Source organism: Oncorhynchus nerka, linkage group LG3 (genome assembly GCF_034236695.1).
Source record: "Oncorhynchus nerka isolate Pitt River linkage group LG3, Oner_Uvic_2.0, whole genome shotgun sequence".
Classification (NCBI taxonomy): Eukaryota; Metazoa; Chordata; class Actinopteri; order Salmoniformes; family Salmonidae; genus Oncorhynchus; species Oncorhynchus nerka.
Window position 1 is genome coordinate 72,344,018 of NC_088398.1, and position 72,089 is coordinate 72,416,106.

A 72,089-nucleotide genomic window follows, 5' to 3' on the forward strand; every position below is an offset into this window, starting at 1 on the left:
GATCAGTAAAGATCAGTTACCTGTCTGTAACGGTAGTAAAGAGACCAGTTGATCAGTTACCAGTACAGATCGTTATTCTGTCTGTAACGGTAGTAAAGAGACCAGTTGATCAGTTACCAGTACAGATCGTTATTCTGTCTGTAACGGTAGTAAAGAGACCAGTTGATCAGTTGATCGTTATCAACGTTAGTAAAGAGACCAGTTGACAGATCGTACAGATCGTTATTCTGTCTGTAACGGTAGTAAAGATCGTTATTCTGTCTGCGGTAGTAAAGACCAGTTGATCAGTTACCAGTACAGATCGTTATTCTGTCTGTAACGGTAGTAAAGAGACCAGTTGATCAGTTACCAGTACAGATCGTTATTCTGTCTGTAACCGTAGTAAAGAGACCAGTTGATCAGTTACCAGTACAGATCGTTATTCTGTCTGTAACGGTAGTAAAGAGACCAGTTGATCAGTTACCAGTACAGATTGTTATTCTGTCTGGAAAGTAACGGTAGTAAAGAGAGATCTGAAGCACTCTTCAAATCTAATAGTCTCCTCAATCAATTCTTCAAAGCACTTATTATCTGTTGGCCCTATATTGCCACAATAGGGACCATTCATTAAGGAAAGAACTGGTTCAGTCTAATGAATTGTTCTCCCATTTCGGAATGGCTGCATCCACATTGTCTTCCTTAGAGGAATTCACTTGTTTCCTTCCTTTTGCATTGCATAATTGTCATGTCTGTTTAAGCTATGACATTAAAAGGAGCATGTAATGCAATTATTTACTTCTAAAGTACCAAAGTCAAACCAGAGAGAGAAATGGAAGGGCAACAGAGAGATAGAGTAGTTTGTTGTTTTGTATTTACACAGAGAAAAGTTGACTTACTGGAAGTAAGCTGGTCACAGGCAGCTACGTTGTCCCTCTAAGGTGATGTCGCTTTACCTTCCTGAGACATGGGTCATATTCAGTGGCAAGAAAAGTAAAACATTTTGAAACAGGGAGATACAACACCTGAACTTGTTGTTTTTGTTCAACATTGCAAATCAATTTGCTCAGGTACCCAAGTACTGAAGACCACAGTGGGTTGCATTCAGTGGAAACAACCTCCCTTTAGCGGGTTTATTAAAATCAAACTTCCCCAAAATAACGACTGATAAAGGTTTCATAAGGAAACAGAATTGCAGAATAAATATTGAACAAAGGTCAGATTGGAGTGTTTGTCCTGGCTTCCAGTCAAAGGCAGCAACGTGTCCTTTACACAGCAACCTGGAAGCTCAACAACATGTCATTTACACAGCAACCTGGAAGCTCAACAACGTGTCCTTTACACAGCAACCTGGAAGCTCAACAACATGTCATTTACACAGCAACCTGGAAGCTCAACAACGTGTCCTTTACACAGCAACCTGGAAGCTCAACAACGTGTCCTTTACACAGCAACCTGGAAGCTCAACAACATGTAATTTACACCGCAACCTGGAAGCTCAACAGCATGTCATTTACACAGCAACCTGGAAGCTCAAAAACGTGTCCTTTACACAGCAACCTGGAAGCTCAACAACGTGTCCTTTACACAGCAACCTGGAAGCTCAACAACTTGTCCTTTACACAGCAACCTGGAAGCTCAACAACATGTCCTTTACACAGCAACCTGGAAGCTCAACAACTTGTCCTTTACACAGCAACCTGGAAGCTCAACAACATGTCCTTTACACAGCAAATCAAATCAAATCAAATGTATTTATATAGCCCTTTGTACATCAGCTGATATCTCAAAGTGCTGTACAGAAACCCAGCCTAAAACCCCAAACAGCAAGCAATGCAGGTGTAGAAGCACGGTGGCTAGGAAAAACTCCCTAGAAAGGCCAAAACCTAGGAAGAAACCTAGAGAGGAACCAGGCTATGTGGGGTGGCCAGTCCTCTTCTGGCTGTGCCGGGTGGAGATTATGACAGAACATGGCCAAGATGTTCAAATGTTCATAAATGACCAGCATGGTCGAATAATAATAAGGCAGAACAGTTGAAACTGGAGCAGCAGCACAGTCAGGTGGACTGGGGACATCAAGGAGTCATCATGTCAGGTAGTCCTACTTTTCGTAGCAGGGTAGGAGAACTTTCTGGCTAACACCTAACTCAGAGTCTGAAATGGCTCTTTGATGTTGTAGGCACAATGGTCCATAATGAAGGGGGCTGTGCTCTTACTGGTTGGCTTTCTCACTCAAACACCCATACACACGCAGAGTCCCTGAGCACTACCCAGGTCCATTACAATGGTTGGATTTTGAAATCCAAACAATGAGAGATCTCAACCTCTGAGGGAAAAAAATACATTTACGAGAACCAATCAAACCCATCTCACAATTTCTGAGTGAATATTGCATTAACAAATGGCCTCCTTTCCAGACTAGTGTGGCCACAGATCTCCTTGTGCTGAGTAATGTGGGTCACATCAGCCAGGCTAGAAAGTAGGCAACGGGATGGGAGAATTAACGTAGCAGTTTAGGAGAATTAGGTTAAGGCTAGGAAAAGAGTTAGGGTTACATAAAATTAAAATAGAGATCTATATATATATATATATATGCAGTAGCAGTCAACATTTTGTACACACCTACTCATTCAAGTTCAAGGTTTTTCTTTTTTTTAAACTATTTTCTACATTGTAGCATATTAGAGAAGACATCAAAACTATGAAATAACACATATGGAGTCATGTAGTAACCAAGAAAGTGTTAAACAAAATCTAAATATATTTTATATTTGAGGTTCTTCAAAGTAGCCACTCTTTGCCTTGATGACAGCTTTGCACACTCTTGGCATTCTCTCAACCAGCTTCACCTGGAATGGTTTTCCAACAGTCTTGAAGGAGTTCCCACATATGCTGAGCACTTGTTGGCTGCTTTTCCTGATTCACGCAGTCTCCTCTGAACAGTTGATGTTGAGATGTGTTTGTTACTTTTCTGCATTTATTTACTTTTCTGCATTGCACTTTTCTGCATTGCATGTTACTTTTCTGCATTGCATTTACATTTATTTGGGCTGCAATTCCTGAGGCTGGTAAGTCTAATGAACTTATCCTCTGCTGCAAAAGTAACTCTGGGTCTTCCTTTCCTGTGGCAGTCCTCATAAGAGCCAGTTTCATCATTGCGCTTGATGGTTTTTGCAACTGCACTTGAAGAAACCTTCAAAGTTCTTGACATTTTCCAGATTGACTGACCTTCATGCCTTAAAGTAATGATGGACTGTCGTTTCTCTTTGCTTATTTGAGTTGTTCTTGCCATAATATGGACTTGGTCTTTTACCAAATATGGGTATCTTCTGCATACCACCCCTACCTTGTCATAACTGACACAACTGATTGGCTTAAACACATTAATTCCACATATTAACTCTTAACAAATCAAATGAATTAAATTAGCAGATTTTATTGCGGGTGTAGGGAAACACTTGTGTTTCTAGCTCTACCAGTGCAGTAATATCTAACAGTAATATCTAACAATTTCACAACAATACACACAATTCTAAAGTAAAGGAATGGAAATAAGAATATATAAATATTGGTTGAGCAATGTCAGAACGGCATAGACTTAGATACAGTAGAATAGGATAGAATACAGTATATACATATGAGATGAGTAATGCAAAATGTGTAAACATTATTAAAGTGGCCAGTGATTCCAAGTCTATGTATAATGTACCAGTGATGTCTATTTAACAGAATTGAACAGTCTGATGGTCTTGAGATAGATGCTGTTTTTCAGTCTCTCATCCTAGCTTTGATGCACCTGTACTGACCTTGCCTTCTGGATGATAGCGAGATGAAAAGGCAGTGGCTCGGGTGGTTGTTGTCCTAGATTATCTTTTTGGCCTTCCTGTGACATCGGGTCCTGTAGGTGTCTTGGAGGGCAGGTAGTTTGCATTGGGCAGACCGCACCACCCTCTGGAGAGCCCTGCGGTTGTGGGAGGTGCAGTTGCTATACCAGGTGGTGACACAGCCCGACAGGATGCTCACAATTGTGCATCCGTAGAAGTTTGCACTGTTGTGCCTTCTTCACCACACTATATGTGTGAGTGGACCATTTCAGTTTGTGGGGCCCCAGTGGTGAGTATCAGCAAAGTGGAGGTGTTTTTTCCTATCTTCACCACCTGGGGGCGGCCCGTCAGGAAGTCCAGGGCCCAGTTGCACATGGTGGGGTTTAGACCCAGGGTCCTGAGCTTAATGATAAGCTTGGAGAGTACTATGGTGTTGAAGGCTGAGCTGTAGTCAATGAACAGAATTCTTACATAGCTATTCCTCTGGTCCAGATGGGATAGGGCAGTGTGCAGTGCCATGGCGATTGTATCGTCTGTGGATCTATTGGGCCGGTAAGCAAATTGAAGTGGGTCTAGGGTGTCAGGTAAGGTAGAGGTGATATCATCCTTAACTAGTCTCTCAAAGCAATTCATGATGACAGAAGTGGGTGCTACAGGGCAAAAGTTATTTAGTTCAGTTACCTTTGCTTTCTTGGGTACAGGAGCAATGGTGGACATCTTGAAGCATGTGGGGACAGCAGACTGGGATAGGGAGAGATTGAATATGTCCGTAAACACTCCAGCCAGTTGGTGTGCACATGCTCCGAGGACGTGGCTAGGGATGTTGTCTGCGAGGGTTAACACGCTTAAACGTCTTACTCACGTTGACCACGGAGAACGAGAGCCCACAGTCCTTCATAGCGGGCCGCGTTGGTGACACAGTGTTATTCTCAAAGGGGGCGAAGAAGGTGTTTAGCTTGTTCGGAAGCAAGACATCGGTGTCCGCGACTTGGCTGGTTTTCCCTTTGTAGTCCGTGATTATCTGTAAACCCTGCCACATACGTTTCGTGTCTGAGCCGTTAAATTGCGACTCCACTTTTTCTATATACTGATGTTTTGCCTGTTTGATTGTCTTATGGAGGGAATAACTACACTGCTTGTATTTGGCCATATTCCCAGTCACGTTGCCATGGTTAAATGCGATGGTTTGCACTTTCAGTTTTGCGCGAATGCTGACATCTATACACAGTTTCTGAATAGGGTAGGTTTAAATAGTCACAGTGGGTACAACATCTCCTATACACTTCCTGATAAACTCAGTCACCGTGTCAGTATATACTTCGATATTATTCTCGGAGGCTAACCGGAACATATCCCAGTCTGCATGATCAAAACAATCTTGAAGTGTGGATTCCGATTGGTCAGACCAGCGTTGAATAGTTCTTAGCACGAGTACTTCCTGTTTGAGTTTCTGATTATAGGAAGGGAGGAGCAAAATGGAGTCATGGACAGATTTGCCGAAAGTAGGGCAGGGGAGGGCCTTGTAGGCATCCCGGAAGTTGGAGTAGCAGTGGTCGAGTGTTTTAGCAGAGTGAGTACTACAGTCAATATGTTGATAGAATTTCAACATTATTTTCCTCTAATTTACTTTGTTAAAATCCCCAGCTACAGTAAATGCGGCCTCAGGATATGTGGTTTGCATAAAGTCCAGTGAAATTCTTTGAGGGCTGTCGTGGTATCGGAGGGGGGATATATACGGCTGTAACTATAACCAAAGATAATTATCTTGGGAGGTTATACGGTTAGCATTTGATTGTGAGGTATTCTAGGTCGGGTTAACAAAAGGACTTATTAAGTTCCTGTATGTTATCACTATCACACCACGAGTCCTTAATCATGAAACATACACCCCTGCCCTTCTTCTTCCCGGAGAGATATTTATTCCTGTCTGCGCGATGAACTGGGAACCCAGCTGGCTGGACTTATTCAGACAGTATATCCCGAGAGAGTATATTACAATCCCTGATGTCTCTCTGGAAAGAAATCCTTGCCCTGAGCTCGTCAACTTTATTTTCCAGAGACTGGAAATTAGCGAGTAATATACTCAGAAGCAGTGGGTGGTGTGCACACCTCCTACGAACAAAGGATCCAATTCCGGAAAGTCGTATTCCTGGTCGTAATGCTGGTAGTGCTAGTGAGTTACTGTCACTCTGATATGCAATAGTTCTGCTCTATGTAATAACACCAAAAACAAATCTGGGCTAATAATGTAAGAAATAACACATAAAAAACTAAATAGTGCCAATTTTCCTAAGAGATAGAAGCACGGCAGCCCTCTCTGTCGGCGACAGTTAACACCTGTTAATTGAAATGCATTCCTGTTAATTGAAATGCATTCCAGGTGACTACCTCATGAAGATGGTTGAGAGAATGCCAAGAGTGTGCAAAGCTGTCATCAAGGCAAAAGGTGGCTATTTTAAATAAAATATATTTTGATTTGTTTAACACTTTTTTGGTTACTACATGATTCCACATGTGTTATTTCATAGTTTTGATGTCTTTACTATTATTCTACAATGAATAAAATAATAAAATACAGAAAAACCCTGGAATGAGTAGTTGTGTCCAAACTTTTGACTGGTACTGTATATAAATATATATAAAATGTATTTTGTTATATATATATATATATATATAGACACAAGTTTTAAGTATCCCATTTAGCCATGAACGCAACAACCCCCCTGCAAGCCTGGTTTGGCAGCGGTGACGTCACTAGGTCGAGTGAATTGAGGTGGAGGCAGCTACGTGAAAGGAATTGTTTTGAGAAATCAAAGAAAGTACGTGATTTAATTATTTTGCGCTTTTGCTTACGACTCGACTGGTTTGTGGAAACGGTTTATTTTCGTTCTCGTTCGAGTGTGTGTGCTTCGTCAGTCCCCGTTCTCGTTGGAGTGAACACAAAGGTAAGAAAATAATTAACTGAGCGTAAAGTTGGTGTGGTCGCCCCGGGTGATGTTTGTGGCGTGAACTATAGCCTATAGTCGCTGCATTTTATTTTCACAAATGTAGCATTGCGAACCATGACAAGTCAGTGGTTATAAACATTATACAGAGAAGCCTATTTATCGTTTGTTACAAGGCCTAGACGTGGACAATATATTCATGGACCATTTTGTCAGAACACTAAACTAAACGTCACTTTCTGATTCTTTCAGTCACTGTTTCGTCGTGTCCACCCACTGGCGGTACAGTTGTTAGGCTATATGTGCGTTTTTACAGGATTGTTTAAATATGGTTAACGGGAATGCATTTTTTTTTGTATTTTTTACATGAAATAATACACTTATTATTAGAAGTAGGCTGCAATATGCTAGTAGAGTATATCGTGTAAATGTCACATTCGACTCATACAAATGAATCTCTTGTGCTTGGACTGTTTGAAACCAAATATTGTCTGGTTTGCATTGTAGGCTGTTTTTCTTTAAGAGTTGCTCTTACTTTCAGTTTTGTCTATTTGTGGTTTTCAGGTTTCATCAAGTGGAGAACTGCTAAATGCTATCCCGTAGCCAATAACCTTTTCCCACAATTAGTCTACAATCCAATCAAAACCTAGATTCCCGCACACATCTCATATCCGTTGGTATGAACATTTTGCTTAGACAATTAAACCATCTTCATTGCAAACCTTTATCACACATTGAGGAAAATTATATTTTGTTGCCAGAAAAAAAGGAGCTTCACATTGTAGTCTACGATCGCCAACAGGGATTACATACAGTAGTAACCTGTAGTGCAGTCTGGAAGAATGGTTAATGAACTTCTTTCAAACACAGTCCAGACAAAAGAGCAATGACAGAAACAACTAAAGAAATAGAATTTATAATCCACAACTCTTTTGTCTACTAGGCTACTGTTTAGAAACCATCACTCAGCCCAAGGCTGACCTATATGCAAATGAACTCACTCACACCACCACTCCACAGCAGTGGTTACTCCACAGTATGTTATTCCATCAGGCTTTCAGAGGTGTGAAGTGGTACCATCGAGAGATATTGTACTTTACACTCAGGAATTAATCCCATTTTTTTTACCGGTGCTGCAAATGTCACATAAATGGCAGAACTAACACTTTTAGCTCTGTGCTGTGGACAGCAATATGAAACTGTTCCACTGATTAACAGACTCATAAGGAAATTTAGCTTATCAGCTTTTTTTTGTCCTTATCAGATCAGTTTTATGTGATGCGGATGAAGGTTCTGTATCTGGGACAGTCAGCGGGACAGTGGGTCAGGTGTAGTTTTGGGCCGCACCTAGCACATACACCCCTCTGAGAGGTAGGTCACCATGGCAACCCAGTTTTTACGGGACATGGTTGGCTGCCGTTGCAATGACCGGTATGTAAAATGCAGGTTTTGTCATTCTCTGTAGGCTTGTTGTTAAAGGTCCAATGCAGCTGTTTTTTTTTTTTACCTCAATATCAAATCATTTCTGGGTAACAATTATGTACCTTGCTGTCATTGATTTCAAATAAAATGCACTGGGAGAAAAGGGTCAATATCAGGTGATAGCTATATTTATCCGGATACGCATGTTCTTAATTTCATATGGAGCTTGGATATTCTCCGTAATGGGACAGTTTCTACATGCATCCAATCCGGACCGTAGAAATCTCCCTGCTACCTTATGAGTCCAGGGAGCTATCTGGGATGAGCTCCCTTCAAGACAAGCGCCTGATGCGCGTGCACCCACTTACCCTATTACGATATCAAAATGTTCTACAAATACATATGTTTCAACATGCTGACATATCTAAGCCTTTATACTTAGGCATGAACAAATCCACTTTCGGAAATTTATAATATCTGTAGTCATTATCTGATCATTTATGGATCCGTATATAAAATTAACTGATTTCAATAAATATCCTTACGTGATCTTCACATCTTCAAATGTCTGTTCAAATAGACTAAATCTGACTCGTGATCAGTGTCCAGCCTCCAAATTATTTAACCTTTTTATTTCACCTTTATTTAACCAGGAAAAGTCCACTGAGACCCAGAGTCTCTTTTTCAAGGGAGACCTGGCCAAGAAGGTAGCAACAATCAATACATTACATCATTAAAACATACAACAACATGATCCAGCCTAAAAAAAAGCATTTACACTCCTCTGTAAGATTTCTATCAATATTTTAAATGAATTCAGTGGCACTAACATATCTAGATGAAGCATGGATTGTAGACTATTCCATGCCTTTGATGCACAAGAAGAGAAGGTAGTCTTGCCTAATACTGTGAATGTCCTGGGGACTTTAAGTAGCAACCACCAAGCAGACCGGGTATGGTAACTGCTGGTGGTGAAGGAGACCAGACTACAGAGGTAAAGAGGGAGTTTACCCAAAAGGGCTTTGTAGATGAACGCATACAAATGTATCTTTCTGCGCATATAAAGTGAGGTCCAACCTACCATTCGGTACAAGGTGCAATGCTGGGTGAGTGATTTGGCATTTGTAATAAAGCGCTAGGATGCATGATAAACAGAGTTCAGTCTCTGTAAGACAGAGGAGTCTGCATGCATATACAACAAGTCACCATAATCAATTACAGAGAGAAAAGTGGCCTGAACAAGCTTCTTTCTAGTCATAAGCGGGAAGCAAGCCTTATTACGAAAATAAATGTTCAATTTAAGCTTTGTCACAAGATTATCCACATGAACTTTAAATGACAACTTGTCATCCAACCAAATACCTAGGTATTTGTAGGATAACACTTTTTCAATGGATAAGCCACCATATGTGACAATGCTAACCTTTGGCAGAGTTCTAGCTCTGGTAAAGGTCATGAATTTAGACCATAAAGGGAGGCCTGCAGTGACTGAAAAGCAGTGTGGAGCTCTTCAACAGCCTGAACCAGAGAAGGAGCACATTAATATATGACTGTGTCATATGCATATAGATGAACTTTGCTGGTTGCATCCCATTTCCCAAATCATTAATACAAATTGAGAACAACACAGGAGCTAAAATGGAACCCTGAGGCACACCTCTAATCTCTAGACAGCTAGACTTGTGATTGTCTGTATATACATATTGTGCTCTGTCAGAAAGATTTACTGCCCCTTCACTGAGACCAATGTTTCAGAGTCTGTCGCTAGCAACAATTCATGGTCAACTGAATCAAAGGCCTTTGATAAATCCACCAACAAAGCAGCACAATGTTGATTTTTATCAAGTGCATTATTGATGTCATTTGCCACTGCCATAGCTGCAATTGTGGTGCTGTGACCCGATCTAAAGCCTGACTTGAACCCTGCTCAGTATGTTATTTGCCACGGCCATAGCTGCAGTTGTGGTGCTGTGCCCCGATCTAAAGCCAGACTGAACCGCGCTCAGTATGTTCTTTTCAATTAAGTTTTTTAATTGTGAGTTCACTAGGGATTAATAGATTTTGGCCAGGATAGAGCTTTAGAGAGAGGACAATGGTTAGTTATTAGCATCTGAGGGTTCTCCACCCTTTAGCAGTGGGAAGACAAGCTGATTTCCAAATGTTGGGTATGGAATTGGTCAAGAGACTCAAGTTGAACATGTGAGCCTATATAGGTTCAGTAATAATACCAGCTGCTATTTTTAAGAGGTAGGGATCCAGGTTGTCTGGACCTGCAGACTTTTTAGTGTCTATTGCCTTTATTGACCTCAGTATAAGAAACAGAACAGGCTCAAGGTTAAAATGGTTGACATGAGGGACTATATCATAGTTGACTGTAACAGAGCTTACATTAGAGTCCTGGGCCCCACCATTATCAAAAACTGAACCAAAGTGAAGTGCTTGTTAAAAAACCCTACAATATTGGCTTTATCCTTCACTTCATTAGAATCCATTGTTAATGGTCAGGAAGGTCAGAGGATACATTATAATCCATCATTAAATGGTCAGGAAGGTCAGAGGATACATTAGAATCCATCATTAAACGACCAGGAAGGTCAGAGGATACATTAGAATCCATTGTTAATGGTCAGGAAGGTCAGAGAATAAATTAGAATCCATCGTTAATGGTCAGGAAGGTCAGAGGATACATTAGAATCCATCATTAAATGGTCAGGAAGGCCAGAGGAGACCTTAGAATCCATCATTAAATGGCCAGGAAGGCCAGAGGAGACCTTAGAATCCATTGTTAATGGTCAGGAAGGTCAGAGGATACATTAGAATCCATCGTTAATGGTCAGGAAGGTCAGAGGATACATTAGAATCCATCGTTAATGGTCAGGAAGGTCAGAGGATACATTAGAATCCATCGTTAATGGTCAGGAAGGTCAGAGGATACATTAGAATCCATCGTTAATGGTCAGGAAGGTCAGAGGATACATTAGAATACATCGTTAATGGCCAGGAAGGCCAGAGGATACATTAGAATCCATCGTTAATGGTCAGGAAGGTCAGAGGATACATTAGAATCCATCGTTAATGGTCAGGAAGGTCAGAAGATACATTAGAATCCATCGTTAATGGCCAGGAAGGTCAGAGGATACATTAGAATCCATTGTTAATGGCCAGGAAGGCCAGAAGATACATTAGAACCTGACACTGATTTGATTCGCTTCCAGAACTTGGTAGGATTGTTTAGGTTCTCTGTGACTGCATTTAAATAGTAATCTGATTTGGACTTCCTGATCAATCCTGTGCATTTGTTTCTTAGCGCTCTGAAGGAGGCCCAGTCAACCGGAGCATTTGTATGTCTAGCTTGAGCCCAAGAGATGTATTTCTAATTCATTCTGCCAAGTTATCTGAAAACCAGGGATTGTCTGGTCTGTGCGGTGCAGACACTAGAGAAGAGAACACATGATTGAGAGGAATGGGAAGCAGTTGCTTTGTGAACCTGATAATACATGATCTAAGTGATTTATAGTTGGTATTAAGCAGTCACAAAAGTATGCCTTATTTACTTTGAGGAACTACTAAAATAGTGGTATTGTCAGACAGCATAGGCAGCAGCTCTGTAGAGATGAGGTGATGACTCTGTAGAGATGAGGTGACGACTCTGTAGAGATGAGGTGACGACTCTGTAGAGGTGAGGTGACGACTCTGTAGAGGTGAGGTGACGACTCTGTAGAGGTGAGGTGACGACTCTGTAGAGGTGAGGTGACGACTCTGTAGAGGTGAGGTGACGACTCTGTAGAGGTGAGGTGACGACTCTGTAGAGGTGAGGTGACGACTTGGAATGAAATAGTCATCAGCAATGTGAATAACTGATGATTAATAAGTCATAAGCAGTAATGGGCAGTCAAACGAAATACTTAAATTACTTAAAATCATACAATGTGATTTTCTGGATTTTTGTTTAGATTCCGTCTCTCACAGTTGAAGTGTACCTATGATAAAAGATTACAGACCTCTACATGCTTTATAAGTAGGAAACACTGCCGATTTTGCAGGTTATCAAATACTTGTTGTCCCCACTGTGTATATATCTAACAGTTCCTCTCTCTTCATATCTGTGTTTCAGATCTCTCTATATACGTTTCTCTGTCTTGATCTCAGTGTTTCAGATCTGTATATCTATAACAGTTTCTCTCTCCATCTGTGTTTCAGATCTGTATATCTATAACAGTTTCTTTCTCCATCTCAGTGTTTCAGATCTGTATATCTATAACAGTTTCTTTCTCCATCTCAGTGTTTCAGATCTGTATATCTATAACAGTTTCTTTCTCCATCTCGGTGTTTCAGATCTGTATATCTATAACAGTTTCTTTCTCCATCTCGGTGTTTCAGATCTGTATATCTATAACAGTTTCTTTCTCCATTTCGGTGTTTCAGATCTGTATATCTATAACAGTTTCTTTCTCCATCTCGGTGTTTCAGATCTGTATATCTATAACAGTTTCTTTCTCCATCTCGGTGTTTCAGATCTGTATATCTATAACAGTTTCTTTCTCCATCTCAGTGTTTCAGATCTGTATATCTATAACAGTTTCTTGTTCTCTTTGGAACACTGACCTAAATAGACTTGAATGTCTCTCTAAAAAGGCTATAATTATAGTGTTGAAGACATGGTGGAGCCTTGCAAGCCCATAGCCCATCCCTTGATATTTAGTGGTTTCTCATTCCACTCAAACATATTGTTTTATCATATGTTATACGTTTGACAATTTTCTGACTGGCCATCCTGTAGAACTAGAATATGTGTAATCATCCACATTTATAGCTAGGCTACACAATAAATAGTGACTTCCACTGTGACGTGTAAAACTGACCCAGAATCACCAAGACGTCATCATTACTCATCTGTTGTGCTTGTTAGAGAAAAGAAGCCATGTTGTAAAACCACCCATTCACAACACCACTGATTTGGTAGCACAATAGCTGGTCCTAAACTCTCTGCTCTTTCTCCTACTGCAAAATGTTAATCTGCCCAATAGAGGACTAGATGGACACAGACCCAGATGGTTGGAGATAATATTATGTAATGAGGGATGGTAGGTCCAAAGGTTAGCTCATTGTTATTCTCCCTCTAATCAGGAAACGGACAGCCGTTAATCGTGGCAGCAGTTACAGGGTAAATCCATTTGAATTCAATCACTTTTTGACTGCACCCCTTTTCGATTTGAACAAAACCTTCCATACGTATTTGCCTGTTGTAGAAGTGCTCAGAAAGTGACTTTTTGGACCTGAATACCAAAACATTCAATAGATAAAGGTGCTCAAAGTGAACCTATTTAGCACAACCAACCATACCATGAGACTTTCATGTCTTCATCCCTGGAAATGATAAACAGTTGAGATATAATTTAAAAGCGGACAAACAGGGTTGTCAAACGTTTAAAATTTTAAATAAAAAAAATGTTAATAGAAAAAATATTTTTGTTTTGTTTTATCAACTTGTTAGAGAAGTGCTCTCGCTGTGGGGATCAAATCAGCGGAAATTTCAAGTGCGCCACGTATAGTTTTTGATAAAACTCAAACTTTCATTAATACACACATACAACGTACTGAATTAAAGCTACACTCGTTGTGAATCTATCCACCAAGTCAGATTTGTAAAATGCTTTTCGGGGAAAGCATGAGAAGCTATTATCTGATACCATGCACCCTCAAAATACTGCACCGTCACCTAAAACGACAGATTTTGCGTTAGCCGTCGCAAACGAAAACGCTGAAATAAAATATAAAACATTCATTACCTTTGACGAGCTTCTTTCTTGGCACTCCTAGATGTCCCATAAACATCATTTAGGGTCTTTTTTCGATTAAATCGGTCCATATATAGCCTAGATATCGAGCTACGAATACGTTGCGAGTAAAGAAAAAAATTAGCATTTTATAACGTAACGTCATTTTTTAAAATTCAAAAAGTCGACGATAAACTTTCACAAAACACTTCGAAATACTTTTGTAATGCAACTTTAGGTATTAGTACACGTTAATAAGCGATAAAATACCTCAGGAGGCGATGTGAAATGTTTAGCTTGTCCGTGGAGAAAAAGATGTCTTGAAACGGTCGAAGAAAAATCTGGGCGGGGACAGTAGGAAAAGTTCCCTTGTTTCGGTTAGACCAAGAATCAATTGCGAAACGAATGACGTGACTCTAGACAACCTGTGGAAGCTGTAGCCAATGAAAACTCGTCTCTATTTAATTCTGTTCGCTTTGAACAATTGCCTGTAGTCGCGGAAGAATATATTTTTCCATTTTCAGTGAACAGATTTTCATGCACTTTTCGATGAAACGCACGTTCTGTAAATGCCACAGACGTGATTTAAACAGTTTTGGAAACGTCTGAGCGTTTTCTATCCACACATACTAATCATATGAATATACTATATTCCTGGCATGAATAGCAGGGCGCTGAAATGTTGCGCGATTTTTAACAAAAAGCTGCGAAAATTCGCAACATCCTTATGAGGCAATGCATATGTTGTACCTAAAACCCTATTTTACATCATCTGAGGTGTGACCTCCATCGGTTGAGACACAACTTCCTCTTGAATACAGGGTGGGTGTCATGTTTTGGCTGATAAGTGCTAAAGTGGGAATAAAACGGACATTTAAAATGGTACCACAAAGATGTTTGGAGGTTCACACATCAGAGAATGATGAATGTGAATCTGTTTTAAATGATCCTGTCAATCCTCCGTAGGAAACCTATTGAAATGGTATTGATGAGAACAGACATAACATCTTTATGGGGTGAGAGCCACATATATCTCCGCATACACATTGCAATCCTACTTATAGTGAGAGCAAATGTTGAAGAGATGCATGTCATTTTAGGCACACGGTACATAATCATCAAAAACGCTTGGCACTCTTTTTAAGAGTTATCCGACACGGACAGTCCAAGGAGACTTTGTCCTCTGGCTGACCCTTCTATTTCTGCCCTCTCTCATCAGAGATGATTCTACAGCCTTTTCTTTCTCCATTTCATTACACGGTGTACCAGCTCTCCCATTTTTCCTCACTCACTCTTGTTCTCCTTCTCACTAATTTTAAGCCTTTTATCTCACTTCTGTCTCAACGCTCCCATCCTCCCTTCCCTCTCTCAGGTCCTCACTCCGCTTGCAGCCAACAACTGAACCAACAGTCTGTCAGCTCAGCTCCAACAGACTAGTGTCACCACTGGGCACCCAGCCTAATCCTGTTCTGGGCTGCAGATACGGACAGAGAGGGGGACAGATAGAGGGGAGGGGGAGATGGCACTGGTACATTGGTATATTGGTATGTCTCTTTCATGGACCATCCACTCCCCGTCCACAAGCCCTGACCCCAGCCCCATATGGTTCTGTAAGGCCCTTAAAACAGGCCCTTTTAAAAGACCCATCTTTCCCATGGATGCTGGGGGAGATGGAGGACGTGGGAAAGAGAAGGGACAATGTTTCAGTGACTCTCATCCAATCAGTTAACTTAGTTCATCATGAACACATGAAATACAGCTCCAGTGTATAGCTTTAGAGACACTCCACAGGGCTGGGACCAGGGGGTGGGGGGGAGCTGGGACCAGGGGGGCTGGGGGCAGGATTTCTGTTGGGACAATGAGTTCACACCACTGCCACTCTCCCTCTTTCTCACCTTCCTCACTTCACCCTCTCCCCCCAGACAGACAAAAGAACCCTCAGAAGTGCTCGTTAAAGAGTAATTAAGGGTGGATGGCACTCCCGCGCCATCTCCCAGTCTGCATGGCTGGCTTCAAATTACCCTGGTGAAAATTGGCACTTTGGGGCGAGGGGTGAAACCCAACACCCCTCTGAGTGAGAGAACGAGAGCGGTACAGACCTCAGTTCATGACCTCGTCTGAAACAAACACACACATCTGACCGAAGCAGTTCAGTAATATCACTGCATCAAGTTTTGGATTCCCTTAGCTTGCTATCTGGTCACTGGAAATACAGTGGGTGGTGGGATTCTCTGTGTGTGTTTGCCTGCTGTCCTAGTTTTAGCCTGTATGCGAGTTGATAATTAAATACAAAGGCATCATTTAATTCCCTACTATTTGTGCACTCTCGCTGACAACTCATTGACACTTCCGTTCTGTGAAAGTTGTCAAAGTTCCTGTCAACTTGGGGTACCAGTGTTACGCCCCCAGAAGCGGCAGGCGCAGCAGTCATATGTTAGTGCAAGGCTAAAGCAGCCGGTCACAGAGAGCAGGCGTGTTGCCAGCAGTAGCATGATGCCGTGATTCCCTCTCTGCCTCCTGGCTTGAGTCAAGTTCAGATAACCCAGATTCCCAGGGTGTTCTGAGGAGAGGTTAAACCCTCATGGAGCTGGACTGCCATTGTGGAGAGAGTGGGATGGGAGAGAGAAGTAGGTTTGGGCGGTATCTAGATTGTCATACCGGGATATACGGTAATACCGGCTCTGAATACAAGGGGTGATTATTTTCAAACCCCGGTGAGTTTATGTGAGCTGAAAGTTAGCAATGCTAACAAGCACATTTAAATCCCATATAGAATGCTAATGAGTGCATTGTGAACATTTTAATAGTCTCTGATCTAAAGTGTTTGCAGGACAGACAACCCATCTCAAAGTTATACAAGTTTTTAAAAAATGCAACTCAGTTTTCTGTACACACTAAACAAATATTAGACAGCAAGGCTCTTGATCCAGGAGGGGATTCTCTGATGTTACCTTGCGAAGATTGATTTTGGAAGAAGTCAGTTATCTAGCTATGTGGTTAACTAGTTACTTAATTAGCTAATCAAATGCACACTTGCAAAGCACAACCTGTGGCTTACTTCATTAGCATCGAATAGCCCCTGCGATATTCAACTTTTCAGGGAAGTTAGGAACCAATATACACAGGCAGTTAAGGAAAGCAAAGGCTAGCTTTTTCAAACAGAAATTTACATCCTGTAGCACAAACTCTAAAAAGTTCTGGGACACTGTAAAGTCCATGGAGAATAAAAGCACCTTTCCAGCTGCCCACTGCTCTGAGGCTAGGAAACACTGTCACCACCGATAAATCCACGATAATTGACCATTTCAATAAGCATTTTTCTACGGCTGGCCATGCTTTCCACCTGGCTACCCCTACCCCGATTAACAGCCCTGCACCCCCCACAGCAACTTGCCCAAGCCTCAAACATTTCTCCTTCACCCAAATCCATATAGCCAATGTTCTGAAAGAGCTGCAAAATCTGGACCTCTACAAATCAGCCGGGCTTGACAATCTGGACCCTCTTTCTAAAATGATCCGCCGCAATTGTTGCAAACCTTATTACTGGCCTGTTGAACCTCTCTTTCATATCGTCTGAGATTCCCAAAGATTGGAAAGCTGCCGCGGTCAAACTGTTACAGACCTATATCTATCCTGCCCTGCCTAGGGTCTTTGAAAGCCAAGTTAACAAACAGATCACCAACCATTTCGTACCTTCTCCGCTATGGAATCTGGTTTCCGAGCTGGTCATGCACCTCAGCCACGCTTAAGGTCCTAAACAATATCATAACCGCCATCGATAAAAGACAGTATTGTGCAGCTGTATTCATCGACCTGGCCAAGGCTTTCGACTCTGTCAATCACCACATTCTTATCGGCAGACTCAACAGCCTTGGTTTCTCAGATGACTGCCTCGCCTAGTTCACCAACTACTTCTCAGAGTTCAGTGTGTCAAATCGGAGGGCCTGTTGTCCGGACCTCTGGCAGTCTCTGTGGGGGTGCCAAAGTGTTCAATTCTCGGGCCGACTCTTTTCTCTGTATACATCAATGATGTCGCTCTTGCTGCTGGTGATTCTCTGATCCACCTCTATGCAGACAACTCTCCTTCCGTGGCCTCCAACTGCTCTTAATTGCAAGTTAAACTAAATGCATACTCTTCAACCGATCGCTGCCCGCACCTGCCTGCCCGACCAGCATCACTACTCTGGACGGTTCTGACTTAGAATATGTGGACAACAACAAATACCTAGGTGTCTGGTTAGACTGTAAACTCTCCTTCCAGACTCATATTAAACATCTCCAATCTAAATGGAAACCAAGAATTGGATTCCTATTTCGCAACAAAGAATTCTTCATTCATGCTGCCAATCACACCCTTGTAAAACTGACTATCCTGCCGATCCTTGACTTTGGCGATGTCATTTACAAAATAGCCTCCAACACTGCTCAGCAAACTGGATGCAGTCTATCACAGTGCCATCATTTTGTCACCAAAGCCCCATATACTACCCACCACTGCGACCTGTATGCTCTCGTTGGCTGGCCCTCGCTTCATATTCGTCGCCAAACCCACTGGCTCCAGGTAATCTATAAGTCTTTGCTAGGTAAAGCCCTGCCTTATCTCAGCTCCCTGGTCACCATAGCAGCACCCACCCGTAGCACGCGCTCCAGCCGGTATATTTCACTGGTCATCCCCAAAGCCAATTGCTGGATCAAATCCCCAGCTGACAAGGTAAAAATCTGTCATTCTGCCCCTGAACAAGGCAGTTAACCCACTGTTCCCTGGTAGGCCGTCATTGTAAATAAGAATTTGTTCTTAACTGACTTACCTAGTTAAATAAATAACTTGATCACATGTTGCGTGCTGCGTAACAGTGAGTTACTAGCAAGGCTCCGGTCTCGTTGTTGTGTGCCTGGGGACTTCGATCTGCTTTCTCTTAACGAATTGCACAAGTTGACTGCAGGTATGTACTTAAAAAGTAGTTACAAATATTCAAATGGATAAAAAAATAAAAAACGGTATGGAGAGAGAGAATCAACTACTTCCCCATTACTGTGTAAGATGTGATCCTCTGTTCCCCTGTCCATGCATGGCTCACATAGCCCTGATGGTGACACCGCTCTCACGGTCAGAGGTTGCTGCTATATCCTAACCTATCCCTGATCTTTTCTCTGGTAAGACTGGTAGAACTACCCTATAGCACTAGATTACAGTTTTAAAATACTACCTTATAATATCAATGGAGCCCCTAGAGATTTCCACCAGTTAGGACTGTGCTTTTAACAGTTTAGAATGTGTCTCTTAGGCCACTGAGAAGTTCTGACTGAACTACCCAATCACCCATCTCGGCATCGCTCTAGCTAGAGGAAACCTTGAGCTGTGATGTGATATTTAACATCACCTGTCAATCAATTCATATAATATGCCTTCTGTGTGTAATTGTTCTTCATCCGAGTTCATAGTGTGCCATTGGTTAAAGCAGTTACTGATTTATCACGTATCACATTTCCTCTGGATTGGTCTCAATTGGTTAGTGTCAAAGAACCCCTTCTCCCCTCTATTAGTACCCACCAATACTGCAGTATGCCGCAGTGTTAATTCTCTCTCACACACACGCACGCACAAACACAGAGGGTGCACTATGAAACTGTTTTATTTATGAGATGGATGGCTTAAGGGTGACTGGGGTCCTAACAAGATTACCAGGGCCAAACAAATACATGGCTACGCACAAGCAGATGCCTGTTGAATGTTGGTGTGTGTGGAAGGAGTGACATCAGCATTCTGCCTGTTTGGGAAAATAGAAACACTTCTGGTGCCTAGCGATGGGTTGTTTTGGCTTCCATTTTCTAAAAGAACATATCTTTTATTTGGTGTTGGTGTGTGACAATGTGTCATAGTTGGTAGTGTCAGGAGGTTTGTCCTGACCAAGAAAATGTCAGGCTCACACACACGCACACACTGGTTAATGCTGTGTCAGCCGGTCGTGACCGTGTGATTTTTAGTCTTGGGCCAGAGATGATCCTATTTACACAGGCTGCTTCCGTTTCTCTCCTCTGATTGTGCATCAACCTTACTTCCTGGGGCTGGGAGCATTGTCACGACGTCAGAGCAGGGCTTATATAACACAAGCACGCTTGGGCAAGGCAAGCAGGAGAGAAGTGACTCACCCCCAGCATATACCTGCAGCACACCAGGCCAAAGGCCATGGCAGCCACATTGACTGTCTCTGTGTGTAGAGGGAGAGAGAGAGAAAAAAATAAGCAGTCTTGTGGCATGCCAATGACCAGCAGGTGGATATGGTAGTGTAATGAAGTAAACCCACTTTTTTCACTCCAAATAGTTCTCTCTTCACATTCTGTCTTTCTCATTCTCCCTGTACTGTCACTCTGGTGCCATTGGGTTGTTCTTCATCAAAGAGAATAATTCAGCTATTCAGAGCAGCTGTGGAGGAGAGAAGAGCAGGAGGTACAAAGAGAAGGTTAAGCACACGGTGAAAGAGTCAACAGCACTTTATATTACTGGAGAAAGAAGAGGGGCAGAGTAAGAGAGAACAAGAGACAATTTTTACTTACCATTATGGAGTCTCTCATTTGCATATGTAGCACTTTTGGTTAAGTTAGCATCGAGCAGTGATGTCTACTTCCTGAGACCTTGAAGTACAGGTGCCAGGACTCATGAATGCTTTGGCTTGTCAGATGTACAGAAATCGACTCCGTTACACATGCTAATCTGAATTTCCTGAAGCCAGCCTGGGAGACATAGCCAAGAGAATCTCATCCACATGTTATGCTCATGTTATGCTATATGCTCTGGTTCTTGACACCTACGGTGACTGCACAACACCATGTCTGTGTAGGCAAAGCTCTCCTCTCTTCTCTTCTCACTCACTCACAATATAGTTTATGTAGTAGAGAATAGGCCCCAGAGACGTCTTCAACCCTCTCCTGTGATAGTACCAGCCCCAGAGACGTCTTCAACCCTCTCCTGTCATAGTACATGCCGCAGAGACGTCTTCAACCCTCTCCTGTCATAGTACCAGCCCCAGAGACGTCTTCAACCCTCTCCTGTCATAGTGCCAGCCCCAGAGACGTCTTCAACCCTCTCCTGTCATAGTGCCAGCCCCAGAGACGTCTTCAACCCTCTCCTGTCATAGTACCAGCCCCAGAGACGTCTTCAACCCTCTCCTGTAATAGTACCAGCCCCAGAGACGTCTTCAACCCTCTTCTGTCATAGTACCAGCCCCAGAGACGTCTCCAACCCTCTCCTGTCATAGTACCAGCCCCAGAGACGTCTTCAACCCTCTCCTGTCATAGTACCAGCCCCAGAGACGTCTTCAACCCTCTCCTGTCATAGTACCAGCCCCAGAGACGTCTTCAACCCTCTCCTGTCATAGTACCAGCCCCTGGGACGTCTTCAACCCTTTCCTGTCATAGTACCAGCCCCAGGGACGTCTTCAACCCTCTCCTGTCATAGTACCAGCCCCAGGGACGTCTTCAAACCTCTCCTGTCATAGTACCAGCCGCAGAGACGTCTTCAACCCTCTCCTGTCATAGTACCATCCCCAGAGACATCTTCAATCCTCTCCTGTCATAGTACCAGCCCCAGAGACGTCTTCAACCCTCTCCTGTCATAGTACCAGCCCCAGAGACATCTTCAACCCTCTCCTGTCATAGTACCAGCCCCAGAGACGTCTTCAACCCTCTCCTGTCATAGTACCAGCCCCAGGGACCCACTTAAATGATTCTACCCGGAAATGTAACCATTAGGGATTATAGGTTATGTAGCATATATAAGGAATAATGAAAATGTTAAACATACATCCAACTAGGTTAGACTGGGGAAGAGAGAAATGTATGTTTGTGCCTAAAGAAAACACAGAGAACAATTAAACTGTGTTTGAACCGACCTGGCTAGAACTCTGAGAAAAGTATGATAGGACAGGGAGTACCCCTCCAGGTTCCCCTAATCTGGGGGGAATGGAACTGTCAAACCGTGGTGAGAATTCTGGAGAAGATAGCTCTCCTAATGTTAGTGTGTGTGTGTAAGTAAGGAATATAAAATGAATGTCTTTGTATATGAACTGAAGATCTCTCGTGAATAAACATTGATTTTACTTTTCTAAGCTGGGAATTCTGTCTTTTTCATTTAAACCAGAACTTTACCAACTCTGGGTTGCAGACTGATTAGAATCATTTACATGTATGAACATTGATAACAAAATTCCATATAATTTGATGATACAGAAGTAGCAACACAAGGATATAACATCTATAGAAGAGACTGGAATGCTTATAGGGGAGGTGTTGCTGTATCTATTCAGAGCCATATCCCTGTAATGCTTAGAGAATGTGTTATTGAAGTGTTGTGGTTGCAGGTTCACTTGGCACATCTAAAGCCTTTTCTTTTTGGATGTTGCTATTGGCCACCAAGTGCTAACAGTCTATCTAAATAATGTGTGAAATGCTTGACAGTGTATGTGACGTAAACAGAGGTCTACTTTCTTGGGGACCTGAATAAGCTGTGCACTCAAAAGGAAAGCTTCTCACTGTAACCAGTGCCTTTAATCTGGATAAGGTTATTAATCAATTTACCAGCGTGTTTATAAACACTACAGGAACAAGATTTAAATAAAAGTGATTTTTTTAATAAAAAAATATTTAAAAACGTCTTATGGCTGCAGGGGCAGTATTGAGTCGCTTGGATGAAAGGTGCCCAGAGTAAACAGCCTGCTCCTCAGTACCAGTTGCTAATTTACATTTACATTTAAGTCATTTAGCAGACGCTCTTATCCAGAGCGACTTACAAATTGGTGCATTCACCTTATGACATCCAGTGGAACAGCCACTTTACAATAGTGCATCTAAATCTTTTAAGGGGGGTGAGAAGGATTACTTTATCCTATCCTAGGTATTCCTTAAAGAGGTGGGGTTTCAGGTGTCTCCGGAAGGTGGTGATTGACTCCGCTGTCCTGGTGTCGTGAGGGAGTTTGTTCCACCATTGGGGGGCCAGAGCAGCGAACAGTTTTGACTGGGCTGAGCGGGAACTGTACTTCCTCAGTGGTAGGGAGGCGAGCAGGCCAGAGGTGGATGAACGCAGTGCCCTTGTTTGGGTGTAGGGCCTGATCAGAGCCTGGAGGTACTGAGGTGCCGTTCCCCTCACAGCTCCGTAGGCAAGCACCATGGTCTTGTAGCGGATGCGAGCTTCAACTGGAAGCCAGTGGAGAGAGCGGAGGAGCGGGGTGACGTGAGAGAACTTGGGAAGGTTGAACACCAGACGGGCTGCGGCGTTCTGGATGAGTTGTAGGGGTTTAATGGCACAGGCAGGGAGCCCAGCCAACAGCGAGTTGCAGTAATCCAGACGGGAGATGACAAGTGCCTGGATTAGGACCTGCGCCACTTCCTGTGTGAGGCAGGGTCGTACTCTGCGGATGTTGTAGAGCATGAACCTACAGGAACGGGCCACCGCCTTGATGTTAGTTGAGAACGACAGGGTGTTGTCCAGGATCACGCCATATATATATATATATATATATATATATTAATATATATATATTAATATATATATATTAATATATGCATATTAATATTAGTATTGTATAGAACACTCTGAAGTTTCTAAAACTGTTTGAATGATGTCTGAGAGTATAACAGAACTCATATGGCAGGCAAAAACCTGAGAAGAAATCCAAACGGGAAGTGAGAAATCAGGTTGGTCGATTTTCAACCCAGCCCCTATTGAATTCACCGTGGGATATGGATGAAGTTGCACTTCCTAGGGCTTCTACTAGATGTCAACCGTCTTTAGAAACTTGAATGAGGCTTCTACTGTGTTGTGGGGCTGAATGGGAGCTGAATGAGCCAGGTGTCTGGCAGAGAGCCAAAGGCTGGTCACACGCAATTCACATGATAGCGACCTGCGTTCCATGGCTTCTCTACACACAAAGGAATTTTCCGGTTGGAACTTTATTGAAGATTTATGATAACAACACCCTAAAGATTGATTTTATACTTAGTTTGACAAGTTTCTTCAACCTGTAATATAACTTTTTGAAGTTTTCGTCCGACGTTTGGATGGACCTGCACGAGCGTTTGGATTTGTGTACTAAACACGCTAACAAAGGTAGCTACTTGGACATAAATAATGGACATTATCGAACAAATCAAGCATGTATTGTGGAACTAGGATTCCTGGGAGTGCATTCTGATGAAGATCATCAAAGGTAAGGGAATATTTATAATGTTCTGATTTCTGTTGACTCCAACATGGCGGATAATTGTATTTATTTTCTGAGGGCCGTCTCAGAGTATTGCATCGTTTGGTTTTTCCGTTAAGTAAAAAAAATAGATACAGCGGTTGCATTAAGAGAGGTATATCTATAATTCCATGTGTATAACTTGTATTTTCATCTACATTTATGATGAGTATTTCTGTTGAATTCACACGCTAATGTAAACTCAGATTTTTTTTATATAAATATGAACTTTATCAAACAAAACATACATGTATTGTGTAACATGAAGTCCTATGAGTGTCATCTGATGAAGATCATCAAAAGTTAGGGATTCATTTTATCTCTTTGTGCTTTTTGTGACTCCTCTCTTTGGCTGGAAAAATGGCTGGGTTTTTCTGTGAGTTGGTGGTCACCTAACGTAATCGTTTGTGGTGCTTTCGCTGTAAAGCCTATTTTAAATCGGACACTGGTGGGATTAGCTCTACTGCTAAATCAGAGATCCATTCCATCACGTGTTTGTTTTGACGGGTGTTTTAGCAGCCAGTCACTGTGAAAAGGACACATCCTGACCTGTAGGAAATTGGAGGTTAAACGTTAGCTGAGGGGAACCTGCAGGCAACTGCAGACCAGTGGCATCACGTTTCCTCTGTGTGCTGAGTGTGTACAGTATGAGCAGTCTGCAGCCCCCCTGAGCTTAGTCCTCTGAGCTAACGGTGGTGCTTACACCAGCAGATCTCTGTTCTACTCCACGGTTTCTTTTCCATTCCTATATACCTGAGGGGTGTGCAGCGTGTGTGTTCAACATGGCCAGTAAGTAATCTTCTCGATGTTCAAGGGATGGGTTTTCCATAGGGCATGATTTCCTCCCATGTTTCCATCATTCTCTTCTGGGGATGTGTTTGTCTTTAACTCAGGGTATATAATCAGAATAATCTCAGGGCTAATCCTGTGGTGACATGGTGTCTTGTGCATGGATGAAAACCTTTCGGTGATATTCGCTGTTTTGATCACAATTGGTCATCCATGTGAATTGTGCAGATCCATAAAAAAAACGTGTGTGGGGTCTGACAAAGAACGCAGACGCAGAGTGTATCACCCCATTGAGCTATATAAGAGGTGCAAACGGATTGTCTTCCTGGGACAATCTCAATACTCGTGTCCTCCACACCTTCTCAAAACACATTGGAGGAGAAGGTCAGAGGGGACAGAACTCTGGTTTTCTCATCCAATGGGTTTTGAGGAGAGCGAACGCAAAGGAGTATGCCGTTGATATTCTCCCACTATATGCTCACTAACCTTACCTTCTCTGGCGGCTGTGTCATCACGCGCTCTTAACAAAAACACTGAATAGCAGTTTGGCTTAGAATACTGACACGACTGCGAACGCAAACAAATGAATGTGAACAGAACAAAACAGTGGTACCAAGTAGGCTCAGTAAACACAATATCAGATGGATAAAGGCATGACGCAATCTATATTTAGACCAGTGATATTAACCGTAAACTAAAGTTGAATGGAGATCCAAATCATGAAAACACAGCCTGCTACAGTGAGATGCAGCCATGACCAGCTGTCTTTCCAAACAAATAGGCCTATAGGTCCTCTTCAGACATGGAAACACCCTACACTGGATTTAAATTTGACCCAGGTAAAGAATTAAGCCATGTCAGCATACCATAAACATGTTTCCTGAGTATTGGATGATTCAAATGTGTATTATGTACTTGTTGTTATATGCAAAACTGTTTTACCTTTCTGGACTGTCACTAGTTATCTTCCCTGCTTGTGGGAGGCACTATGATTGTTGGTGTGTTTGTCTGTGTGCCATTGATACACTTCAGATATCCATTACTTTAAGTTACATTCAAACACATGACCTTAAGAAATCTAAGGAAATGGGCATCTGGTGTGACAGTGGCAGATGTATTTGAGTTGGGGAGAACCCAAAATATTTTACGATACCCCTTTTTTCGTGATATCTAATTGGTCCCATCGCTGCAACTCCCATACGGACTTGGGAGAGGCAAAGGTCGAGCCGTGCGTCCTCCGAAACAACCCTGCCAAGCCGCACTGCTTCTTGACACAACCCGGAAGCCAGACTCACTAATGTGTCGGACTGGCGACCGTGTCGGCGTGCATGAACCCGGCCCGTCAAAGGAAACATGCTAGCACCCGGCTAGGCAATGCGGATGCTCCAGGAGCCATGTTAGCCCCAGCTGGTTGTGTTGTATTTCACCCTTTGGTTGACAATATGGCTGATTTTACATTGGCACTGTGACAAACACACACACACACACACACACACACACACACACACACACACGTAAGTGTTCACCTCAGCATTACCCTCATTCTTCCAGACGGTGCTAAACAAACTGAGCTGTACATCAAAGCTCTTGTTATCTGTGCTTTGTATTGTGTGCCCAGGGACATGGAGGAAGGGACCATGCTGCCATCTCTCCTGGGGTAACATAGAGAATACATGATTAACACTGTAGTCTGGTGCACTTCCGTTGAAGTGGTGAGAAATAAACAAAGGGAAGAGAAAAACATGCCAGTCACAAAACGATGGTAGTACAGTAGGAACCTGAGCGAGTCAAAGGTCACATCTAGAGACTGCAGGTGCAGTAGAGATAGCCGATCACTAAGAGCATGAGAAGCCAACTGACATTTACTCCTGAGGTGCTGACCTGTTGCATCCTCTACAACCACTGTGATTATTATTATTCGACCATGCTGGTCATTTATGAACATTTGAACATCTTGGCCATGTTCTGTTATAATCTTCACCCGACACAGCCAGAAGAGGACTGGCCACCCCTCATAGCCTGGTTCCTCTCTAGGTTTCTTCCTAGGTTTTGGCCTTTCTAGGGAGTTTTTCCTAGCCACTGTGCTTCTACACCTGCATTGCTTGCTGTTTTGGAGTTTTTAGGCTGGGTTTCTGTACAGGACTTTGAGATATCAGCTGATGTAAGAAGGGCTATATAAATACATTTGATTTGAGTAAGTTAGCCCAAAAAGAGGGAGGGGTTAAGATGGACCTGGGACAGACTACATTAAAATAAAATAGGACACTTACTCCAACGCCTGTACCTATTCCTTGACAACATTTTAAATCTCAACAGATTTCAAGCCAACTCCTCCATCTTGTACTATGTGAGTGTCCAGGCATTTTATTCTACTACACAATTTTACCTCACTTTGTTGCAGTCTGACCAGTGAGTAGAGGTAGGTGTGTGTGTGTGTGTGTGTGAGACCACCACGCCAACCGTAACCATGGAAACTCACTAAACGATGTCTGTCCCACTCGGGGGAAGGGAAAGAAATGACAGAACCAGAGTGAAAGTGAGAAATTGCTTGAACATTTGGGAGTGAATGGAGTACAGACGAGACTGAAAAGACTGAATGGAGAAAGATGTAGGAATTCAGTTTGTTTTAGTGAAGCTGCACGTGTGAAAGCGCTGTCCAAGGCAGCTGACCGGGACTGGGTGGACCCAAGACTGCCTACTCTTCTCTATGGGTGGAAAAGATGATGGAGAGGACAGTAATACTGTCTGAAAATGATGACCTCCCTGCTTTCTGAAGCACTGAGGTGGAGGGCTGTCACAGAAAGTCAACTATATATACTTTAGAAACTTTTTACACTGCACATTCAAATGTAGTTGTTTAGCTTTGGTGTATAACATTTGTAGAAATGCCATTTTCTGGTGCTGAAGAGAAGGACATGTAGAGCAGGTGTTTCTTAATCCTGGTCCTGGGGACCCAACGGGTGCACGGTTTTTCCATAGCACTTCCCACCTGAATCCATTAATCAACTCCTCAAACCTTTAATTAGTGATATCAGATGTTTGTCCCCAGGACCACGATTAAGAAACACCTGGCATAGAGTGGTTATTTCAGTCTTAGCGCTTACTTATGCTCTCAGTCCATTTTGCTGTACAGGCTTTTGTCAGCGATATGGTTTAATCACAGTAGCTTTGATCAGGACTTACAATAGCTTAATTCGATAAGTCCCTCTTCCTGCTGTATTTTATCCCCATGATGTAGCCGGCTGAATGACTGCAGGCCTGGGCCTCGTTCTGTGGTCTGAGAATTCTGTCAGTAGCTCAAGCTAACTCCTCGGGGTCTATTTTGAGCAGGCACTTGTGAAGGACGGCATGATGTCTTCCTTTTGGGACCTCCCTGAGCCATCAAAGTCTTGGGTCTGACAGTTTTTAGCCTGTCCTCTTTGATGACATCAAACACGGTAGTAATTTTCTGCCGCTCAAAATGAAGAGGAGCACGTATCAACCTCAGAGAGAGAGAGAGAGAGATGGGTCTAGCCAACTGCATTACATACCACACCCCTGATGTGTGCGCACACACACACGCACACGCACGTGTCCCGTTTAGTGTTTCAGGCCAGGCGTGAACAGAGTGGTAGGGCATGACTGTGGCAGTGGGCTCACTATAAAACACATCATTAACATTGACAGTGTCCCAATGAATTTGGCCACGATGACGAGGGCTTTGACCTGCTTTCAGCACCCATTGTCAACCCGCCAAAGCAGTCTGTTGTGGGTGCTGCTAGTAGGCCCCTCCAGATCACAGTGAACCGATGGGTCTATAGGTGTACCAGGAGCTGTTTCCTTATCCTGCGGTGTATTCATTCAGGATGCTTCAAAGGCCCCAGCCACCCTGATTCCTCAGTGCTAGGAGCTGGTCACTGGCTGGAGATCAACCAGTTTCCTCTACCTCAGTTTTAGAAATGACCCAAAGAAAACACCACCAATCAAATCAAAGTGTTGGGAAAAGGGGAGAATAGTTTATTCCCCTGGGTCTTCCTCTGACTGTGGTTTTGACCTGAATGCCAAATGTGGAGGGCTGTGCCAGTCTTGTTTACTATCTCTTTGTGTTGTGATGAAAAGGCCTGAGTTTTTTTTTCTCTCCCTGTCAGTGAAGAACTGTGAAGTGCTGAAGTAGTTCAATTCAGCACTCTGTCACTTTTCTTCGTCTTTCAACTCTCAATAGAGGGATGGAGGGTCAGGGAGGAGCAGTCTCCCTCTTTCTGCTATTCTCCCTTATTTTTAACCATGTGTCTTCCCTGTTTCTTCCCAATTTGGTCCTTTTAAAGACAATCTGACAATAGCAGGCAGGCATAAATGACAATGCAGCTGAAACTTGATGGCTGTAGGGAAAGCGTAATGAAATGCATTTAGTTAGATACTAAAGCTTTGCCTGGAGGGCGGACGTCAGCTGTAACACATCTAGACCAGAACTGAGGTGCGTCGGCACTGTAACACATCTAGACCAGAACTGAGGTGCGTCGGCACTGTAACACATCTAGACCAGAACTGAGGTGCGTCGGCACTGTAACACATCTAGACCAGAACTGAGGTGCGTCGGCACTGTAACACATCTAGACCAGAACTGAGGTGCGTCGGCACTGTAACACATCTAGACCAGAACTGAGGTGCGTCGGCACTGTAACACATCTAGACCAGAACTGAGGTGCGTCGGCACTGTAACACATCTAGACCAGAACTGAGGTGCGTCGGCACTGTAACACATCTAGACCAGAACTGAGGTGCGTCGGCACTGTAACACATCTAGACCAGAACTGAGGTGCGTCGGCACTGTAACACATCTAGACCAGAACTGAGGTGCGTCGGCACTGTAACACATCTAGACCAGAACTGAGGTGCGTCGGCACTGTAACACATCTAGACCAGAACTGAGGTGCGTCGGCACTGTAACACATCTAGACCAGAACTGAGGTGCGTCGGCACTGTAACGCATAGAACTGAGGTGCGTCGGCACTGTAACGCATAGAACTGAGGTGCGTCGGCACTGTAACGCATAGAACTGAGGTGCGTCGGCACTGTAACGCATAGAACTGAGGTGCGTCGGCACTGTAACACATAGAACTGAGGTGCGTCGGCACTGTAACACATAGAACTGAGGTGCGTCGGCACTGTAACACATAGAACTGAGGTGCGTCGGAGCTTTAACGCACAGAATTGAGGTAAGCTGATAGTGTGTGTGGCACAGTAGTGTGTGTGTATAGTGAGAGTAGTGATGGGGGGGATCTATACCGTTTTAGTCCAAATGTGAGACTGGCGGCGTGTGTGTTTAGTGCTACTGGCGGCGTGTGTGTTTAGTGAGACTGGCGGCGTGTGTGTTTAGTGAGACTGGCGGCGTGTGTGTTTAGTGAGACTGGCGGCGTGTGTGTTTAGTGAGACTGGCGGCGTGTGAGTGCCAAGAGTGGAGGATTGATCTTATTGTAAGTGGCATCCCCATCACTCTCCCTAATGAGCACGGTCGTCGGGGGAGACTGAATAATCACCATGGATACAGAGGTAGCGGGGCCATCACACTCTGAGGGAGAACGAGCGTCATCTATCAGAACGCTGATGAACTGGGGAGGGAGGATGGATGAGACCGACTACAAGAGAAGGGAGGGATGGTGGATGAGACAGGGGTGAGACCGACTACAAGAGAAGGGAGGGAGTGTGTGTGAGACGGACTACAAGAGAACAGAGGGAGGGTGGATGAGACCGAGGTGAGAGACTACAAGAGAAGGGAGGGAGGGTGGATGAGACAGGGGTGAGACAGACTAAAAGAGGGGGTGGGTGAGAGACTACAAGAGAGGGAGGGTGGGTGGGTGAGACAGACTTCAAGAGAAGGGAGGGATGGTGGATGAGACCGACTACAAGAGAAGGGCAGGAGGATGGATGAGAAAAGGGTGAGACAGACTACAAGAGGGGGTGGGTGAGAGACTGCAAGAGAGGGAGGGTGGGTGAGACCGAGGCGAGACAGACTACAAGAGAAGGGAGGGAGGGAGGGAGGGTGGGTGAGACCGAGGTGAGACAGACTACAAGAGAAGGGAGGGAGGGTGGGTGAGACCGAGGCGAGACAGACTACAAGAGAAGGGAGGGAGGGTGGGTGGGTGAGAGACTACAAGAGAAGGGAGGGAGGGTGGATGAGACAGGGGTGAGACAGACTAAAAGAGGGGGTGGGTGAGAGACTACAAGAGAGGGAGGGTGGGTGGGTGAGACAGACTTCAAGAGAAGGGAGGGATGGTGGATGAGACCGACTACAAGAGAAGGGCAGGAGGATGGATGAGAAAAGGGTGAGACAGACTACAAGAGGGGGGTGGGTGAGAGACTGCAAGAGAGGGAGGGTGGGTGAGACCGAGGCGAGACAGACTACAAGAGAAGGGAGGGAGGGAGGGAGGGTGGGTGAGACCGAGGTGAGACAGACTACAAGAGAAGGGAGGGAGGGTGGGTGAGACCGAGGCGAGACAGACTACAAGAGAAGGGAGGGAGGGTGGGTGGGTGAGAGACTACAAGAGAAGAGAGTGAGGGTGGATGAGAGACTACAAGAGAAGGGAGGATGGGTGAGACCGGTGGTTATTATCACACTCTTGTTACTGGTCTCATCCTTGTGTGTGGGGTTGGTTTGGGATTGGTTGTGTGTGTAATTTTGATAGCAGACACTACTGCCCAATGATCGCCTGTGGACGAGGTTAGATGTGTGTGTAACTGTGTATACAGCTGTTCTGTAAGCCACATTGGTAACACCTCACCCCTCTCACTCAACCTTCTGCATTGTTCCCAAGGCAAGGACAGGCTCAAAGGCAAGATTTGGCCTGCTCCTCTCCTACCCGCTCTACCTCCACCTACCTGCTCTACCTCCTCCCTTTCTTTCAAGTCTAACCCTGTCCAGGCCTGTTGGAGAATCCTGTTAGGTAGCTTTAGTGCATGCAAGCAGGGGCACATCCACTATATTACAATGGTTCTGATGCTACACAGATGCTGGTGTGGCAGTAGTCTGTCTTGTCTCTCCAGTGACTGTGAGAAGAGACTAGTGGGACAGTAAAGCGTCTGATGTACTAGAAATGAGTGGCACTGTGCTAAAACATCCATATACTTGACGGTGCATTAAGAAATGAGCCTGTCGTGGATAGTTTAATATCCTGTCTTTAAAAAAAACACCATTTATGAAATACAGTGGGCTATATCCGAAGATCTAAATCTTTCCAGCTGTAATGGGATCTTTTATGTGGCGTAATCGTGTGGCTCCGCTTCTCTTGAGTTATACGGTCCCGTGTGGCAGAGCTTCATCAGTGAATTGCCCTCATTAAAGAATAGTGTCGAAGACGATAAGAGAAAGGGAATGTGTGATCCCAAGTGTCTTTCCCCCTGTGGGTCTGTCTCTAGAACACTCCAGTGTTTTGTCTGTCAGCCAGCCAGCCAGCCTGCCCAGCCAGCCAGCCAGCCTGCCCAGCCAGCCAGCCTGCCCAGTCAGCCCAGCCAGTCAGCCCAGCCAGTCAGCCCAGCCAGTCAGCCCAGCCAGTCAGCCCAGCCAGTCAGCCTGCCCAGCCAGCCAGCCTGCCCAGCCAGTCAGCCCAGCCAGTCAGCCCAGCCAGTCAGTCAGCCCAGCCAGTCAGCCCAGCCAGTCAGCCCAGCCAGTCAGCCCAGTCCTATGTTTAACCACCGGCCGTTAGCTAAGTTTCACACAGCAAGGGTTTAGCAGTTGTCTGTCTCTGTCGCTCTCGCACTCTTTCACCATGAATATGTAATCAGGCCATTACTATGCAACGTGCATTTTTAAACGACGACTACCTCCTCACAGTAGAATAGTGTTACTATACTATTTACCTGCAGGTCAGGACTTCAACAGAAGGGAGGCTGTGATTGATTCGGGCCCTTGTTTATTTGCTCCTCCAGGTTTGGGTTGAAAGAGGTAGACCTGGGCTGTCTCAACACAAGATGTAATGCATCAAAAGTAGACTGTTTTTAGTATTTCACTTTTCAAAAATGATAACATTTGGAGACGAGGTTGACTATTGTAGAACATTAGTGGCGGCAGGGTAGCCTAGTGGTTAGAGCGTTGGACTAGTAACCGGAAGGTCGCAAGTTCAAACCCCAGAGCTGACAAGGTACAAATCTGTCGTTCTGCCCCTGAACAGGCAGTTAACCCACTGTTCCTAGGCCGTCATTGAAAATAAGAATTTGTTCTTAACTGACTTGCCTAGTTAAATAAAGGTAAATAAATAAATTATTGTGTGAATTACTTCTCTCCCTCTTGTTCTTCTATGCGATCATCTCCGTTTCATGTTTACAAGGCGGCGCTTCCGTTGTTTATTTGACGGTTGTTTCCCAGCAGCAGTGGTTGAACTCTGGCGGAACGTTCTAAACATAGACTCTGAATTAGGGTTTGTTTCATTCCACTGGCATGTGGGACCCAGAGAATTTCATTAGGCTGTTATGGGAAGACTTGATGGAACAGAACACTGATGGACTGAGCACACCTGGCCGGCTCTCATAAATATAGACATTTAATATGGTGTTCATCTCATAAATATAGACATTTAATATGGTGTTCATTTCATAAATATAGACATTTAATATGGTGTTCACCTCATAAATATAGACATTTCATCTCATAAATATAGACATTTAATATGGTGTTCACCTCATAAATATAGACATTTAATATGGTGTTCACCTCATAAATATAGACATTTAATATGGAGTTCACCTCATAAATATAGACATTTAATATGGAGTTCACCTCATAAATATAGACATTTAATATGGTGTTCACCTCATAAATATAGACATTTAATATGGTGTTCACCTCATAAATATAGACATTTAATATGGTGTTCACCTCATAAATATAGACATTTAATATGGTGTTCATCTCATAAATATAGACATTTAATATGGTGTTCATTTCATAAATATAGACATTTAATATGGTGTTCACCTCATAAATATAGACATTTCATCTCATAAATATAGACATTTAATATGGTGTTCACCTCATAAATATAGACATTTAATATGGTGTTCACCTCATAAATATAGACATTTAATATGGAGTTCACCTCATAAATATAGACATTTAATATGGAGTTCACCTCATAAATATAGACATTTAATATGGTGTTCACCTCATAAATATAGACATTTAATATGGTGTTCACCTCATAAATATAGACAATTAATATGGTGTTCACCTCATAAATATAGACAATTAATATGGTGTTCACCTCATAAATATAGACATTTAATATGGTGTTCACCTCATAAATATAGACATTTAATATGGTGTTCACCTCATAAATATAGACATTTAATATGGTGTTCACCTCAGTCACAAACACATAAACACTCCCCAACACGCAGGCAGTCAGTCACACACAGAAACACTCCCCAACACGCAGGCAGTCAGTCACACACAGAAACACTCCCCAACACGCAGGCAGTCAGTCACACACAGAAACACTCCCCAACACGCAGGCAGTCAGTCACACACAGAAACACTCCCCAACACGCAGGCAGTCAGTCGCACACAGAAACACTCCCCAACACGCAGGCAGTCAGTCACAGACAGAAACACTCCCCAACACGCAGGCAGTCAGGCGCGCATACAGAAACACTCCCCAACACGCAGGCAGTCAGTCACGCATACAGAAACACTCCCCAACACGCAGGCAGTCACATACAGAAACACTCCCCAACACGCAGGCAGTCACACACAGAAACACTCCCCAACACGCAGGCAGTCAGGCGCGCATACAATACATGTCTGAAGGTACGGATACATGCTCACCCTTCCATGTATGTTCAGCTGTAAAGTAGTGTGTGACTGTTCACCTGATTCCTGTCCTGCATGGTGAACTGGAGCATGCATACTCCCTGCAGAAAATCAGTCTCTCGGTCTTAGGTCTAATTTGGGGTTGATGTGTAACTTACACTCTTCTCTCTCTTTCCAGGGGGACTCCATGAAAGATGACGGAGGAGGTGACAGTTGTAGCCAAGTGGGACTACACGGCCCAGCAGGACCAGGAACTTGACATCCGGAAGAATGATCGGCTTACTCTGCTGGATGACAGCAAGACTTGGTGGAGGGTGAGGAACGCCTCAAACCAGACCGGCTACGTCCCCTCCAACTACGTAGAGCGCAAGAACAGCCTGGTGAAGAAGGCCTCTCTGGTCAAGAACCTCAAAGACACACTGGGTAAGAGGGTTGGGGCTGAGTTTATCAGTATGTTGTTGGTGACAGTGGTGGTAGTTTGTCAGTGTGTTGTTGGTGGTAGTTTGTCAGTGTGTTGTTGGTCGGTGGTAGTTTTTCAGTGTGGTGGTAGTTTTTCATTGTGTTGGTCATTTCGGTGTGGTGGTCGTTTCGGTGTGGTGGTCGGAGGTAGTTTCAGTGTGTTGGTGTCAGTGTGGTGGCGGGGTGGTTATCGGGTACGGCGGCGGTGGGGTGGTTATCGGGTACGGAGACGGCGGGGTGGTTATCGGGTACGGCGGCAGCGGGGTGGTTATCGGGTACGGCGGCGGCGGGGTAGTTATCGGGTACGGCGGCGGCGGGGTGGTTATCGGTACGGCGGCAGGGTGGTTATCGGGTACGGCGGCGGCGGCACGGGTGGTTATCGGGTACGGCGGCGGCGGGGTGGTTATCGGGTACGGAGGCGGCGGCCGCAGGGTTATCGGTAGGGCAGCGGGTTATCGGTAGGGCTATCGTTGGCGGCGGCAGGGTTATCGTTATGTTGGCGTCGGCAGGCATGGTAGTATATCAGCGTTAAAAAAGAGGGCTATCCCTTAACTTCCTCCTCTATTTTGTCAATCCCCTCTACACAACCGCTAGAAATTGACGAGGTCATTATTAACCCTTCTCCTGAATTGTATGTGTGTGTCCCACTCTGGTACTGGGGCTGGATGTGAGCCTCTCTTACTTTACAGAGCAGCTATCCACCAGCATCTCAGGAACCGTGTTCAGTTGGCCATCTCTCCGAGTTGCCACAGCTTGGTGTCTGTATGTCTTCTCAGTGTTCAGTTGGCCATCTCTCTGAGTTGCCACAGCTTGGTGTCTGTATGTCTTCTCAGTGTTCAGTTGGCCATCTCTCTGAGTTGCCACAGCTTGGTGACTGTATGTCTTCTCAGTGTTCAGTTGGCCATCTCTCTGAGTTGCCACAGCTTGGTGTCTATGTCCTCACAGTGTTCAGTTGGCCATCTCTCTGAGTTGCCACAGCTTGGTGTCTATGTCCTCACAGTGTTCAGTTGGCCATCTCTCTGAGTTGACACAGCTTGGTGTCTGTGTCCTCACAGTGTTCAGTTGGCCATCTCTCTGAGTTGACACAGCTTGACATCTGATTATCCTCACATTAATAATACAAGCACTCATTCACGTGTGACCTGTGAGTGTAAAGGTCGTGCACCTGTCCCAGGTTTGTCAGCATTCCTCTTCACAGGTTTCCGGTTGGAAAGATTCCTAGTTTAGAGTTAAGGGTTCAGGATAAAACTGCTCCGCACACTACAGGACTATGGTAGATTAAATGTTATCCAAGATGTTTACTGAACATCCATGGATGATCAAACGTGATCCTGTCTCTGGGCAGGTGAAGACTGAAGATACGTTGTCCTGTTATCTCTCGCCATCTCCTTACTCCCTTTCTCCCTTTTTTATACTTTTTCATATACTCATATACATTTCGCTGAACTGTGAACTCTAGCGTGCCCTAGAGAGAGAGACATAGGGAGTTGAGCACACAGGGCATTAGTATGGAGTTGCCCCCCCCTTTGTTGCTGTAACAGCCTCCACGCTTTTCGGAAGGCTTTCACTAGATGTTGGAAAATTGCTGTGGGACATGCTGCCATTCAGCCACGAGCATTAGTGAGGTCAGGCACCGATGTTGTGCGATTATCCCTGGCTAGCAGTCGGCGTTCCAATTCTTCCCGAAGGTGTTTGATGGAGTTGAGGTCAGGGCTCTGTGCAGGCCGTTCAAGTTCTTCCACACCGATCTCAACAAACCATTTTATGTATGGACCTTGCTTTGTGCTCTGCGGAATTGTCATGCTGAAACCGGAAAGGGCTTTTTCCAAACTTTTGCCACAAAGTTGGGAGCACAGAATCGTCCAGAATGGCGCTGTAGCGTTAAGATTTCCCTTCACTGGAACTAAGGGGCCTAGCCCCTAGCCCTTCCTTCCCCTAGCACAGTTGGCACTATGCATTGGGGAAGGAGGTGTTCTCCTTCTCTTGGCATCCTATGACGGTGCCACATTGAAAGTCACTGAGCTCTTCAGTAAGGCCATTCTACTGCCGATGTTTGTCTATGGAGATTGCATGGCTGTGTGCTCGATTTCGTACTTGATTTCATAATTGAAATAGACTAATCCACTCATTTTGGAGTGTTTACATACTTTTGTGCATATATAGTGTACGTCTTCTCTGCTTGTGGGAGAGCGAGAGAGAAGTTTAGATCGAGAGAGAGGCGCACACAGACATACAGAGAAAGAGGGAGGGGGGAGGAGGCTATGCGAGGGGATGGGTAGTCTGTTTCAGACACACATATTCCCCTCTGCCCCGAGGGACGGCTCCATCAGACTGTGGGCCAACACTGCACAGCCTGCCACTGTCACTCGCCAGCTCTGAGTCAGGACTGTGTGTGCGTGGGGAGTGCTCACGATGTGCACAGATCTAGCTTCTTTCTCTTGCCATGAATCTCAAAATATTTCTAGCAATAAGACAACTAATTCTAGAGGCACTGAACCAACACTCATCAACAAACATTCTCACCTTCTCTGCTATCCCCTACACACTGTTATTCTGACACCAATGTGAGTGTATCCATAATTAAAGGGATGTCTCTATATGCCTGTTAAAGAGATGTGGCTGAGTCATTGAAGTCCTGTCTGCAGGCCAGTAAACCAGCTTCAGAGTGAGGTCTCTAACAAAGCAAGGCACTTGCCCACCCATCAACCATCAGGGCATGACGCGCTAGCCTGATGGTGTTGCAGCCTGTGGTGAAACCAAGAAACGACTAACTATCCGTGTCTGTTATTGAATTTTACATTATGGCCAGGTTCTACTTCAACCCCTAGCATTTTAAAATGTTGTATTTCATCATAAATCAATGTTTGGATGGTGAGGGTTCGGCAGTAACTTCTAATGTGTCTTATTTTGTGTGTGCGCACATGCATGCCGGCCCGCCTAGTAAAGTAAGCACCTGAAGTTATGGTTCCTCTTTTTCCAGTCAGGACTGCATGTTTCGCTGTGTCCTGGGTTGTTCTTCCTGAAGGGAGAAGCCCAGTAGCATTGACACAAAATGGCTGTGCAGGGGGCAACCATCTCCCCACTGACCCAAAATTGCAATGCTCAATCTTTTATTCTTGTCTTTTCTTTTTTACTTTTGACCCATTTTTCTCATCTCTGACAGATATAGGGTGTACAGTACACACTGTCGTCGTGCCTGTCTGCCCGTAATGTTTGTGAAAACATAACTCGCTGGATATATATATATATATATATATATATATATATATATATATATATATATATATATATATATATATATATATACACACACACAGTTGAAGTCGGAAGTTTACATGCACTTAGGTTGGAGTCATTAACTTGTTTTTCAACCAGTCCACAAATTTCTTGTTAACAAACTATAGTTTTGTCAAGTCGGTTAGGACATCTACTTTGTGCATGACACAAGTCATTTTTCCAACAATTGTTTACAGACAGATTATTTCACTTATAATTCACTGTATCACAATTCCGGTGGGTCGGAAGTTTACATATACTAAGTTGACTGTGCCTTACAACAGCTCGGAAAATTCCAGAAAATGATGTCATGGCTCTAAAATGTAATTTAATTTTACTTAACCAGGCAAGTCAGTTAAGAACATATTCTTATTTTCAATGACGGCCTGGGAACAGTGGGTTAACTGCCTGTTCAGGGGCAGAACGACAGATTTGTACCTTGTCAGCTCGGGGGTTTGAACTCGCAACCTTCCGGTTACTAGTCCAACGCTCTAACCACTAGGCTACGCTGCCGCCCCTAAAAGCTGCTGATAGGCTAATTGACATCACTTGAGTCAATTGGAGGTGTACCTGTGGATGTATTTCAAGGTCTACCTTCAAACTCAGTGCCTCTTTGCTTGACATCATGGGAAAATAAAAAGAAATCAGCCCGCTGTACTGCAGCGCCAGCTGTTCCACCAGAGACTCTGGGTTTGCGCCCAGGCTCTGTCGTAACTGTCCGTGACCGGGAGGTCCGTGGGGCGACGCACAATTGGCCTAGCGTCGTCCGGGTTAGGGAGGGGTTGGCCGGTAGGGATATCCTTGTCTCAGGGATACCAGCGACTCCTGTGGCGGGCCGGGCGCAGTGCACGCTAACCAAGGTTGCCAGGTGCACGGTGTTTCCTCCGACACATTGGTGCGGCTGGCTTCCGGGTTGGATGCGCGCTGTGTTAAGAAGCAGTGCGGCTTGGTTGGGTTGTGTATCGGAGGACGCATAACCTTCGTCTCTCCCGAGCCCGTACGGGAGTTGTAACGATGAGACAAGATGGTATCCAATTGTTTAGTAGCTACTATGAAAATGGGGTAAAATTTAAAAAATAAATAAATAAATCAGCCAAGACTTCAGAAAAAAATTGGAGAAATCCACAAGTCTGGTTCATCCTTGGGAGCAATTTCCAAAAACCTGAAGGTACCACGTCTGTACAAACAATAGGATGCAAGTATAAAGACCACATAGCCGTCATACCACTCAGGAAGGAGATGTGTTCTGTCTCCTAGAAATGAATGTACTTTGGTGCGAAAAGTGCAAATCAATCCCAGAACAACAGCACAGGACCTTGTGAAGATGCTGGAGGAAACGGGTACAAAAGTATCTATATCCATATTAAAACGAGTCCTATATCGACCTATATCGCTCAGCAAGAAAGAAGCCACTGCTCCAAAACCACCATTAAAAAAAGCCAGACTACGATTTGCAACTGTACATGGGGACAAAGATTGTACTTTTTGGAGAAATGTCTTTTGGTCTGATGAAACAAAAATAGAACTATTTGGCCATAATGACCATCGTTATGTTTGGAGGAAAAAGGGGGAGGCTTGCAGGCCGAAGAACACCATTCCAACCGTGAAGCACGTGGGTGGCGTCATCATGTTGTGGGGGTGCTTTGCTGCAGGAGGAACTGGTGCACTTCACAAAATAGATGGCATCATGTGGAGGGAAAGTTTTATATGGATATATTGAAGCAACATCTCAAGACATCAGTCAGGAAGTGAAAGCTTGGTTGCAAATGGCTTCCAAATGGACAATGACCCCAAGCATACTTCCAAAGTTGTGGCAAAAGGGCTTAAGGACAACAAAATCAAGGTATTGGAGTCGCCATCACAAAGACCTGACCTCAATCCTATAGAACATTTGTGGGAAGAACTGAAAAAGTGTGTGCGAGCAAGGAGGCCTACAAACCTGACTCTGTTGCACCAGCTCTGTCAGGTCGAATGGGCCAAAATTCACCCAACTTATTGTGGGAAGCTTGTGGAAGGCTACCTGAAACTTTTGACCCAAGTTAAACCATTTAAAGGCAATTGCTACCAAATACTAATTGATAGTATGTAAACTTCTGACCCACTGGGAATGTGATGAAAGAAATAAAAGCTGAAATAAATCATTCTCTCTACTATTATTCTGACATTTCACATTCTTAAAATAAAGTGGTGATCCTAACTGACCTAAAACAAGGAATTTTTACTAGGATTAAATGTCAGGAATCGTGACAGAGTTTAAATGTATTTGGCAAAGGTGTATGTAAACTTCCGACTTCAACTGGGTGCGTGTGTGGATATATATATATATATATAAAAACTACTGACTCCCCTGTGTCATTGTACTAACTCATCATGACTCCTTCCGATTGCCTTGTGCATTGGCAGGGTTGGGGAGTAAAAAAACAACAACTCATCTGTTACATTACCAGATTAGAAATCATCCTGAAAAAACAGATGACTTCTAGGCTTACTTTAATATTCACAAAGGATGTTTACAATAAACTTTGACACCTTTTCTCAATGACATTCAAATCAATCAGCATTGAAAAACGTGCAAGTTTCTACGTTTGTTCTGCCTGAGCGAGTCTGACCACAAGTCCGAGACCACTACATGATGACACAGCACTGTGTCTGATCAATAATAGATCACAGGAATGAATATATTTATTTGTTTTAGGCTACAGTTCAAGCTATGTCTTCCAATGCTGTGACCGCTGTCGGCATCCAAAGACCATACATACAACTTGAATAAACGCTTGGCAGTAAAGACGACAGCAGTGGTTTAGCCGACAGGCGATACTGTATGGCAGTGGAGGCTCCTCGGGAGGAAGAGGGCCACCCTCAGTGAATTTCATATCAATTGGGAAACAAAGTTATCATTTTTAGATAACTATACTAAATATATTCACGTCACCAAATGATTGATTCAAAGTTTTGGCAGTAGCCTCAGCAGCACTCTGTAGGGTAGCACCATGGTGTGGTCGGATCACCGCTAGCTTCCGTCCTTCTCTGGGTACATTGACTTCAATACAAAACCTAAGAGGCTCATGGTTCTCACCCCCTTCCACAGTAATTACTTCTCCAACCTATCAGAGCTCTTGCAACATGAACTGACATGTTGTCCACTCAATCAAAGGATCAGAGAATGAATCTAGTACTGAAAGAAAAGCTACAACTATCAAGCACTTCAGTGCATAAAGTATGGTTAGTAGTTAACTCGGAAAGACAATAGTTGAACAGTGAGAAGGAGAGAGCGAGAGACCCACAAAGAATAATTTGAAAACAAATTTGTTAAACTCCAATATCTATTGGGTGATATACCACAGTGTGCCTTCACAGCCGCAAAAACAAACCTTTTCCTACTGGCTTTTGCCAGATTCTGCCTTCACTCTCCTGAAATTGCCGGTTATAGGCTGCATGAGGAGTCAGCAACCTTTCTCACGTGGAATGCTGGTTTATCTTAACATTTCTACCAATCTGTGTGGCATTTATGGTTTTCATAAGCACATTTCTGTGGAAGAGTTTCATTTACTTTGTCTTCCTATCTCAATCATTGTCATGTGGTTCATCAAAATTATATCTAAACGATAAGGATACAAACCTAAAAAGTAACTTCACTTCTATTTCCATTGCCAACTATGTAAAAATAACCTACATAAAGCCAACAAATTAATACATTGCAGCCTACAGGTAGAAAATACCCGGATTTAAAAATAAATATCATATTGGCTACACATGGCCTATCTGCAATGAACTTGAAACATTGTATAAAATATGCTGGGCCCTCAGAGGTTCCTGAGTCAGTGAGCTTGGGACAGACACAGCTGTAGGCTATTTGCGCAAGAGAAAAGTTGTCATCAGGTAGGCCTGGTCTGTTTCCATTGGATCAGAGCATTAATTTTTTTCTCTTTCATGCTGAGTGGTTATTGAAAGGGAGAGGGCTGGAAAGATGTTTCCAATACATTGAGGAACTGTTGTCATTCTCAATGGATGTAAAAACAGACTTTGTTTTCTTGCTGTCTGAGGTTACTTTGAGATGCTCCACCGCTCATTAGTAGTGCTGCATTAAGCCAATCAGAAACACTATCTGATCTCCAAATGGGCACATTTATATGCCTTCATTTGCATGCAGGACAGGTAGCCTATAGGCCTACTTCTACGTATAATCCGGTGCGTGTCCTTACTCAACATTTACAGAAGCGCTCCAAACAAAAGACCACACCTAAATTGGAAAAACCCCTAAAAGGAATTAAATAAATCAAAACTTGTTTCTCTCAAGTATATGTTGTGTGCTCTGCAAACAGCGTGTCCACTCCAACAACGAGAACGTTAGACTGGAATAATTATATATTGAATGCATTAACAGAAATGACTGTATTCTAACAAACATTATAGATTACAAATTATAGGAATAAATGGTAAATATACTTCTGGTGATATATGTAATGGGGAATTGACAGACACTAACAATCAAAGGCAAATAATTCACACAATGAAGTTGACTGTTCACAAATTGGCAGGAGAGAGCACATCCCCGTGGCCACCGCAATGGATTAGTATCCTGAGATGTAATAGCCTCAGACATGTCTCCTGTGCCATAAAAAATATATATGTACCTACCTCATGAAGCTGGTTGAGAGAATGCCAAGAGTATGCAAAGCTCTCATCAAGGCAAAGGATGGCTACTTAGAAGAATCTCAAATATTAAATATAAATTTAGATTTTAACACTTTTTTTGGTTACTACATGATTCCTTATGTGTTATTTCATAGTTTTGATGTCTTCACTATTATTCTACAATGTAGAAAATAGTAAAAATACAGGAAAACCCTTGAATGAGTAGGTGTGTCCACACTTCTGACTGGTACTCTATATTTGTTACGTAAATATGTCGACCAACAGCCTATCGCCTAAACAATTGACCAGTCGACTAATTGGAGTCAGCCCTACTGATTACAATTGACAGGTAATTAGTAACTGTAACGTATTACATTTTAAGTCTCTTACCTAGGGCTGTTGCGATGACCGTATTACCGCCACACCGGCAGTCAAGAGTCTTAAGGCAGTCAAATTCCACGTGACCGTGTAGTCACGTTAATTAGGCTTCTCCAAGCTCTGATGCTGCTGAAGGTCATTAGTAGCCTACCAAACTTGCTAACTGCCTGGTTCTCAGCACTCTATTGTCCCTCTAATCACTCTGACATCAATGCAAATGTAATCAAAAATCTAATCAAACACTTCATGAGAGTCCATGAGCTCATGTTGCGCAACATTTCTATAGGCTATGCAATTGCGTGAGAAAACAGAGTGATGACCTCTATTAAAAAGAGGAGGATCCCATCAGCTTTCTATAGGCTAGGCCTACTATATTTATTTCTCAACTTTAGTACTATTAAGCACATTACTTATCTTTACAACAGGAGTATAGCCTAACAGGCTGGTATGAAAATGAACCACAGGAAAAGCGTCCTCCATTCGCTATTTAAGTGCATAGATGACCTGTATTTTTATCTCTGCCCCTGTTTTGAGACGGGTGCATGATAATGATCCGTTCCAAATCAAAACAAATTGCACACATTATTTAGTATATGTGAAGACAAGCTTAAATCAAGAATTGTCTGATGGGTGACAATATAGCCTAGCTGGCGTACATAAGCAGCACGTGAGTTTCAAGTTTGGGGAAGATCATTTTCACCATAAAAATGCACCTTTTATAATAAATGCATTACATGCACAATCGCATTTGCGGTCACTTGATAATGGTGTTTTTGCAGAACAACTAAAGTTACATTAATAACTCTAAATTAAGCATATAGGAGTACCTATTTCTTTGTTAACCTCTCAACAAAAAATAGCCGCATGGTCGCACTCCCTCAAATCGTTTGGAGAAAATGTCCTTTATTTTATTCAGCATTGTTCAATTGTATTCTTCCTACTATAAAATAATGCCACGGCATTCTAAGCAAATCTTGTTTGTTTGCTAAATGAACTAGCCAGATCAGAACCTAACATAAAGGACATCTCAGAGTATGCTATTCTGTTCTTCTGAAATAGACTACATTTTCTTCATATCATGCTTCTTTAGACCTGTCTAAAATAAATAATGGATTTATTGCGAAGTTGTAGGCTATATTTAATGGATTTATTAGACATTTTTAAATGTAGATGTTCCAAAGGTCTGCATCAGTGGCTTGTAGGTGATTAGTGGAAGCCAGGAGATGCTAAATGTGTTTGTTGATTAACGATCAATTATCGTGAGACTGACAGTTATTTGCTTGACAATCACCGGCTGAGTAAATGTTGTGACCTCCACAGCCCTAATCCTACCCACCCTGTTGATATGCCAACCTCTGCATCACTCTGGGTTGCACCCCCCCTCCCCCTGAAAAGATTTAGATGCACTACTGTTCCACTGGAGGTCATAAGGTGAATGCACCAATTTGTAAGTCGCTCTGGATAAGAGCGTCTGCTAAATGACTTAAATGTAAATGTAAATGTAAATGTTATTAAACATGATGAGGTAGGGTTGTCATGGGTCAGGCTCCAGTGATGAATGTATAAGGATGGGGGGGGGGGATGGAGTGTGGAAGGAGGGAATAGACTGTTCCGCTGCCAACCTCTGCATCACTCTGGGTTGTTATTAAACATGATGAGGTAGGGTTGTCATGGGTCAGGCTCCAGTGATGAATGAATAAGGATGGGGGGGGGGGATGGAGTGTGGAAGGAGGGAATAGACTGTTCCGCTGCCAAACTCTGCATCACTCTGGGTTGTTATTAAACATGATGAGGTAGGGTTGTCATGGGTCAGGCTCCAGTGATGAATGAATAAGGATGGGGGAGAAAGATGGAGTGTGGAAGGAGGGAATAGACTGTTCCGCTGCCAACCTCTGCATCACTCTGGGTTGTTATTAAACATGATGAGGTAGGGTTGTCATGGGTCAGGCTCCAGTGATGAATGAATAAGGATGGGGGGGGAGAAAGATGGAGTGTGGAAGGAGGGAATAGACTGTTCCGCTGCCAACCTCTGCATCACTCTGGGTTGTTATTAAACATGCTGAGGTAGGGTTGTCATGGGTCAGGCTCCAGTGATGAATGAATAAGGATGGGGGGGAGAAAGATGGAGTGTGGAAGGAGGGAATAGATTGTTCCGCTGCCAACCAGCAGACCAGAGCCTTGAAGTGGAAATGAGGGAGATGGAGAGTGTGTGTTTCAGCTGAGCTGGGCTGTGTGGGTCTCGGGGGACTTTGTGTCTGCTGCCCTCGGCATATCTCTGCTCTCTACCCTGAGGCAGTCGACAGCTCAGTCTCTCCACGGGATGGCTTGAAGTAGGCCCAGGAGGAGAGGTTTCATGTTGTGTCACATCAAGTGGGGCAACACACATACACACACACGCTAATGAGTGGTTCCACCCATTCAGTGCCTTTTGAGAAGTGTAACTTTTTTTTAAACACTTCGAATGCATATGAATCTAAAAGAGAAATATCTCTGCAATTGTTAATGTCATGCCCCCCCCCCCCCCCCCCCCTCCATTCTTGACTTTTCCTAAATAAGTATTTAAAACACGTTAACATGTGCATTTTGATATCACAAACATAATTTGTGTTTATAGGCAGTTTTTAAGAGGACATTTTCCTGGAGCGCCAATAAAGGACTTTTTCAAATACTCCTCCAGAGTCACATGCACGCAAGACGTTTTGGTATATGGGGCGGCTGGGTAGCCTAGTGGTTAGAGCGTTGGACTAGTAACTGGAAGGTTGCAAGTTCAAACCCCCGAGCTGACAAGGTACAAATCTGTCGTTCTGCCCCTGAACAGGCAGTTAATCCACTGTTCCTAGGCCGTCATTGAAAATAAGAATTTGTTCTTAACTGACTTGCCTAGTTAAATAAAGGTAAAATAAATCAAATATACGTGTTCTAAATAGTATCACAGAGCATATTCAGAGGTTTCCAAAACACTTTACTCTCAAATTGAAGATAAATAACATTGAGTAACATAAATAATGAAAAGTCAGTGTCACTGTGAAAGAAAATGTTCAGTTAGAATAGTTTCACATGCTGTTGTGTTCCTTTGAAAGATATTTTTGCGTATTCTAGTGTTACCCAATCAGATTAGCATACATTCAGACCCCTTTACTTTTTCAAATTTGTATTACGTTACAGCCTATTTCTAAAATGGTTTTAAAAAAACAAACAAAAAACAAATCCTCAGCAATCTACACACAATACCCATATTGACAAAGCGAAAAATAAAATACAGAAATACCTTAACCTCTTAGAGCTACCCCCCCCGCCTGAAGACATACCCAAATCTAGCAGCCTGTAGCTCAGGCACAGGACCAAAGATATGCATATTCTTGGTACCATTTGAAAGAAAACACTCTGAAGTTTGTGTAAATGTGAATTGAATGTAGGAGAATATAACACAATAGATTTGGTTTAGATAATACAATGAAAAAAAAACATGTTTTTTATTTTTTATTGTTGTATCATCTTTAAAATGAACAAGATAAAACAAACATTCAGATAGGATGATGGGGACAATTTCAGTGGAAAACATAAGAGGGCAACAGTACTTTTGCAAAGTTTCAGAATGATAACTTCCAAAATGAGTGTGCTTACATGACATTTATCATGAAGTGACCCAGGTGTCCCACACAAGTAGCTCAAATGTACCCAAGTGGCCAAATTGGTGAAGTTATACATTTTGAATGGAATAACTATATACAAAATACCAAAATGGTATTCTAACACACCACTCCAAAAAATGGAGAAAAAAATTGAAGAAAAAAAACAACAACATTTACTCAACACTTTGAAAATTTGGAAGACCCTCAGTCCTCGACACAATATTATGCTGCTGATGCCAGGTGCCATAGCACATCCATGCCTGCAGAAATACATTTGGGCAGATGAACACCACTTGTGTTGGCACTGGGGGCTTGGCACTGGGGGCTCCCATTCGAAGTCAGTGTCACTGTGAAAGAAAATGTTCAGTTAGAATAGTTTCACATATGAGCCCTGTATCAACAGGTATAATTAACAGATATATATAGAGTACAGGGAACATAAGGTTGAATATAGTATTATTGACCTGCTAGATCTACTGTCTCTATTATATTATGACAGACCAGCTAGATCTATTGTCTCCATTTCACTTTGGCCATTGTTGTGGGCCTGCCCTCCCCTCAACAGCCTCAAATAGGCTATTTCATTTCACAAATAATATTTTATATTATTAATTTCAAACAACGGCATTAGCATGAGAAGAACTTACCAGTCAAAAACGATGTCCTCTCCGTTCAAAAAATATTCCTCCATTTGGGAATCGCTAATTGAATCGTCCTCGATCATTTTCTTCTAAAATTGTGTGTACATCTGTATATCTAGACTTAGATTTAGCTTTCCCTGACTTAGTTGCCATACTGATTGATATATAAGCACGATTCTAGGCTTTCGGCCCATGTGAGACACTTGTATTTTCATGAATGTTTATTTATGTAGCGATCACTGTATGTTGTCGAATATCATCCCGTGCGCAGAGAGGTTAATTACATAAGTATTCAGACCCTTTGCACTGAGACTCAAAATTGAGCTCTGTCTGGTGCATCCTGTTCAAATTGATCATCCTTGAGATCTTTCTACAACTTGATTGAAGTCCACCTGGGGTAAATTCAATTGATTGGACATGATCTGTCAACTGTTGACCAGTGCATGTCAGAGCAAAAACAAAGCCATGAGGTTGAAGGAATTGTCCAGGATTGTGTCGTGGGTACAGATCTGGGGAAGGGTACCAAAACATTTCTACAGCATTGAAATTCCCCAAGAACACAGTGGCCTCCATCATTCTTAAATTGAAGAAGTTTGGAACCACCAAGACTCTCTTGGCTCCAGAGTGGTGCAGTGGTCTAAGACACTGCATCCCAGCTGCATCACATCCGGCCGTGACTGGGATTCCCATAGGGCGGCACATAATTGGCCCAGCGTCGTCCGGGTTTGTCCAGGGTAGGCCGTCATTGTAAATAAGAATTTGTTCTTAACTGACTTGCCTAGTTGAATAAAAATAATTATAGCTGGCCGCCCGGCCAAATTGACCAATCAGGCTAGAAGGGCCTTGGTCACAGATTTCCTCTGGACATTGGAGAACAGAAGGACAACCATCTCTGCAGCACTTCACCAATCAGTCCTTCATGGTAGAGTGGCCAGATGGAAGCCACTCCTCAGTGGCTTGTTGTACATGGACCTTGACTCTTCTTTTAAACATTATGGTCTGTTCAATATTCCTGTCTTGTTTGCATTTGTCATCCCCTTCTGTCTGTCTTTTTTTCCCTCGATCTTGCCCTCTTTTCTGCCCTCTTTTTTCTGTTTCTCTTTCGCTTTTTCTCTCTCTCTCGCTCTCTTTCTCACTCTTTCTCACTCCGCCCCTCTTTTCTGTGAGTCCTGTGATGTCTGGTCTTCTGTGTGTTAGTAACAGCTGCCAAGGGAGCCTCCTCCCTCCACCTCTCCTCACCCATTTCTCTCTCGCACAACAAAGCAGGAGGAAAGTTTAGTGCCACTCTGTGTGAACCCGATAACTTTCTGAGTTAGCTGTCATCAACAGAGCTGTGACCTGGCTCTACACTGCAACACAAACACAGTTGTCACTTTTCCCTGTGTTGTGACTAAACAAATTACAGCATTGGGAATGTGTGTTTGCAGTGAAATGTAATTGTACGTACTGTATAACTAACAGAAGAACTCAATTATGTTTGGTGACTTTTATTTAAGATGTAATTGGTTTGTACAGTAAGAGCTGCCCGGATGGGGTCTGTCTGCCCAGCATCCAACCACCGGAGCCATTAGTCATCTGTATGTCAGTCACCCATCTCCCTAGGTGTGACAACTGAAAGCATCAGAACAAGTTTTAGTTGGCCCTAGCTAGCGCTCAACATGGGTTACAACAGGTAAATAATCAACATGGAGGAGACAGGAGAGAGCTTGCTGTCTTCGTTGTGCAGGAGATGGAGGCAGGGAGAGGAGAGATGGGTAGGTGTAGAGGCAGCTTTGATCCCCAGCCTGCCTGTCAGTACCACAGCAGAGCCATGCACCAGGCTGTCTGCTCAGGCTGTCTGCTCCGCTTTCCTCCCCAGCTCGAATGTACTATTTTCAGCTTTTTGAAGGGACTTGGTTAGCTGAGCTAGAGCATGTCGGTGGTGCTGAATGCCTGGTTTAATGAGAAGATGGGAGTTGTGACAATCACACCAGCAGTTGTGATGGTGTGTGTGTGTGTGTCACTTCGGTGTGTTTACTGTATGCGAGTTTGAGATAATTACTGTATGTAGTGCATGTGTGTACAATCTTGTATGTACGTGTATGTGATTGTGAACATGAGTTTGAAGCTGTTCTGGCTCATGGTGCCCTATTCTAAGACACTGTTGGTGTTTCCTTTATTCTGGCAGTTACCTGTATGTGTTTGTTTTGTCCTCTATCTTAAGTGTAGCCTCCATTTAGTGCCCCAACCCCTGCCTTGTCTCCCAGTGTCCTGAATCAGCTTCGGCTCCTTCGGGCTTATTTACTTTCTCAGTACCACTGGAGTTATAACTTATGTGTTTTCAGTTGTGGATATGAAAGATGTTTATATCATGGCATTGTTGAATACTTGTTTCTGTTTAGTTTAGTTTGATCTGTTTTCCATTGAAATTTCTTTCGTATATGTCCTTAAATGATGCCTATTCATGATTTCGACTGGCTGAGAAAAACTGTCCGTCCCGACTCCCGACCCCTACACGTTCATTACTATTGGACAGCAGGAGATTGTTTCAATATTGAAATTCAATGTTGGAAATGTCAGAGAGACCGACAAGGTTTATGCAAATCGCTATTGAAAACCAATTGCTAGTCTAAAAGAAATGGGAGAAAATGTCTAGATGGATTTTACATTAGAGATCAAGTTTATAAATTGTATGGCTGGGCTGATGAGACAGTGGATTGCACAGTGAGATGGATCAGAGTAAATAGGCATAGCTTTAGCCGGTTGTCACTTCATATCAAATTGTATTGGTCACATACACATAGTTCTGACAATGCAGCAATATCTAACAAGTAATCTAACGATTTCACAACAGGTGGAATAGACACAGGCTGGAATGCGGTTTTAACCAATCAGCATCCAGGATTAGATCCACCTGTTGTTTAATTCCCTACAACGCACGATAGAATTCACTGTCTGTAGTTCATTTTTCCATGTTTGAGCTGCTTTTGAAAGCAAGTCAAATTGAAAACATTGGCATTGTGGTTTGGTTAGCTAAACTAGCAAGTCTGTGTTTGGTTACCAAGGCAACTACTGTAGCTTTCTAGTTAACTTGCTAGCTACTTCAGTGGATGTTGAACACATTTCTAGAGGCAACTGTTCAATTATAGCCATGGTATAAAAGAGATAATCAGCTTGGGGCTCTATGCGTTTTCTGGAAAATAATGCAACTCCTAGTTGTTTATTATTTTCCATAAGATGCATAACCCCTTGTTGATTATTCCTTACTTAGTATCTGGTTATACAAGTGTTGTGGTACCAGTCCCTGCCAATACTGCCAACTAGAAGAAATCCACAGTACTTTTTATTCAATCCACTTCCAACACCAGACATGTTGTCTTTGACTGGTTCTCTAAAATAAAATGAAATGTCATGGTAGGTTAGCTTAACATACTGATGTAGTGATTTCTGTCTTTGTCTCTGTCTCAGGACTGGGTAAGGGCAGAAGGAAGCAGAGTGCCAGTGACGCCTCCCCCACGCCCAGCACAGATGCGGAGTACCCCTCCAATGGGAGTGGCGGAGGAGTGGCCGAGCGGGTCTACGACCTCAACATCCTGGCTGTGGTCAAGTTCTCGTACGTGGCGGAGCGCGAGGATGAGCTGACCCTAGCCAAGGGGTCACGGGTCACGGTGATGGAGAAGTGCAGTGACGGTTGGTGGCGGGGCAGCCAGGGAGGTCGCGTGGGCTGGTTCCCCTCCAACTATGTCCTGGAGGACCCCGCAGAGGGTGAAGGGGGTAGAGGTGGAAGGGACTCCCCAGGGAGGGGCAGGGAGGCCACGATGACCAACGGGCGGGCGGGAGGTGGTGGCAGCCGGGGTGGCGAGGGCAGTGGTGCGCTCCAGCTGGTCCAGACTCTGTACCCGTTCAGCTCAGTGACGGAGGAGGAGCTGAACTTTGAGAAAGGAGAGGTGATGGAGGTTGTTGAGAAACCTGAGAACGACCCAGAGTGGTGGCGCTGCCGGAACACCCGCGGTCTGGTGGGCCTGGTGCCCAAAAACTACGTGCTGGTGCTGAATGACACCAACGGGCCTCCCGGGCTCCCCGCCCTTCCGCTGTCGCCCCCCGGCTCCCCACAGATCGGCTACATGGCCCCGGCGTGCGAGGGCAAGTTTGCAGGCAGGGACTGGTACTACGGAGGGGTGACCAGACACCAAGCAGAGCTGGTCCTCAACGAGAGAGGACAGGAGGGGGATTTCCTCATACGTGACAGCGAGTCATCGGTGAGTGGGGGAGCAGAGGATGAAGGAAGGGGAGGGATTAGGGAAGGAGGTAGGAGTGTGTGAGAATAGATAGGCCAGGGGTTCCCAAACACTGCCCTTTGAGAAGGGGAAGATCTCAATTGCATACTCCTCATGCCCCTCTCTGACCACCACCTCCAATGGGTTTTGAGGAGGTGACGGGGAGAGAGGACGCGAGGAGTATGCAATTGAGATCTTCCCAAGGATAAAATACTAAATTGGAGGATAGGAGATATACAGTATCTGCACACATGAACAGCTATTGACCTGTTATTTATAAATGAAGTCATAGTGCCCTCTGCTGGTGGATGGTTAGTAGGGTGTTTGTTGGAGATGTTTCATCTATGTTGTGTAAGTGAACTGACTCTCGCTCTCTCCATCCTTCTCCCTCTAGCCCAGTGATTTCTCTGTGTCTCTGAAGGCGCCTGGGAAGAACAAGCACTTCAAGGTGCAGTGTTCAGAGGAGGTCTACTGTATCGGCCAGCGCAAGTTCAGCTCCATAGATGAACTGGTGGAACACTACAAGAAAGCCCCCATCTTCACCAGTGAACAAGGAGACAAGCTCTACCTGGTCAAACCGCTGCCCGAACCCCAGCTATCCTCAACATGCTGAACTTGGGGAGAGACCTTACTGTCTGTTTTAGCCCAGTCACATAGTTCGTATTGGTTCTGTTTCCTTTGTTAGTTAAAAAAAAATATTTGAAATGTAAACCCTCTCCAGAGGTTCTGATGATTTCTAAAGGAAATAATAAGATCACTAAGGGACCACTGTAAACACTCTTTAGATTGTTTCTTCTTCCTTTTGCCTAATCCTAGTCTATCAATCTCTTCCTCTACCTTCATCCTCATCCCTCATCTATCCATCTCTTCCTCTACCTTCATCCTCATCCCTCATCTATCCATCTCTTCCTCCGCCTTCATCCTCATCTATCCCTCTCTTCCTCCACCTTCATCCTCATCTATCCATCTCTTCCTCTGCCTTCATCCTCATCTATCCATCTCTTCCTCCGCCTTCATCCTCATCTATCCATCTCTTCCTCCGCCTTCATCCTCATCTATCCATCTCTTCCTCTGCCTTCATCCTCATCTATCCATCTCTTCCTCCGCCTTCATCCTCATCTATCCATCTCTTCCTCTGCCTTCATCCTCATCTATCCCTCTCTTCCTCTGCCTTCATCCTCATCTATCCCTCTCCTCCTCCGCCTTCATCCTCGTCTATCCCTCTTCCTCCGCCTTCATCCTCATCTATCCCTCTCTTCCTCTGCCTTCATCCTCGTCTATCCCTCTCCTCCTCCGCCTTCATCCTCGTCTATCCCTCTCCTCCTCCGCCTTCATCCTCGTCTATCCCTCTTCCTCCGCCTTCATCCTCGTCTATCCCTCTTCCTCCGCCTTCATCCTCGTCTATCCCTCTCTTCCTCTGCCTTCGTCCTCCTCGGAACTCAACTTCGAGAGAGAGATACTGTAAATGTGCCACCTACTTACTGTATTGCTTTTCTATTGGCACTACACTTATTGTTCTGTTTTTCTATTGGCCCCAGCTCTACACTACTGCTATTTGATTGGCTCCTGCTGTACACTAATTGCACTGTTCTATTGGCTCCAGCTCTACACTTAGTTCTCGATTCAATCTGGATGACTGAAGCATTACAAATTGAACGCTAGAGATGTAAAGGTAATTTCTGATTTGAGCTGACAAGATGCAGTGTTTACCATGAATGCAGTCTCCGCTAATGCGAGAACATATTCTTTCAATTTAAATCACGCTTTAACGCTGAACTTCCGCTATATGAATTGAGCCCTTACTGTACTGCTATTCATTGGCCCTAGTGCTGTTTTCCAACGAAATCAGGTCTTCAGGCATTCTACTCTCAATATGTAAATGTAGCTGATGGATGACACTAATTCGAGAGTAATATGTTTTTTTGTTTTTATATACTTCTTGCTACGTATCGGTCATGGGGTTCTCCGCTTTTATTAGATATAATATATCTGAATGTCATTGAGCATTGTTATTTCATTCTTGTTCCCACTATGTATATATTCAGAAGATGTGCATATATGAATCGTTTTGATCCAACCTATGGTACTGTACCACTGATCACGTGATGAGAATTGAAATGCGTATGTTCAATAAAAGTTTTTGCAGAATAACTCAAATCATAAGCTGCCTGCCCTTTCTGTCTCTGCTGTATCGTGATACTTGCTGCTGGTCTCTGGGAGTGGATGTTATTATTCTACACTATAGTTAATCATAGAACTGTCTGGCTGTTTAAATACAGTCCGGCTGGCTGTTTTTAAATGCAGTCTGGCTGCTGAGTGACTCAGGCCAGAGGAGATGACTGAGCGTTGTTGTCGTCTTTGATATCACGGCGGTCCGCAAACAATCGTTTAAGTACTGTGCTGGAATGTACGATCAATCATGAGCTGGCGAATTCTGTACTACCATGAAATAAATCCCTACTAACATCTACCAAACCCTCCCCCAACCCCGTTAAATGTTACCTATATCATGCTGAAACACTCCACCCTTAGGATTGTTCAGCATTTCAACAGTAACATCTTACCCCCAATATCTCTCTTGCTGTCTCCACAATAACCTTCAACTTAGCAATTCTGCTTTCCAGAACCCGAGTCATTGTATTGATAACCTTCCCAATAAAAGCTATGAAGTCAACTGTATTCATTGTGTCCAGTATGTGGCCTCAATCACTCTTCCTCCCTTCACATGATCTTTATCCTCTATGGACATTGGGACCTCAGTCACGACTCTACTCAATCTTGTATAATCACCACATACATGGCCTTTAATCTTCTCCCCGTGTAAGCTTTTCCATTTTCAGAATCTTCTCTTGCTGAACCTGGCTACCACAAAACATGAACAATCTACCATTTTCAATGAACGGAGCTAATTTCACTTCACCTACCTCTTTCTCTATGGCATTAGTTAGTCAGATAGTGTGTGAGGCCCTGTGGTCTCATCAAACACTCACTATTTCCACTCCAACACATTACTCTTGATTCATACCTTGGCTCTCTTTATGCTTTCTTTACTAGATGCTCCACTGCTTTCTGTATCATGATCTCTCTTCTTACAAACTTCTACAGATGCACAATCGAGAGCATCCTGGCGGGCTGTATCACCGCCTGGTACGGCAACTGCTCCGCCCACAACCGTAAGGCTCTCTAGAGGGTTGTGAGGTCTGCACAACGCATCACCGGGGGCAAACTACCTGCCCTCCAGGACACCTACACCACCTGATGTTACAGGAAGGCCATAAAGATCATCAAGGACAACAACCACCCGAGCCACTGCCTGTTCACCCCGTTATCATCCAGAAGGCGAGGTCAGTACAGGTGCATCAAAGCTGGGACCGAGAGACTGAAAAACAGCTTCTATCTCAAGGCCATCAGACTGTTAAACAGCCACCACTAACATTGAGTGGCTGCTGCCAACACACTGACACTGACTCAACTCCAGCCACTTTAATAATAGGAATTGATTGGAAATGATGTAAAATATATCACTAGCCACTTTAAACAATGCTACCTAATATAATTTTACATACCCTACATTATTCATCTCATATGCATACGTATATACTGTACTCTATATCATCTACTGCATCCTTATGTAATACATGTATCACTAGCCACTAACTATGCCACTTTGTTTACATACTCATCTCATATGTATATACTGTACTAGATACCATCTACTGTATCTTGCCTATGCTGCTCTGTACCATCACTCATTCATATATCTTTATGTACATATTCTTTATCCCCTTACACTGTGTATAAGACAGTAGTTTTGGAATTGTTAGTTAGATTACTTGTTGGTTATTACTGCATTGTCGGAACTAGAAGCACAAGCATTTCGCTACACTCGCATTAACATCTGCTAACCATGTGTATGTGACAAATACGATTTGATTTGGATTTGATTTAGGTCTTTCCAGTACTGACCATTCCCGTCCTTGACCCTCATTCTGCCGCTCCATACCATCAGAACTGACACCTATTGCATTCGCATTCCAGCACAGCTGTTGCTTCACCAACTTTTCCTTCATTTCGTCTCGATCCATCATTGGTTAACAGGTCTGATGACACCTAGCTGTCAACATGCAGTTTGACAGATTGATTGAACTGGATCGACTGGCTTGTCTCAATCTGATCAGAGTATATAATTAATAGCTCCCTCACAGACAGTCTGTACAAATGATTCAGATGATTGTGAAAGCGTAAACAGACGTCTGATTTGTCCTACACTGACACACACAATGACAACCTTGTCAGACAGGGATTAAGGGCTCGATTCAATCAGATCCACTTTAGCCAACATCTGCATAGTGGTTGTTTTGATGGTGTCGGAGGTGGAACTGCGTTAGAGCTGTCAAGTCCACAAGCGGCTCCTGTCATTATACGAAAGCTGACTGCACGATTCGCACTACAAGTTTCGAACACTGGAATGTGAGATGTAATCTACACCTCCATATAAATGATATATGATATAAATCATCATTATTTTGGTTGATTTTTCAATTTAAGTGTAATTATTCTATATAGCCTACATATTATCGTTCTGAACTTCTAACACGAATGGGGTGGATACGGCTTCTTGACAATGATCGCAAGAGCAGCTGCTCATTTTTATACAGTTATACCTTCCACACCGCCAAAACATCCGCTATGTAGGCAGGGCAGTGGCTGTTCTACCGCCCTAGGCAAGATCAAATAAATTGCTGCCCCCGACAAAACTAGAATAGTCCCAGTAAGAAAATTACGTTGAAAATAAAATACGTATTTTTTGACGACGTTGAAGTTACGTTCATTTTAGGTTCTGAATCAAATCTGAAAATATGTACAGTGCCTTGCGAAAGTATTCCGCCCCCTTGAACTTTGCGACCTTTTGCCACATTTCAGGCTTCAAACATAAAGATATAAAACTGTATTTTTTTTGTGAAGAATCAACAACAAGTGGGACACAATCATGAAGTGGAACGACATTTATTGGATATTTCAAACTTTTTTAACAAATCAAAAACTGAAAAATTGGGCTTGCAAAATTATTCAGGACGTGGTACCGAAGTGGGAACCACAATCAGCGGAAATGCTCAAGAGCGCCACCCATAGAGGTTGATAAACCTCAAACTTTCATTAAAATTGACATACAATATACTGAATTAAAGCTACACTCGTTGTGAATCTATCCACCAAGTCAGATTTGTAAAATGCTTTTCGGGGAAAGCATGAGAAGCTATTATCTGATACCATGCACCCTCAAAATACTGCAACGTCATCTAACACGAAAGATTTTGCGTTACCCTTAGCAAACCAAAACGCTGAAATAAAATATAAAACATTCATTACCTTTGACGAGCTTCTTTCTTGGCACTCCTAGATGTCCCATAAACATCATTTAGGGTCTTTTTTCGATTAAATCGGTCCATATATAGCCTAGATATCGATCTAAGAATATTGTGTGATTAACGAAAAAAATTGCGTTTCATAACGTAACGTCAATTTTTTAAATTCAAAAAGTCTACAATAAACTTTCACAAAACACTTCGAAATACTTTTGTAATGCAACTTTAGGTATTAGTACACGTTAATAAGCGATAAAATTCCTCAGGAGGCGATCTGAAATGTTTAGCTTGTCCGTGGAGAAAAAGATGTCTGAAAGGGTCGACCAAAAATCTGGGCGGAGAAAGTAGGGAAGGAGTTCCCTTGTTTGGGTTAGACCAAGAATCAATTGCGAAACAAATGACATGACTCTAGACAACCTGTGGAAGCTGTAGGCAATGTAAACTCGGCTCTATTTAATTCGGTTCACTTTGAACAATTGCCTGTAGTCGCGGAAGGATATATTTTTCCATTTTCAGTGAACAGATTTTCATGCACTTAAATGCCACAGGCGTGATTTAAACAGTTTTGGAAACGGCTGAGTGTTTTCTATCCACACATACTAATCATATGCATATACTATATTCCTGGCATGAATAGCAGGGCGCTGAAATGTTGCGCGATTTTTAACAAAAAGCTGCGAAAATTCGCAACATCCTTAAAATACTTTGTAGCGCCACCTTTTGCTGCGATTACAGCTGTAAATCGCTTGGGGTATGTCTCTATCAGTTTTGCACATCGAGAGACTTAATTTTTTTCCCATTCCTCCTTGCAAAACAGCTCGAGCTCAGTGAGGTTGGATGGAGAGCATTTGAACAGCAGTTTTCAGTTCTTTCCACAGATTCTCGATTGGATTCAGGTCTGGACTTTGACTTGGCCATTCTAACACCTGGATATGTTTATTTTTGAACCATTCCATTGTAGATTTTGCTTTATGTTTTGGATCATTGTCTTGTTGGAAGACAAATCTCCGTCCCAGTCTCAGGTCTTTTGCAGACTCCATCAGGTTTTCTTCCAGAATGGTCCTGTATTTGGCTCCATCCATCTTCCCATCAATTTGAACCATCTTCCCTGTCCCTGCTGAAGAAAAGCAGGCCCAAACCATGCTGCCACCACCATGTTTGACAGTGGGGATGGTGTGTTCAGGGTGATGAGCTGTGTTGCTTTTACGCCAAACATAACGTTTTGCATTGTTGCCAAAAAGTTCAATTTTGGTTTCATCTGACCAGAGCACCTTCTTCCACATGTTTGGTGTGTCTCCCAGGTGGCTTGTGGCAAACTTTAAACAACACTTTTTATGGATATCTTTAAGAAATGGCTTTCTTCTTGCCACTCTTCCATAAAGGCCAGATTTTTGCAATATACGACTGATTGTTGTCCTATGGACAGAGTCTCCCACCTCAGCTGTAGATCTCTGCAGTTCATCCAGAGTGATCATGGGCCTCTTGGCTGCATCTCTGATCAGTCTTCTCCTTGTATGAGCTGAAAGTTTAGAGGGACGGCCAGGTCTTGGTAGATTTGCAGTGGTCTGATACTCCTTCCATTTCAATATTATCGCCTGCACAGTGCTCCTTGGGATGTTTAAAGCTTGGGAAATCTTTTTGTATCCAAATCCGGCTTTAAACTTCTTCACAACAGTATCTCGGACCTGCCTGGTGTGTTCCTTGTTCTTCATGATGCTCTCTGCACTTTTAACGGACCTCTGAGACTGTCACAGTGCAGGTGCATTTATACGGAGACTTGATTACACACAGGTGGATTGTATTTATCATCATTAGTCATTTAGGTCAACATTGGATCATTCAGAGATCCTCACTGAACTTCTGGAGAGAGTTTGCTGCACTGAAAGTAAAGGGGCTGAATAATTTTGCACGCCCAATTTTTTAGTTTTTGATTTGTTAAAAAAGTAGTAGTAGTAGTAGTAAACATATTTCCAGCCTCCAGACAGTGGTGAATGGAAAGAGAAATCTGTTACCAACTTTCACTGGAGACGTGTTTGTCAGTGATGTGTATGCCGAGGAACTATCACACCTCCACTGTTGTCCTGTCGATGTGAATAGAGGCGTGCTCTCTCCGTTGTCTCCTCAAGTTCACGATCAGCTCCTTCGTTTTGTTGAGGGAGAGGTTATTTTCCTGGCACCACTCTGCCAGGGCCCTCACCTCCCTGTAGGTTATATCATCATTGTTGGTAATCAGGCCTACTACTGTTGTGTCGTCTGGAAACGTGATGACTGAGTTGAAGGCCTGCATGGCCACGCAGTCATGGGGGTGAACAGGGAGTACAGGAGGGGACTGAGCATGCACCCTTGTGGGGCCCCTGTGTAGTGGTGGTGTTTTTTTCTACCTTCTCCTCCTGGAGGAGGCCCGTCAGGAAGTCCACGACCCAGTTGCACAGGGCGGGGTTCAGATCCAGGGCTCCGAGCTTAATGATACGCTTGGAGGGTACTATGGTGTTGAAGGCTGAGCTGTAGTCAATGAACAGCATTCTTGAATGAAGGTATTCCTCTTGTCCAGATGGGATAGGGCAGTGTGCAGTGAGATGGCGATTGCATTATTTGTGGCTCTATTGGGGCGGTATACAAATTGAAGTGGGTCTAGGGTGTCAGTTAAGGGGGAAGTGATATGATCCTTAACTAGTCTCTCAAAGCACTTCATAATGACAGAAGTGAGTACTACGGGGCGATAGTCATTTAGTTCAGTTACCTTGGTGGACATCTTGAAGCAAGTGGGGACAACAGACTGGGACAGGGAAAGATTGAATATGTACATAAACACTCAGCCAGTTGGTCTGTGCATGCTTTGAGGACGCAGCTAGTGATATAGTCTGGATCGGCAGCCCTGCGAGGGTTAACACGCTTGAATGTCTTACGTCAGCCACTGAGAACGAGAGCCCACAGTCCTTGGGAGCGGACCGCATTGGTGGCACTGTGTTATCCTCAAAGCAGGCGAATTAAGGTGTTTAGCTTGTCCGGGAGAAAGACGTCGGTGTCTGCGACATGGCTGGTTTTCCCTTTGTAATCCGAGATTGTCTGTAGACCCTGCCACATACAGCCTAGTTTTAATGATTGTGAATGTTTTACCCTGACTTTATCTGCTACATGGTTTATGTTAGATCTTTTTGTTGATGGAACATGGTGGAGCGCCACTGTGGTGCCTCCGATAGAGAGGCATGCTGGGAAATGACAAGCCAAATATTGGCTTTGACAAGGTGGGCACTGTTTAGCTCTCACCTAAAAAGCCCATGTGCCACAGGTTGAGAGAAATTGTCATTGTTTTTGGGCAGAATTATGTGAGGTTTTATGTGTTGTTGGAGGTGCATCTTGGTCAGTTCAGCTCAGTAAATGCCGCCCTTGTCAATCTGCAACCATAGGTGGCGGCCTAATCTTGCCTAATGAGTAGGCCAACCTTGTATGTGGGTGTCTTCTATCACCTGTTAACACTTTATCTGATTTAATCTTGGCCTAAGTGTGTGTTAGTAGTCACTAACATGGTGTGAAATTGTAGCTTTCTTTCAAAATATTTCTGGTAACAACTGTATCACTACAGCAGGTAAATCCCCCTGTTAAGAGAAAGTGGGGGAGAGGATGATGGAATCAGGAGATGTGAGCTAGGGCAGGGGGGGGGGGGATGAGAGGATGATAGAAGGAGAGCTGATAGGGGGCAGGGAAGTAGAGGATGAGTGAGATGGAAGGGGATGAGAGGAGAGGAGGAGGGCAGGAAGGATGAACAAAGAGGGGAAGAGAGAAGAGTCTGGATGAGAAGATGGTAGAAGGCAGGAAATAAGAGCGGAAGATAGGATATATTGTCCCCTACCCCGGATCTCCTTTAGAGGGCGCTGGTCCTCTATCTCAAAGAGATGCACTGTGAATGCATGCCTATGTAACATGTCTAAACGTCACTATTATCTTACTTTACTACCTTAATGTCTGCTGGTGTAGAAACATGACCAATGCATTAGATAACATGGTGGTGGTGAAGGGTAAAGCACTAAGGACATTAATGACAGAAAGTCCTATACTCTAGTCTCTGAGAACAGCCAGGCTTTGATAACCCTGATGAATGTGTGATCTATTGGTAAGGACCTGTCTAATGGAGTTAATGACAGACGTGGTTTACTGTGAGAGGTGGAGATGTGTGTGACTATGATGCAGAGAGGAATGGGCAGTCTAGTGTTTTTGCTGCAGTGTGGAGCAGGGTCTCTGCTGAGTAAGGGAGGGTGTTAGTCCCTTCCAGCTTTATGTAAGTCGCTCTGGATAAGAGCGTCTGCTAAATGACTTAAATGTAATGTAAATGTAATCTCAGGGAATGGCTTGGCCAGACACACTGTTCACATTACATTGAGTAAATCCTTCAAATCAAATCAAATCAAATTTATTTATATAGCCCTTCGTACATCAGCTGATATCTCAAAGTGCTGTACAGAAACCCAGCCTAAAACCCCAAACAGCAAGCAATGCAGGTGTAGAAGCACGGTGGCTAGGAAAAACTCCCTAGAAAGGCCAAAACCTAGGAAGAAACCTAGAGAGGAACCAGGCTATGTGGGGTGGCCAGTCCTCTTCTGGCTGTGCCGGGTGGAGATTATAACAGAACATGGCCAAGATGTTCAAATGTTCATAAATGACCAGCATGGTCGAATAATAATAAGGCAGAACAGTTGAAACTGGAGCAGAGATTAGTCTTCGGTAAAGACTTAAAGGTTGAGACCGAGTTTGCATCTCTGACATGGGTAGGCAGACCGTTCCATAAAAATGCAGCTCTATAGGAGAAAGCCCTGCCTCCAGCTGTTTGCTTAGAAATTCTAGGGACAATTAGGAGGCCTGCGTCTTGTGACCGTAGCGTACGTGTAGGTATGTACGACAGGACCAAATCAGAGAGATAGGTAGGAGCAAGCCCATGTAATGCTTTGTAGGTTAGCAGTAAAACCTTGAAATCAGCCCTTGCTTTGACAGGAAGCCAGTGTAGAGAGGCTAGCACTGGAGTAATATGATCAAATTTTTTGGTTCTAGTTAGGATTCTAGCAGCCGTATTTAGCACTAACTGAAGTTTATTTAGTGCTTTATCCGGGTAGCCGGAAAGTAGAGCATTGCAGTAGTCTAACCTAGAAGTGACAAAAGCATGGATTAATTTTTTTGATTGACCAGTGGCAAACATCACACCGTGTCTGTCTGGTGAGGAGCACCCTTAGCAGAGATGCCAACAACCGGATTCATCTGGTTTTCAAGGATACAGCTATCTTCAACCTAGCTTCCTTTTATGCTGAAAACCGGATGTGGAAAATCCACTCAGGCATCTTTTTACACCTGCTACTTTAGATTAGGTCAGGGGGAGTGGGCTGGACACACACAAACCATACAGGCCCTGACATGCTAGTGCTAATGGCTGGAGTAGAATGAGGGACGTCATTCCCATGTGTTTGATGCCATTCCATTCGCTCCGTTCCAGCCATTATTAACCTCTCTAGGGTAGGTGAGGTGCTAATGTCCCACCAGGCCAACATCCGGTGAAACTGCAGAGAGCTAACATTTTAAATACACCATTTGTTATAGTAAACATTCTTGTAAATACGTGTATCTTACATCATTTAAAAGATGAACGTCTTATTAATCCAGCCGCTGTGTCAGATTTCAAAAAGGCTTTACTGCGAAAGCAAACATGCTATTTTCTGAGGACGGCGCCACACACACACAAGTATTACTAGCATTTTCCAACCAAGCATTAGCGTCATGAAAGTCAGGAATAACAATACAATAAATTGCTTACTATTGAAGATCTTACTCTGGTGGAAATGCCAAGTGTCCCAACTACTCAGTGAATGTTCGTTTTGTTTGATAAAATACATTTTTATAGCCTAACACGAAACATTTGTAAACAGCTTGCATCGTGATTTCCGTCTCAGTCAACTTTGGACGATGCATTCGTGGTAATTACACACACTAAACAAACGTTTATCCAGTCATGGTTGGTTTCATTGCAATCCTCTGGTTGTTACTAACACAACCATACTTGATGGTTATTTTCCCGGGACGCATTGACCGAAACAAACCGATTTGAAGACGCCAATCAATGACCTCATTGCGCACCAATGGTAGGACCGGTCTATCGTTGATTGACTGTATTTTGGCCCAATGACCACTGATCATCTTGAAATCTAGCCTGGAATATAGCCAATGAGCTGAGGTAAACGGCAATATGTAATGGTTATACGTTTGAAGACCAGCCTTTGTCGTAAACTCTGGCGTAAAAGAGGTTCATTCGCCATTGCAAATCCTACTTGATGGAGCCACGGGTGTTACGCATAGCAGTACATATTCAATAGCATTTTCAACAAGTTTATATATTTAAATTATGGCGAATAAATCAGGAAAAGCTAGGTATACAGATTTAACCCAAATTACAGAGGAAATGGATAGATACAGCGAGACCGAGTTGCTTCAGGAAGATGAATCTTTCAGGGAAGCTAGTTTTGACTCCCAGGCGGAAGACATGTTTCTGCATGGCGGGGATGCCATGCTGGATCGGTAAGTTCTAATGCTAATGTCATTGTTTGAAATTAATCATATCAAATATTATTCATTTGAGATTTTTTTAGTGATTTTCTGATTTTATTTGCAATATATAAAAATATCATCTGTAAAGTACACTGTGTGTGATATATTTGTTAAATATATTTTACATAAACATGGAATGGAACCTTTATTTTACTAGGCAAGTCAGTTAAGAACAAATTCTTATTTTCAATGACGGCCAAGGAACAGTGGGTTAACTGCCTGTTCATGGGCAGAACGACAGATTTGTACCTCTGGGATTCGAACTTGCAACCTTTCGGTTACTAGTCCAACGCTCTAACCACTAGGCTACCCTGCCGCCTCACCACTTCACCATAGTGATTATGTTCCCTGTACATATCTGTTTATTTTACGTGTTGATACAGGGCTTATACGTGAAATTATTGTTACTGATTTTTTAAATCTTTCACAGTGGCAGTGATTCTTCTTGGGCACAGGCACTATGGTGGTCTGCTTAAAATATGTTGGTATTACAGACTTGGACAGGGAGAGGTTGAAAATGTCAGTGAAAACACTTGCCAGTTGGTCAGCACATGCTCGCAGTACATGTCCTGGTAATCCGTCTGGCCCTGCGGCCTTGTGAATGTTGACCCGTTTAAAGGTCTTACTCACAATGGCTACGGAGAGCGGGATCACACAGTCTTCCGGAACAGCTGGTGCTCTCATGCAGGTTGCAGTGTTACTTGCTTTGAAATGAGCATCAAAGTAGTTTAACACGTCTGGTAGGCTTGTGTCACTGGGCACAAGCCCAGTAACGCTCCTTGAAAGCTGCAGCTCTAGCCTTTATCTCAGTGCGGATGCTGCCTGTAATCCATATTTTCTGGGTCACTCTGGGGACGACGTCATCGATGCACTGATTGATGAAGTCAATGACTGATGTGGTGTACTCAATGCCATCGGAGGAATCCCGGAACATATTCCAGTCTGTGCCAGCAAAACAGTCCTGTATCCATTAGCATGAGAGAGAGTAATAGGATACGGCGCCTGTCAAATTTGATTGATTGCTGACCTTATGACCTGATGACCTGTACAGAATATGTGCCCCCGCCCCGCCCCCCCTGTTCGTGTGGTCATGTGTTAGAGGGTGTTTGAACTTTTGGGGCCCATGCCCCCCCCCCCCCCTCCACCCCCCAGTTTTATCTCCCTTATGGTTGTTATCTATGAAGCAGGAATGTCTGGGGCTATAGATAGCGCTGGGGCCTCAGCATTATAAATGTCCAGAACAAGGCTTTCGAAACCCAGAACCGTAAACCCTATTTTTTAAACATGGATTTTGCGATCAGTGGTAAAGCTGTGATGACTGTAGCCTCGGAGGCAGGACCGCGTCTGAAACATCGAGAAAGGGCAAAGTATACAGCCGCAATATACGATGCACCAAAAAAGCGGTTTTTAAACGTGTATAGAACCCAGATACCGCCCGCAACGGCGCTGAAAGATGAAGTGTTGATGTCTAATGAACAGCATTGGGGGCATCTGTTTGATTACTTGGCCTGTAGCGTGAAACTCTATACATTAGCCGAAGGAGAAGAATATACCGACCAGAAATTAGGCGTGACTTATGATGTTGAAGACTGGACGGTTTTTCGACAGGTTTTGTGTCCCGAACTGAGCCGTATCACCAAGGGTTACAGCTTGTTCACAGGCTACGAGACCCGTTGGGAAGGTACCCCGGACACCTCAGGAAGAGTATTTCACAGAGTTAAATTACAACGTATAAATGGACGGCCTTGCGGGTGCGTGGAATTTTACGTCAGCACCGCGGAAATCCGAAACCAAAACATCAGGGCTGGCGGTTCGGACGGGGATTTCCGGCTTCGAATGCTTATACCCCTTAAAAGCTGGCCTTTAATGGAATTGCAAATGTTGGAGCTGTTGGACTCTCTGTTTGTACAGAGCCAAAAGCGCCAGAGCATTGTACGGATAAAGAAGTGCATAATATATACGAATCCTGAGGATTACGACTCAAAGCAACCCCAAGAAGATACAACGTCAGGAGAGGCAGCCCCAAAGAAAGCGAGGTAAGCTGTGTTGTTAACCCCGCCCAGATACCCCGAGGGTTGGTTCAAGAATAAAAAGGCTGGTTCTTAAAACCTACAGTTCTTAACCTACGCATTGACCATGGATATTCCTAACGCATACCCGAACTCCGAAACGGCCTGGGCTCCCGACACTAAGGATTGTATGCCTCGCAGCCCTCCATTCTACTCCCCCCTGGCAAGACCCTCGACACCCCCTACCTGTACACAACCTGAGGACGTGTTTGATGGGGTGGTCAGTACTATTTTTGTTGACACAATCAAGGCCTCAGTAGCCGCGCTTTTAGACGTGGTGATTGGAGAATATATACGAGAAAAATGCATCGGTTGTGAGATTAATCACCCCAGCCAGCGAAGGCACCCCTGCCTATACGATCCCCCAAGATACTACTTCTTCAACAATTTTGAGGCGCTGGTGAAAAGACTTTGGTCCCGCCGGTTTATACCATCGCTGGTCAGAGCCCTGGAGGCTATGGGCCTTGTGCCGTCTATCCCCAGAGTTTACGGGGTAACCGAGCGTTCCTACACGAGCTGAAGGAGGCGATTCACATACACCAGAAACTCAAAGATATCCGACACACCCTGGTGGAGGATAACAAATACAGGGAGGCTGTGGTGTCGGATGTGTTGGCTTTCTGGCTCAATAAACCCCAAGAGCCCGAGTGACATTTTTGTTATTTAGATGTAGAGCAATGGGTAACTATATGTATACGATGTTAGATAGAATAAATACATTTTTTCTTTTGAGAGAACTTACAAGTGTTATGCATGAAATTATTGAAAATAAAGTGAACAATGTCTCGTTCTACAAAACCCCAATTCCGGGGCTAATGTAGAGCGTGTTTTGAAAATGGACCAAATCATGACTCATGTACGCCATGCTGGCGAGGTTCTACAATGGACACAAATGGTAACCCGGCTTGGTGGTGATTCTGAAGAACTAGAAACAACCTTGTCTAAGATTTTACTTTATTTGTTTGAAACACCCTTTAATTGTACCATGTATCATATTTGTTGTTTATATACTTTTATAGCGGATGTGTCTGTTGTAAAAATTCAGCGAAACAAACCTGTTAATCTAACCCAAATATACAAGGTTTTACATGATTCGATCATAGAGAAAGGGGGCATGTATCCTGCAACGAATTAGGGATTGTCTGTATACGTAATACCTAATGTTTTCATGAAAATAAAAATCCCAAAAATGAAAATGAAATGTTGTTGTTATTTGAAAGTGGCTCATTAACATTATTGTACCTCAGAGAGGCAAGAAGGATGGCAGAGCAGATTTTGAAAAACATTTATTATAATCCCTCTAACCCGGGGTCTTATGGTGGTAAGGAGCGTTTACAGCGCGCTTTAGCCGAAGAAACAGGTCACAGGTTAAGCGATGCTAAAGTCACTGAGTGGCTATCCGAACAAGATGCGCACACTCTACATAAACCCGTGAGAAAACATTTTCCTAGAAATAGAGTTTTTCTACACACCCATTGTCCCAATTTCAGGCGGATCTATGTGACATGCAGGCCCTTGCAGATAAAAATGAAGGAAACCGCTACATGCTAACGGTCATAGATATTTTCTCTAAAATAGCTTTTGTCCGGGTCTTAAAGAATAAGAGCGGCGCTGAGGTGACCAGGGCATTTGCCTCTATCTTGAAGGAAGGAGGCGCCCCAAGAAAGTGCAGACCGATGGCGGAAAATAATTTTTTAATAAGACCTTTCAGAAACTAATGAAAAAGCACAATATAGTACATTTTGCTACAGGATCGGATTTGAAAGCTTCTGTGGTTGAACGCTTTAACAGGACTCTGAAGGAGAGGATGTGGCGCTATTTTACAGCGCACAACACGCATAGATATATCGATATAGTTCAAGATTTAGTAATTGCGTATAACAATAGTTATCATAAAAGTATAAGGATGAAACCCTCCGAAGTCTCTTCGGAAAACTCTTTTCAAGTCTTTAAAAATCTGTATGGTTTGCTCCCTCTTCGCCGTAAGAAAAAAATACATTTTAAATTTATTGTGGGGGACTTGGTTCGTATATCCAAGTTGAGGGGTGTTTTCGATAAAAAATACGTGCAAGGATACAGTGATGAGCTTTTCACGGTTACAGAATGTCTGCCGCGCATACCCCCGGTCTACATATTAAAAGATTATGACGGGGAACTTATAACGGGATCTTTTTATGAGCAGGAATTACAGAAGGTAACGGTTGGTAAAGACAAGATGTTTCACGTAGAGGAGATTCTAGATCAAAAGAGAGAGAAAGGTCAAAAATGGGTGCTGGTTCGCTGGAAAAACTGGCCGCTAAAATTCAACAGCTGGGTATTAGAGAAGGATGTAGTGGAGGCATCAGGGGTTAATTTAAACCCCCATGTATGATAAAATACATCCTCATTCGGGTGTACAACGGAGGGCATAATGGAACACAGCGGCTTCTACCTGACTCTCCCCAGTAATGCGTCAGCACACATATATCGTAATAATCAGAGTTCTAATTATACAACCAATTTTCCAAAGCCTATAGAGTTATCAGAGGCCTGGGAAGTAGGGCTCAGCGAGATTACATACCTCCATAGCTGGTATAATATCAAAGATAAGGACCGGGAATTTTATTTCAAAAGTTAACGGAACCTGCTAAATTTATTAAGGTTAAAAAGGGTTCTATAGAACCGTCGAAAGGCTCGTCTCCGAGTTGAATGAACGGCTATCGCAGAACAGTATGGAAATATTCCTGATGTACAACCCTATAAATAAAAGGGTACAAATCTCAGGAGATGCTTCCGGGGGGATAAAGACCAGTGGTAATTTAGCCTACATGTTAGGGATGGGGCCCAATACATGGACGTATGTGAGAGATAAATTATTCCCATTCCCCGCGGATATACATGCAGGATTTTACAACATATTTGTGTATACCGACATCATATCCTATCAAAGGGTCGGAGACAGCTGTGTGCCACTCCTGAGAACGGTTCATATAGATGGAAAGGATGGGGACATCGTCACTGTCACCTACGACAAGCCACACTACGTACCTGTAAGCAAGAAATATATTGAAAACATTCTTGTTGAGCTTAAAACGGATCAGAACGAAAACATTGAATTTACTTATGGTAAAACGATTGTAAAACTCCACTTTAGACCAACCAAAACCTCTCTACATATATAATATTAGTATTATATATTTTATATACATAATACATCTAAATTAAAATTATGGAACACCAACACCTCGACCCTAACAGGTATGTCACATACTATGTGGATCAAGTGGGTAATGGGTTACCAGGATATTATGGATCGCCCACCATGTATGGTTCGGGGATCGGAGGGATATTTCGTAATCTCTTTAGGATGGTTTTACCGTTTATGAAGAGAGGCTTCAGCATAGCCAAACCGCATTTAAAATCAGCAGCAAAAAATATAGTAAGTGAGGTTGTCGCCAATGCGATAAACAGAAGGCGTCACCAGATGTCGAGAGTCAAGAAGGCTCGGGGTTGATGATGTTGTCTCGAAGACCGAATAAGAGACCGCCAGGTATAAGGCGAAGACTTGAGCCTAAAAAACGGCGGTTAACGGTTAAAAGAAACTCAGTTAGTCAAAGACGGGGTAAAGTGAGGAGGTCTGGACCAAAAACGGTAAAAGAATACTCGGAAGTATTTTCTAAAAGAACAAGCACCATGGCTCTTTTACACCGCATGTCCTCTGAAGCTATAAAAACAGAGCTCGATCTTTTCACGGCCCCCTTAACCCAACATTCAGTAGAGAGGTCCAGTTATGTGGAGATAGCCCCACTCTCTGCCATTACAGACAACGGCCCCATAGAGTTTTTCATACCAGGCAACGGTGACAACTATCTGGACCTCAACAACACCTTGGTGCATTTGCGTCTAAAAGTAACCAAAAGAGATGGTACTGATATTGCAAACGATGCCAAAGTGAGTCTCATTAATTACCCAGTGGCCACCATCTTTTCCCAAGTGGATGTGACTTTGGGGGAACGGCTAATCAGTCAAAGCAGTGCCACATACCCCTACCGTGCCATCATGGAATGCTTACTCAACTACTCTGAAGACACTCTCAAGACCCAATTCAGCGCAGGGCTTTTAGCAAGGATACTGCAGGAGGCTCTATGGAATCGACAGACCCATCCACAGGTGCAAATAAAGGCCTGGCCGCCCGGGCTCGCTACTGTGCAGAATCTCGAGAGTTTCATCTGCTAGGCCCTATACACTCTGACATTTTCTTTCAAGAACGTTTACTCTTAAATGCGGTTGATTTAAGACTAAAATTAACCAGGGCCAAGGATGAGTTTTGCCTAATGTCTGCAACGGATGGGGACTTTAGCTTAAAAGTGTTGGGGGCCACGCTTTTTATTAAAAAGTATCGGTATCTCCGGCAGTTCGTCTGGGTCACTCACAGGCTTTGCTGAAAGGAAATGCCCTTTACCCTCTCCAAAGAATTACCATGAAAACCTTTAGCATACCTGTGGGCAGCAGAATCTGCAGTCAAGAAAACCTATTTCTAGGCCCTTTACCGCGATACGTAGTTATAGGTTTGGTTGATCACGCCTCCAATACGGGCAGCTTAAATAAAAACCCCTTTAATTTTCAACACTTCAATGCAGAGTATGTCGCTCTGTGTCAGGACGGACGTCAGGTCCCTGCTAAGGCTTTCCAACCGCAATTTAATAACAACATATCTGTGCGAGAATTTTACAATCTATTCCTGGCTACCGGGAGGCATCTAAAAGATCTCTCTTTACCTATTGACAGAAATGATTTTGCCGAGGGTTACACAATGTATGCTTTCAATTTATCCCCAGATGATGACACCTCAGGAAATCTTTCTGTGGTGTCCCAAGGTAACCTCAGGCTGGAAATGCGTTTCCGTACACCTTTAGCCTGTACGGTTAGCATGATTGTTTATGCCTGCTCTGATTCAATCTTGGAGGTGAATAGCCGAAGACAGGTTTTAGTAGATTATTATTAAGGATCGTTGAGCAAAAGACATGAATACCCAAGAGTTGGAAGGGCTGATGAGCCGACTGATTGGAAAACAATTTTGCGGAGTGTTGGCTTGTGATGAATTACCTATGGAGAAATGGAAGGTGCGGCCTGCAATGTTTATTGTCAATACCCATCCTCAACATACCCCTCTCGGGTGTACCCAACTATAAGATTCGGCAACAGATTCACTCTTTAAAACACAAACCGTCACCGAGATACAGCACCCCTAAAGATGCCCCAAAACCCTCGCATCCTTATGAAATGAATGACGATAACCCATTTACCCCCCTGAACGCCTCTGGACCTTTCCCTAATCCCGATCTCTCTGGGTGGTTAGCCTTTTGAATGACTTTTGAATGACTATGATTAAATTCAATAAATTTTATTTGAAAAATAAGCAATTTAACATTTGTGGCATTCTTGAAACATTTGGCGTGAGCATACGCCTTGATTACACGTTCTTAGAGGATACACATTTGAACACTTTTGATATTTTCTAACAAAACAAGCTACAACTTTATCATTACTTCTTAAATCATCCTTATAAAGAGACATAACATCTTCAAAAGAAACTCCCGGGCTCTTTGGCATAGGTAGAATACACAGTGTTGACCGCATGTCGTTGAAAGGGTATCTTGCACCTGTTTGATATTGTAGTATATCTTTAAGCCATTTTTGGTCAGAAATTCTTTAATAGATTTGGGGAAATGTGAAAAACCGGGTGGGAAACCATAGGAATCAAAAAAGTTGAGATTTTTCTTCCTCCTTCCTCTTCTAAGGTCACAGCTAGCCAATGTTCACCCGGCATGTTTTTAGGATGGGTATTGACAATAAACATTGCAGGCCGCACCTTCCATTTCTCCATAGGTAATTCATCACAAGCCAACACTCCGCAAAATTGTTTTCCAATCAGTCGGCTCATCAGCCCTTCCAACTCTTGGGTATTCATGTCTTTTGCTCAACGATCCTTAATAATAATCTACTAAAACCTGTCTTCGGCTATTCACCTCCAAGATTGAATCAGAGCAGGCATAAACAATCA

The 72,089-nt window shown here is 43.5% G+C and overlaps 1 protein-coding gene across 1 annotated transcript; it reads left to right on the plus strand.

The window, feature by feature from the left end:
* Positions 1–6,536: 6,536 nt before the first annotated feature.
* nck2a (NCK adaptor protein 2a) lies at positions 6,537–54,183 on the plus strand. Its single transcript, XM_029644361.2, has 4 exons — positions 6,537–6,745; positions 34,928–35,172; positions 51,218–52,008; positions 52,421–54,183. Exons 2-4 carry the CDS (start codon positions 34,944–34,946, stop codon positions 52,637–52,639), a joined length of 1,239 nt encoding a protein of 412 aa, XP_029500221.1. The 5' UTR covers positions 6,537–6,745; positions 34,928–34,943; the 3' UTR covers positions 52,640–54,183.
* Positions 54,184–72,089: the final 17,906 nt, after the last annotated feature.

Bases quoted from the DNA above. Each gene is read 5' to 3' on its own strand.
- nck2a (XM_029644361.2), top strand. From the start codon at position 34,944: ATGACGGAGGAGGTGACAGTTGTAGCCAAGTGGGACTACACGGCCCAG. The intron at 35,173-51,217 runs GTAAGAGGGTTG...TCTCTGTCTCAG, and splicing joins GAACCTCAAAGACACACTGG to GACTGGGTAAGGGCAGAAGG. The intron at 52,009-52,420 runs GTGAGTGGGGGA...TTCTCCCTCTAG, and splicing joins TACGTGACAGCGAGTCATCG to CCCAGTGATTTCTCTGTGTC.